We start from the raw sequence: 64,456 nt of genomic DNA on the forward strand, positions 1-64,456 counted from the left end.
ATCGTTTTGGATGGTTTCAGAACAAGTGGTGTTTTCACACACTTTCTCAAGATGATTGGATACCAGTTCTGTTTGTCCCAGAGAGGTGTGACAGCAGGCCTTCAGCTTTGTCCATCAGCATTTCTTGGTCAAACCCAGTCGATAAAGTTAAATGGAGGAAAAACATACGAAGACTAATTAGTCCAAGGAAATTTTTTAAAGTTTCAACAAAAGATTCGCCAGATTCATTTCTCCAACTTAAAAATTGTTCTTTTTGTTAAGTCGATCGAGATGCAAACAGATCAACATGTGGTTTGAAATATACACACGTTTCAGTCTTAAAAAGTTTTTCCGTTTAATATCCATTCTGTTTCATCTCGAATCATCCTACTCTACCTATCTGCCACTACATTTTCAACACCTGGTAAATGAACAGTTGTTTACCATATATTATTTTTATGCACATCCATATTTTTCTTACTTTATAGTTACATGCAGTGGACTATGTACCACCCATATTGTTAATTCGTCTATGCTACAGTGGTAGAATTATCACTTTAAATTTTCACATGTTTATTACACAATTTAGCACGAAAACTTTGTAGGCCTAGCACAACTGTATGTAATTCGAAATACTGAGTAGTTAATATTAGGAAAATACTATTTTTCTTCTATGGACCAATGTCCTTCCGTAGAAACCCCACAGTATTCTGCCACAACCTATTCCTGATGCATCAGTAGTAAGTGTTCCACTAAAACACATTTATGAATGGGAGCTTTGATACCACTATTACCCGACGAATGTTCATTAAGTGCATCTCCGACAAATATTCATTAAGTGTATCTCCGACGAATGTTCATTCAGTGTATCTCCGACGAATGTTCATTCAGTGCATATCGCTTACGAGATTTCATTGCACTTTTATGTGGATCTTAATCATGAAGCGTATCTGACTGTTTTGTAGACTTCACTTGTGTAAGAAAATCCCTCAAAATGGCGTCGGGGTCTGAGCGACGCTCCTAGTTCATTATTGAACTTCGTCAATATCTAACAGTACAGTTCAAATATGCTTTTAAATCTTTACCGCAAATGTTCCGCAATATTCACTGTCCAGCAAGATTCGTAAAATATACTATTAAGGTCATCAAACAAGGTTACATCCAAATTAAATATAAAGCGTAAAATTACATGACTGATCGAATCATGGTCAAACTGTGCATTGAATTCTGGGAGTTGCTTTGTAATCTCACAAGATCACGATACTGGCGTATGCTGATGGAGAATTAGGGATTTTCCTCAATGGTACTTGCTGCCTTTTGTGGGAGAGATACTGCAGAGTAGATGCAGTTTATTCCTCGGTAAAATGTATGCATTGTGGACTATAGTTAGAACTGATATAAACATGAGAAACAAAAATTACATGCATGTAGCCTAACGTCAGCAACTGGAACGGATATCGTTAAGCTTCTTCCAAAGACTGAAACCAATATCGGTCCAATAATCAAAGCATATATCATCCCTGAAGTGTTCCTTTATTCCTAAGGAAATTTCGTCTTTGATGGAATGTTTATACGTCTGTTTATACAGAAAAAAAGATCTTATGCTTGTTTCAAACAAGTTGTAATAAAGTTCCATTGACTCAAATGTTGCTCTTACTTTTCCTCCTTACATTTTGTAAATTTTTTATTTTTAAACTAATTTTAAGATATACAATGTAGTTCATATAGATGAACTCTACCTGTACGAGATTGTTCGATTGGTCAGAATGCTAAACACATGGGTTATTCTGTGTATTTATGATAATGGTAAATTTAGCTTATCGTAGCCAAGAAAATGTTCCCGTTTCTAGCGAAGATTTTTTTTTCGTCATGGTGAAGATTTATTCTATTTCTGAAATATTTAACGGCGTTGATTGCTTCACTGGAAAGTTGTATGGGCGTGTCTTTATTGGTTTTATTTCTCACAGAAATAAAAAAAATTCTCAAACCAACGCTCAATTTCACAATTATATTAAGATTTTTCTGAGCCTCACTTCCCTTTTTTCACATCCACTGTGGTCGTATATGCCTGTGAGACCTGGACTCTCACTGCTGAGCTAGAGAAAAGGATTATGAGCACCGAGATTAGATGCCATAGAAAAATACTAGGCATCAATTACACGGACCAATGCAGAGGTCCGCAGGACAGTCACAGAAGCTATATAGGACCTCACGATGACCATCTCACTGTCGTCCAGAAGCGGAATATAAGATGGCCGCGTTTCATTAGCTAAAGTGGCCTTGCAAAGACTATCTTGCAAGGTACAGTGAAAGGAGGACGAAGACGGGGAAGGTAAAAGAAGAGGTGGGAAGACAACATCCCTGAGTGGACTGGGCTGAGCCTCGCAGAAACCAGGAGAGCGACAGAAAATAGAGAATTATGGATGACAGTGGTGGAAAAGTCTTCGAAGGTGTCCCAGTGACATCCACGGATGCCAAGGGATAGGTAAATGTGAAGATGGTAATCTTTTAAAGTCATTCTTTATTATATTTTTTTTTCACATTTTGGTACACTCAGAAGATAGAATCATCGCCATGTATATCAGTGACTAATCTGTCTCTGAAGACAGATTCAATTATTTAGTTTCAATATTTTCATCATATTTTATATGACAATATCTACATTTTCAATGTCTTTGTCCGAGATAAAATTACAAATTGTTAAATGTACTTTATTTCTCTATCAATGTACTCGTTGGTCAATAGGCGCGGTTAAAAAAAACACGTGCAGGGCGGGACAAATAGCTAGACAGAAGCAGGGCTTGTAGCAAGTGGATTGGCGGAATCAAGAGCATGAAAATAATTTATAAGGAATGACTGTCAGATTTTTCGATTTCTTGACGATGATCAATCGATTGGCTTGCGTGATAATTTTATGTATAATTCGACGTTTATACAAATTATCACGCAAGCCAATCGATTGATCACATCACAATTAATTGAATTCGAAAAATAAGACAGTTATTCCTTTACTAAAGCAATGTCTACTCCTACCGGCGAAGGCTTTGTCGTCTTATTCCAATTGTTTGCTGAAAAAATAAGATTTTCGTTACAAGGATATTCATTTACTCATTAGCTTTATTATCTTTACCATAACAGTTTCCTAGTAAATGGAGCAAGAAGAAGGTATGGTTTCCATACAAATTTTGCCCTGTGATTTTCTGAAAAATGAAACTGGTGTAAAAGTTGAAAACTCATGCTTTTAAATAATTAAAATTCAATGCAGAAAAATTATACAAGTCATTTTTCTCACATGTGTTTTTAAATGCTTATTATGACGTCATAAACATGTGCATTTTCCTGTATTTTCTTAAAAAGTTGCTTAAGACACCAATTTTCAATGGAATTTTCTTTCCAATAATATTGTCCACAAGCATCGACCACAAAGATCTTGAGATATGGGATTTGTTATTAAATTTTGCACAGAATATCAAAAAATTAACATTGGCGACGGCTGTGGACACTGTATTCTAGAGAAGGATACGGAAATAACGAACAGTATACAATCTCAACGTCCATGAAACAATATACAAAATAAGAGCAGAGCAAACACGGACCTCCGAAACATCAGAGGTGGGATCAGGTGCCATGGAGGAGTGAGCATCCCCTGCCGACCGGTCACACCCGCCGTGTGCTCGTTGTCATAATCAGGAAATAACGGAAAAAATCCGTCGTCAATTCAGTGTATAAATAATGGACTAACAATTGGTATGAAAAACGTCAGTCAGCATTTCATTCAATGATAAATTGTATTTGCTGACAAGGTCATTGTATCGACCATAGAATTTACGAAATGCGCAGCACAGTTAAGGTTACAAATGGAAATATCGGCGATTTTTTAAGACAAAGAATACATACTTTATTAGGATGGGCGATTCTTTTTAGGAATTCACCGATATCAATAAAAATGTCATGTGGTTTAAATCTACATGTTGGGGACATTTAGATTTTTTATTATAGACTTGTCATGTGATGTCGACGTCACATGACTTTGGCAATTATACTTTCAGTTTAGAGGTCATCTATAAATTTCAATATTGCAAGGGCATAACCAAGTTAAAAATCTTAGTTTATTTTATAATCCTTTTCAACACTGTATGTAGTTTGTGAAAAGTGCTGCGAACCTATATAGATTCCCTTTTTTTATTGGTAAAATTTAATTTGTTGGACGGCAGGTTGAATATTTTGCTGGTCAACTACATTAAATATAGCTACAATTAATTTATTTGCAAGATTTCAAGAGGTTCGCAGCGCTTTTCAAATATCTTAATGCTTCTTGAGTTTATGTGTAAAAACTTGACAAGATGCATTGAGGGTATGCCCTTGCAATAAATCGATTTATTAGGGCCCTTCCATTACTTTTTTCAATGAATCAGCGCACAAACACACGACAGTTACGCTTGTCTGGAGAATGCACGTACAGTTTATAAATAAAATACTAAAATAGACATCGCATCCAAGTTAACGGCTTTTCATTTTACTGCAAATAATATTTTATTTGAGAATAAAAGACATTTTTCATTGTACAAAATGTGACTTGATCAGCCTCTCACTGTGTACAAACTGCGTCATTTTTCCGAGATGACGTCACATTGACAAGTGCATTGCGATCGATGCATCGCTCATATACGATTGTGTGGGATTTAACAAACGACGAACTGCATGTAATAGTAAGTTTGTATGTAGTGTACAGCTATCCAGGTGTTTGAAATAGCAAATAATTTCATTTTTTGGTATTTTGAAGACCTTATATTATGTGTGACGTCATAGTAAACATTTCCCGTACAAATTAGGCCCCGCCTCCTTACTGTAACCTTAACTGTGCTGCGATGACTTTAAACGAGACTGTTGATATTCTTGTTTCATCAACTTGCTTGTCAATAATTTACCTCGTTTAAGAAATTGTTCATACGTAGAGCATGCTCTTGCGTATCGAATCAACTGAGATATATATACTCCGTATGCAGGTGATGAAGGTATATTGCTGCATAAGTAAGGGAAGTTGACGATAGAAAAGTTAAAGTCATCACGTTTATCATATAGCTTGGTTGTTAGATTACCATTAGTGTCTTTTTCAAGTAAAATATCCAAGTATGAAGCAGAAGTGTCGGAATCTGTGGTATCTTTTATCTCAAGCTCACCAGGATATATCGTGTCGACGTAGGAATGGAAATTATCATTATTAATTGACTATACGTCGTCGATATATCTAAATGTCGAGTTGAAGGCCACAGCAAGTGTTTTCTTCTTTTCACGCATAAGATTTTTCATCAATTCTGCTTCATATGAATATAAAAATAAGTCTGCTAATAACAGAGCGCAATTTGTACCCATAGGAATTCCAATAGATTGTTGGAATACCTGGTCTCCAAAAACCACATAGATATTGTCAATCAGAAACTCAAGCATCTTCTTGATGTCAACTTCAGAGTACTTATGTGTGCAATCAGAATCTGTTTTAACAAAATAATTTTTCAAATGACCAATGACGAGGTAAGTAAATTTACGAGTTCCATTTTTGTTGAAGAAGCAGCTGTCAATGATATCAAAAAGCCTGGATTTTAATTTGTCGTGGGGAATTGTTGTGTATAAAGTTGAAAAGTCGTAAGTTTTTAAGCTGTTGATTTTTGTAAAGTCTTGTGATTTCAAATTGTCCAAAAGTTCTTTAGAATTTTTAAGTATCCACATCTGATTTACACCACTTCTTGAATATATAGTTGTACAGTACTCTTGAAGTTTTTCCTTCACTACTGTCAATATTTTAGTGAGAAGTAACGAAAGAGGCTTGGTTGAACATTTACTGGAACCTGCAATGTATCTTTGTTTGTATGGATTCTTATGAAGTTTCGGAATCCAATATATATAAGATAATTCAAATTCATTTTGGCTCTGTGGAATATTAAAAGTATTCAAAACTGACAGGTGATTTTGATGAATTTCTTCCTTAGAAAGAGAAGTATGAGTATAAGTAAGATTTCCACTTGTAGAATTTAATCCAAGTTCTTCTAGAATAGGGAAATCACCCTCAAAATGTGCCATTTTGAGGCTTTTTTTGTTGAAAATAGAGAAATGCTTCACATTAATGACGTCATATTTGCAGAATGGTAAACCTACATTCCATATTCTTTCCTGATTTATCAGAGTCATTTATTTAACTAATATTTAAGCCAGTTTCAAAACTTTTTGATGTCATTACATTTTTAGGGCGCAATAAAGCTAAAACCATACCTTCTTCTTTCATTATCAAACATATATACAATTTATGCTAACCTAAATGGGATGGCTTCCATTTGGAAACTGCATGCTTTCGATATTAATTGCGTGTTCGGTCGGTACAATGAGCTTCAATTCAGGAATTATACATGTGACACAAAAGTGTTTATTTTTTTCCTTTATATGATTGGCTGGGGTTCAGTTCAAAGTCAGTAAGATCATATCAAGATAAACCTTCATCAATAGGAATGGGCTCCGGAGCTCTGCCTATTCTTCTTGACAAAAAAATTCTTTTAAATATGTCATTACTAATACAAAGAACTTTGGAAATTGTTATATAAGAAGAGGTTTTAAATATACAAAGTTGATTTTCATTGAAATTTAAACTACCCTGAAAGGTATCATTTCAACATATCGTAAAGTATAAGACACGTAGAATTTAAGACCTCTTCAGAATATATATTAGTAAGCGAGTTAAGACAGCCTAGTTTACGGTGGCTGGTATAGGATATGGTATGAGAATTTTTTTTATTAATTCTTGGCCACGAAATAAATTCAGTGATTCACTTGATTTCAGTCAGCCGCTTTTCGCAGTGGTTAGGGTAAATGTCGCTTTAGAGTCGCTTCGTATGGAGTTGATCCTTATCAACGGGCTTGAACCTACCGTGGGACATGAGGATGAGACCGTCTAAATCGGAGACCCGTGTCGTAGTAGGTGCTGGCACGAAAAAGATCATAGCTCAATTGCCCTAATTGTAGAGTATTATTAGGTTAAAATGTAGCCCTCCAAAAACGGTAAATGGCGGTGTAACGACGAAAAGTCACCCCCGTAGAATATTGACCAGGGGGTCATTTTTCTACGCAGAAAAATGACCCCGGATCAATAATCTACGAGAAGTAGGGTCATTTTTTGACTGTAGATACACATTCCAGACCAGCAATTCTACGACTCCTCACACGTTAAAAAATGACCCCCATAGAAATTTGACCCCCTTCTTTTTTATACATAATACCTTATATATGTGTCTCCTGATATGTTTCATACTTTCAAATGCAAGTAGGGGGGATTTCTATGTACTTCAATACTTTCAACATATATTTGATTTTAATCTGAATAGTAGCATCACAATCAATGCATCTGGTATGGATTTATTTTTGACTTGCAGAATCCCAATGAATATTTATTCATTGAGGAGCATAATTTATGATTTTATTTTTGGGTGTTTTCTTTTCAAACAACGGTTTTGTTCTGAAAATGGCAATATATGTTTCTGATAACCATATACTTTGAAAATTTTTACAAACCCAAAAACCTAGCATAGAAGCAAGAAAAGCACCGTTATTTAACTATCTAAATTCAATTCCCTTAGCTCTTCCCTTAAACATACATATACATCTATATGGAAGAAGGATATGGAGATAATGAACAGTTATCAAAGTCCATAAAACAATACATTATAGGAACAGAGCAAACACGGACCTCCGAAACATCAGAGGTGGGATCAGGTGCCATATGGAGAAGTGAGCATCCCCTACTGACCGGTCACACCCTGATGGAGAAATAACGGAAAAATCTGTCGTCAATTCAATGTAAAAATAATGGACTAACAATCATCACGAAAAACGTCAGTCTGCATTTGACTTAATGATAAATTGTATTTGCTGATAAGATCATTGTATCGACCATAAAACGTACAAAATGATGACTTTAAACGAGACTGCTGATATTCTTGTTTCATCAACTTGCTTGTCAATGATTTACCTAATTTAAGAAATTGTTCATACGTAGAGCATGCTCTTGCATATCGAATCAACTGAGATATATACACTCCGTATGCAGGTGGAGAGGGCATATTGCTGCTTAAGTAAGGGAAGTTGACGATAGAAAAGTTATAAAGGAAGTTGACGATAGGAAAGTTAAGTCTATTTCAAGTAAAATATTCAAACACGAAACAGATGTGTCAGAGTCTGTGGTATCTTTTATCTCAAGCTCTCCAGGATATATCGTATCGACGTAGGAATGGAAATTACCATTGTAAATTGACAAATTGACAATGCGTCGAGTTGAAGGCAACAGCAAGTGTTTTCTTCTTTTTTCGCATAAGATTTTGCACAAATTCTGCTTCATATGAATACAAACATAGGTCTTCTATAACGGAGCGCAATTGGTACCCATGGGGATTCCAATAGATTGTTGAAATACCTGGTCTCCAAAAACCACATAAATATAGTTAATCAGAAACTCAAGCATCTTTTTGCTGTCAACTTCGGAGTACTTGTGTGTGCAAATGTGTTTTAAGAATATAATTTTTGCCAAGTACCAGGTAAGTAAATTTACGAGTTTCACTTTTATTGAAAAAGCAGTTGTCAATGATATCAAAAATCTGGTTGTGTATAAAGTTGAAAAGTCGTAAGTTTTTAAGCTGTTGATTTTGGTAAAATCTTGTGATTTCAAAATGTCCAAGAGTTCTTTGGAATTTTTGAGTATCCACATCTAATTCACATAACATCTTGAATATATTGAAGAACAGTACTCTTGAAGTTTTTCATTCACTACTGTCAATATCTCAGTGTGGAGTAACGAAAGAGGCTTGGTTGAACATTTACTGGAACCCGGAATGTATCTGTCTTTGTAAGGATTCTGATGAAGTTTTGGAATCCAATATATATAGGGTATTTCAAATTCATTTTGGCTCTAAGGAATATTAAAAATATTCAAAACTGACATGATTTTTATTAAAGAATTTCTTCTTTAACTAGGGAAGTAAAAGTATGATTACCACTTGTAGAATTAAATCCAAGTTCTTGTAAAATACAATTTACCACGCATTCTCTGTAAGCACCAAAAAATCTTTGAAACGACATGTCTCGGATTTTGATGAAATTTTCACCATAGGTGTGTCTTGGTACAAAACTAGTAAATATGGTGTCGGAAGTTCCACACGTGCACTTGGTTGCCATGGAGACGGATCCATTGAATTCGGCCATTTTTGGCCCATTTTGACTACCGGTATATGAAAACATGAAAATTGAGGAAATGTAAATGAATATATATCGGTATCTAATACACTCTAACAAAAATCATTGGATCATATGATAACATGACATTTTAAGGTACACAGAGCATATAATCGTTTATTCTAGAAATATTCCTCCTGTAAGAAAAAGGTCATGCAAAATTACATGGTTTCTAAAAATTTGAAAAATGGGGAAATTGGAATTTTTTGAGATCTTTGAGGCTAAATAAGAAAAATTGTCTGCGGAAATTTCCCAAATCTTATATGTGTTATTATACTTGGGAATAAGTAGTGTCATTTCATGAAAAAACATAAGTGGGCTTTTGCTCCTATTTTTAGTAACATGCATCTATAAATAGATATATTTTAGAAAAATGTGAAAAATCAAATTTTGGCAAAGTTTTAATTGTCATTACTGCATAATTAGAACGTATGTTGTAAAAATTGAGATTCTAATGACAAGAGCTGGACACCACTAGCTGGTATGGACAACGGTTGAGGGGAATTCCCATTTCTATTTTTAGTAACAGGTGGCTAAATATAGAGATGTCTCTGAATATTAGGAAAAATGGCATTTTTGTTCTAATTGGAAGCTTCATATAAAAAGTCCTAACAAATATAAAGCTTTCTACAATATGGTTTCAGAATGTACATGTGTTTGTTCAAAAATTGCTACAATATTGAAGATGGCCTCTTGTCTCATTTAATGGCAACAATGGTCTAAAAATAGATTACTCGTATAATTAAGAAAATGTAGATTATTGCACCATTTCAGGCAATTTTTGGATGTAGTTGCTGCATAATTAGGAAATATTTTGTAAAATTTTAGATTCTAATGACAAGATCTGGATACCACTAGCTGGTATGGACAACGGTTGAGGGGAATTCCCATTTCTATTTTTAGTATCAGGTGGCTAAATATAGAGATGTCTCTGAATATTAGGAAAAATGGCATTTTTGTTCTAATTGGAAGCTTCATATAAAAAGTCCTAACAAATATAAAGCTTTCTACAATATGCTTTCAGAATGTACATGTGTTTGTACCATAATTACCACAATATTGAGGATGATCTCTTCTTTCATTTCATATCAACAATGGTCTAAAAATAGATTACTCGAATAATTGAGAAAATGTAGATTATTGCACCTTTTTAAGCACTGTATAGATGCAATTGCTGCATAATTAGGAAATATTTTGTAAAATTTTAGATGTTAATGACAAGATCTGGACTCCACTAGATGGCCAGGTATGAATAATGGTTGAGGGGAATTCCCATTTCTATTTTTAGTATCAGGTGGCTAAATATAGAGATGTCTCTGAATATTAGGAAAAATGACATTTTTGTTCTAATTGGAAGCTTCATATATAAAGTCCTTACAAATATAAAGCTTTCGACAATATGCTTTCAGAATGCACATGTTTGTACAATAATGCTACAATATTGAGGATGGACTCTTGCTTCATTTTATAGCAACAATGGTCTAAACATAGATTTCTCGAATAATTGAGAAAATATAGATTATTGCGCCTTTTTAGGCACTTTATAGATGCCATTGCTGCTTAATTAGGATGTATATTGTAAAATTTGAGATGTTAATGACAAAAACTGGACACCATTAGTCGGTGTGGACAATGGTTGAGGGGGTTTCCCAATTCTATTTTTAGTATCAAATGGCGAAATATAGATTTGTCTCTAAATATTAGGGAAAAATGGCAGTTTTTTGCTAATTTGAATCTTCCTAGAAAATGTCTTAAATATAAAGCTTTCTACAATATGCCTTCGAAATGAACACTTGTTTGTACAGGAATTGCTACAATATTTAGGACTGACCCTTTTTTTATATCAACAATGGTCTAAAAAGATTCCTAGAATAATAAAAAAATATGGGTTATTGTACCTTTTCAGGCAATGTTGGAAAGAAAAATCAATGTTATACCATTAGTCTGGAAATTTTTGCTGTAGATAAATTTTTAGCAAATTTGCGAGGTCATTGCATTTGCAAAAAAATTTTTAACAAATAAGAAAATGTTAATAAAGCAGTGGTTATTCTCAAAATTTTGATACGTAAAAATTAATAAGCACCATTTTGACCTGAATTCGCAAAATAAAAATGACGTAAAAATTTCCAGATTTACAGTAGACGTTGTGTGACTGACAAATAATTCCAATCTATTCAGTCAAATGCACACTATCTGAACGTGGGGCTCTCTTTTATATTTATAGCATATCCACTTATATGTAGCAACTTCTCAGCAGAAGAAGAAAAATGACAAAGGATTAAAGGAGCTTCATTGATAACATATTTACGAAATATTATACAATTATAGCCTTTTGGTGAGGCCAATCCCTCGATATATAGACCTTAGAGAAAGCATATCGACCGAGCACGAAGTGCGAGGTCGATATGCTTTCTCTAAGGTCTATATATTGAGGGATTGTACCGAATCAAAAGGCTGCAATTGTTTTATTATTTTTTATCAGTTAATAAGAAATGTCTTAAAATCCTTCTTTCTAATACTCAGTACCTTCTCATACAAGGCATTGTTATGTCATTGCATTATGACGTCACAGTAATGAAAACCAGCTACAGTATCTGTTTTTAGAAACATCCAGTGTATAAAGACTATTGCGACGTCAGCACTATTGTTGCTTCACAGAAGAACGTTTCCAATTTTAGAAACAACAGGTTTATAAATTTTTAAAATAGAAACATCGAGTCTGTAACACTTTTTATACTTGATCATGTGATCCAGTTTGAGCCAATCAGATAGTTGGAACAATACAGAAAAACAATAAACTGCTGTATTTAACATGTTCAATATGTCATGAGTATAATAAAGTTTTCAAAGTAACAAGCAAATTCAAAGAATTGTGGTCCCCCGCTTTCGGTGTCTTTGTGGGTGAGATGTTATTTTTTATGACATATTGTGTCTAATATGAACATCCTATCATATGTCATTTATTTAGAAATTATCACTGAAGTTGATTGTTTTGAAGGATGAAAACCCTAATCCTGACCGTTAAAAACTTATGGCCAAAGTTAAAGGTTTTTTAAAAGTTGGTCAACTCTAAGGTCAAGATAAAAGGGTCAAAGTTGTTCATATCCAATGAAAGGTCTTCTCACAAGGATTACATATGTGAAGTATGAAAGTCCTAGCCCTTATCATTCAAAAGTTATGGTCAAGGTTAAAGTTTTTTCATAAGTATGTAAATCTTTAAGGTCAAGGTCAAAAGCCTTTAAGGTCAAAGTTGTTTATATCAAATTAAAGGTCCTGCCACAAAGAATATGTATGTGAAATACGAGAGTCCTAGTATCTATCGTTCAAAAGTTGTGACCAAAGTTAAAGTTTCTTAAAAGTAGTTAAAACTCCAATGTCAAGGTCAAAGGGTGAAAGTTGTTGGTATCCAATGAAAGGTCTTCTCACAAGGATTACATATTTGAAGTACGAAAGCCTTAGCTCTCACCGTTCAAAAGTTATGGTCAAGGTTAAAGTTTATTCATAAGTACGTGAATCTCAAAGGTCAAGGTCAAAAGGTAAAGGTTGTTGGTATCCAATGAAAGGTCTTGCCACAAAGAATACATATGTGAAATATAAAAGTCCTAATAGCTACTGTTTAAAAGTTGTGACTAAGGTTAAAGTTTAAAAAGTAGTTAAAACTCCAAGGTCAAGGTCAAAGTTGTTCGTATCCAATGGAAGGTCTTTTCACAAGAATTACATATGTGAAGTACAAAAGCCTTAGTCCTCACCGTTCAAAAGTTATGGTCAAGGTTAAAGTTTTTTCATAAGTACGTGAAACTCCATGGTCAAGGTCAAAAGGTCAAGGTTGTTGGTATCCAATGAAAGGTCTTGCCACAAAAAATACATATGTGAAATATGAAAGTCCTAGTATCTACCATTCAAAAGTTATGGCCAAAGTAAAAGTTTGGAATTTTTGTGTAAAAGTGGGTTAAACTCCAAGGTCAAGGTCAAAAGGTCAAATTTGGTGGTACCCAAAGAAAGGTCTTGTCACAAGGAATACACATGTGTAATATGAAAGTCATAGCTTCACTAAATCAAAAGTTATGGGCAAGGTTAGAGTTTTTGTGACGGACAGACTGACAGACTGACGGACAGACGAATGAGATTTAATGTCCCCTCGCTTTCGCCAAAGCGGGGGACAAAATAATCATGTGACTGATAAGTATAAACTATATGTAATATCGGTAGTTACCGTTAACTAAAAAGCATAAAAACAATAAAAACAATGATGATATTCAGTTCCTATTATATTTAAAATATGCGAAATCAATGAGGACTTCCAGTTCTATTTATAAAAACAAAGAACAAGGTACAGTTTCAATACAAAATATTTAAAGCTCTATATTTTTCTAATATATGAAAGTGATATAGGAAATCAAAATTCACTCTTTCTGAATCATAAGAATTCCCTGCAGTAAAAATACACAAATCGTTTTTCTTGTATGACCTCCTAAATGCTAACTGTCATTAACTTGTGTATTTTCCCGTATTTTCTTAAAAAGTTGCAGAAGACATCAATTTTCAGTGGAATATTTTCTTTCAGAAGACATACTCTGCCACTCTCGCCCAGAGAGATTTTTAGATAACCGATATGTAATTTTTCATAGCAGTTTACATAATCCAAAAATTAAAGAGGGTGACGGTAGCTAAAGGAAAATCAGCACAGAAATGAGTCATTTTGAGGCTTTTCTGCATTAAACTTAAAAGTGTACCAAATTAATGACGTCATATATCCTGAACGACCCCACTTCGTGTCATATTCTTTAATAATCTATCAAATTCATCTACTCAATGATTGTTAAAGCCAATTTCAAATCTTTTTAAGAACATTAAATTTTTAGGGGACAATAAAGCTCAAACTGTATCTTCTTATAAAAGAGACCAGAGGGCATCAACAGTCATGAGAGTAACCCTGTAACAGATCGGTGAAATGGCATTTTAACAAGGTCTTGTTATTAGAGATTAGATTCCCTAGTTTCTCCTCTTGTTTAAAGAGAAAATCCCTATGTTTGGTACATGTATTAACAAAAATCCTTAGATACTCTGTGACAATTTTGACAAAAAATGACAAAAGGTTCTTGAAATATGGTGACTATCAAAAAAAAAATGCAGACCGTAAAAAACTGCCATATAGAATACGCTCTTTGAGTCTTCGTCTAAAAAAATTAAAAGTCTTTGGACAAAAAAAACTTGTAGATGAAAATACAAGTATATTGTAAAAGACTAGAATTAGTACAATCAGGAATTATTTTACAGAACAATTGAAAAGATTTTTAAAGTTTTCCTATAAATGGCCTAAATATCTATATTTCGCCACCTGCTACTAAATATAATAATAGGAACCCCCCTCAACTTTTGTCCACACTAGCTAGTTACTGTCATTAACATCTCAAATTTTACAATATACTTCCTAATTATGCAGCTATGACATCTAAAAAGTGCCAGAAAAAAGTGCAATAATGTACATTTTCTCAATTATTCCAGGAGTCTATTTTTAGACCATTGTTGCTTTAAAAAGAAACCAGAGTTCATCCTCAATATTGTAGCAATTATTGTACAAACAAGTGTTTATTCTGTTGGCATATTGTAGAAAGCATTATATTTATAAAAACATTTTGTATTAAGATTCAAATTAGCATAAAACTGCAATTTTCCCTAATATTAAGAGTACTTCACATCTATATTACGCCACGTGATACTAAAATAGAAATGGGAAACCCCCTCAACCATTGTCCACACCTGCTAAATGTTGTCATTAACATCTAAAATTTTACAATATACTTCCTAAGTAATCAGCAATGACATCTATAAAGTGCTTAAAAAGGTGCAGTAATCTACATTTTCTCCATTATTCGAAGAATCTATTTTTAGACCATTGTTGATAAGAAATGAAACAAGAGTTCATCCTCAATATTGTGGAAATTATTGTACAAACACATGTACATTCTGAAAACATATTGTAGAAAGCTTTATATTTGTTAAAACTTTTTATATGAAGCTTCCAATTAGAACAAAAATGCCATTTTTCCTAATATTCAGAGACATATCTATATTTAGCCACCTGATACTAAAAATAGAAAAACAGGAATTCCCCTCAACAATTATCCAAACCAGCTAGTGGTATCCAGATCCTGTCATTGACATTTAAATTTTACAAAATATTTCCTAATTATGCAGCAACTACATCAAAAAATTGCCTGAAAAGGTGCAATAATCTACATTTTCTTAATTATTCGAGTAATCTATTTTTAGACCGTTGTTGCCATTAAATGAAACAAGAGTCCATCCTCAATATTGGAGCAATTTTTGAACAAACACATGTACATTCTGAAAGCATATTGTAGAAAGCTTTATATTTGTTAGGACTTTTTATATGAAGCTTCCAATTAGAACAAAAATGCCATTTTTACTAATATTCAGAGACATATCTATATATAGCATCCTTTTACTAAAAATAGAAATGGGAATTCCCCTCAACCGTTGTCCATACCAGCTAGTGGTGTCCAGCTCTTGTCATTAGAATCTCAATTTTTACAACATACGTTCTAATTATGCAGTAATGACAATTAAAACTTTGCCAAAATTTGATTTTTCACATTTTTCTAAAATATATCTATTTATAGTTGAATGTTACTAAAAATAGGAGCAAAAGCCCACTTATGTTTTTTCATGAAATGACACTACTCATTCCCAAGTATAATAACCCACGTAAGATTTGGGATATTTCCGCGGACAATTTTTCTTATTTAGCCTCAGAGATCTAAAAAAATTCCAATTTCCCCATTTTTCAATTTTTTAGAAACCATGTCAGTTTGCATGACCTTTTTCAAACAGGAAGAATATTTCAAGAATAAACGATTATATGCTCTGTGTACCTTAAAAGGTCATGTTATCATATGATCTAATGATTTTTGTTAGAGTGTATTAGATACCGATAAATATTCATTTACATTTTCTCAATTTTCATGTTTTCATATAGTCAAAATGGGCCGAAAATGGCCGAATTCAATGGATCCGTCTCCATGGCAACCAAGTGCACGTGTGGAACTTCCGACACCATATTTACTAGTTTTGTACCAAGACACACCTATGGTAAAAATTTCATCAAAATCTGAGACATGTCGTTTCCAAGCCCTATAGTAAATTCGTTGGTGCTTACAGAGAATGCGTGTTACAATGTCAGTTTTGTGTTTATATTATGTATTTCTCTACAAAATATACAAAAAAGATAGGTATTGGACTTTAGTGATCTTACTTAAATTATTTTTTTTTATTCAGTAGATGCATTACTTTTATGGGTGAATTCAAACTAAATTTAATGAATTCCAAAAAAATTAATAAAATACATGTACCTGTTACATGTAACCTGTTTATTGAATCTTGCACTTACGGGGTGTTGCATTATCCCCCATCAAAACAATTTTTTTTTCTTGTGTAAGGAATGAATTAAATCAGTAAAAAATATTTATCTAATTCATAAAATTAATCTCTGTACATGTTTTTTTTTAATACATGTACACAATTGTACATGATTTGTTGTATAATAAACTCTAAGACGTACTCTCAGTTGATCAACAGGTACACAGGTGACCTGAGCAATGAAGCGTTACTAATCCCTAACGGTCTTTTTTCGTTGTGAAATTCACAACATTCCCAAGCCAGAGTGTGTATATAAACCGTAATTATGTTTTCAACTATTGATGCAAGTTTCCTAGGTGTGAAAATTAAAATGCCTATCAAGCGTAATACATTTACAACTCTCAGAGCACGCAGAGTTGGGCGCGATATCGACACTGTATTTGGTAAACAAAAATATCATATTTATTCATTTTAATAGATGAATATAGTTTATATGTTGTTGTATTTTAAAACTTGATTAAAAATCCAGAAGTTATGAGACCCTGATAATCAGTTGTCGATAATAGGACCTACTAGTATTCGTTTTTTCCTGATAACTGGTTTCGACATAAGACATAAGCATAACGTTAGTTGTTCGAGTTTTGTAAAATATAAAGCAGTTAGTTTGTAAAATGATTCATGAATATGCTTATCTAGTTATATACATGATATAATTGGAATTCAATAAAGTCCATTTATTAATTTTTGTTCACGATCCCGTAACACTTGATTGATTATTTACATTAGTAACACAATTGGGAATCAGCTGACTCCAGATCTGGTCACGTGATTGGACAAACTGGCCGCTTAAGACAGGGAAAAGTGGCGCTTCCGTTTGAAATTTGATGACCGCTGAGCGCGTTACGCAGGTGACCGCTTAATAGAGTTACTTTATATGGGAAATTTAATTGGGGGGAAATTAAATGACTGCATAGGACAAGTGACCGCTGGATAGAGGTGACCGTTATGACAAGTTTGACTGTATATAATGAGCCTTACAAACGAATACAATGTTGTTTCCTGCTTTGTCGGTAGGGACCAGTACGAACTGATCATGTTTTCTATCTAATTCATTTTTTCACTTCTGGATCATTGGATACAGAAGAAAAGATGGTTTTCATATTGCCCCTCAATTTTTTTATACGCGACTTTAACATGGATCTGATACATTTAATCCATTCTGACAAAGTGTCAACGTCTTCGTTTTCATGTCGGGCCCATCGTCTGACGTAATTTTCAATGGATTCCATAATATTTATGAAATTCCGACGCCAGTTGAAGGATTGGGGTAATGTATTCTGCTTTTAAATACATTCTTTTAACTACCTTCTATAATATACTATACTTTTTCCTGTATATACAGGAAATACCAAACACATCGAGATCGTTCTTATATGATATTAAAAATTCCTCCAAAACTGACGAAAATTTACATCTGAGTAAATAAAAGTTCAACCTTTAGAGATATCTATAAATTCAATTAAATTTATTAATTAGATTAATTTAAATTTAAACACTTTTTAGTCCACAGACACCTAACCAATGGTTGCTGTTACATCCCCTTTTCTTCTGAGATTTATAGACACTACCTTTGCAAAGTAATGAAATCTTAGTCTATCATGCCATTTCTTCCATATCAAGTCATAGCACATAGGGACGTAAAAGTGTGGAATTTTTGTAAAAGTGTAACAAACTCCAAGGACAATGTCAAAAGGTCAAAATGGTTGTACACAAAAGAGGCCTTGTCACAAAAAATACACCTGTGAAATTGAAAGCCATAGTCCCACCCAGTCTAAAGTTATGGGCAATGTTCATGTTTTTGCGGACAAATATACAAAGAGACAGACGGAGAGGTAAAAACCATATGCCCCCGAAACTTCGTTTACGCGGGCATAAGTATAACATGTAAAATAACAACTTTTTCATCATCCAACATTTGTTTGTTTTGTTTTGTTTTGTTTTTTGGTATAAAAAAAACAAACAACTAAAATCATCATTTGTAAGTGCATGTAGAACGGGGAAAACGATACTACATGTGCCAATTTTTGGAAAGACATGCACTTCTGTTTTTAGTTCATCATGTTTTATGCTACAACCCCCATTTTGTTAAGGTTTTGTTGACATAAGCAAACGAAAAAAAAAAAGACATTTTACAGGTTTTGAGCTAACCACTTTTTTGTTTCTCTTGTATCATCTAGGTCAGAGGCAATTTAATTTCGAACTTATTTTTACAAATTAAATCATCCCTATTCTTATGAGAAGTTTGAAACTTTTCATAGAAATTCAAATATTTTATCAGATAAAATTTTCAAAGCTAGTGTCCTTTTTCGCGCCAATTCTAAAAGTAGGGATCAAAACCGTTAAACTTTTGAAAATAAAAACTTTATTTTGATTTTTGCATATTATTTATCCAGGGTAAAATCAAAGAGATTAATTATTAATTAATCATGGATTTTTTTTCTTACAGCAGCTAGAAAATTATAACCTTTTTAAAGATTAAAATGACAACTTTGGAAACTTACTGTACATGTGTATAAAATGTAATAAACGTTTCTATGAATGCGCGTATCTTTGCTCTTATAGCTTTTAGTTAGAATATTTTTATATTGTTTTCCTCTAATGGGGATAAAACAGTTTGTATTATTAATGTAAGGTATTGTATTGCTTTTAATTCGTTATTTAAGCGTAAAAGCTGTCAAAAATAACTCTTCAGGGCATAAGGCAGCTTGATATTAACCGTATACATTCGCCTAACAAGAATATTCCTACCAAAAACAAATGTTTTTGCATCAAAAAAGACAAGGGGTCATTATTCTACTGGGTCATTTTCTACAATGCACACGGAGAAAAACGACCCCAAGGCCATATTTTCTACAGAAAAGAAGGTCTTTTTTCTACGTAGAACATTGACCAGGGATTAGATTTCTAAGTAGAAAAATGACCTCCGGTCAATATTCTACGGGGGTCACTTTTCGTCGTTACAGCGGCGTCTCCATTTATATAAGACGGAGATACATATTGTTATTGCGGAGAGGGGCATTAAACAACAACAACAACATATCGCTGAATCTATAAAAATGTTTCTGAATATTTTTTATAGCTGTATTTGAATGTATGGGTGCAAGAAAAAAATCTCAGATGTATATAAATATGGAGCGATAACTAACTCTGTGGTCTTTAAACTTGAAGACTCTTGTAAAGCTTGCAACCATTGAATGGAACAAATGATACCACGTTATTAAATTTATAAGGAAGAAGGAAGAACCTGCAAAGGTGACACTACATATGCATTGTCAATCGTTTTGATTAAGGAAATGTACAACGCTTGATTATTACAGAAAAATAATATTGTCCTTTTGCAAAAGGTAAGAAAGTTAACTTTTCAACTAAAAAGAAACATTTTTTTAATTATTTGTTTTAAAAAAGTCTCTTTTACATGAATAAACTTACTTTTAGTGACTGAACACAGGGTTCGTACAGCAATTCTTATTTCTCGTCATTTTTTTCTTGTTCACATCTTCTAATCTGTTGGCCGGTGTCCAAATTTTTCTTGAACTTATGTAAAGTGTAACGATTTATACCTACATGTTACATGTATTTGAATATGCAAGTCAGCCTTTGAAAACATGTAGCATTATTCTACTCTATGTAAATAATAAAAGATAAATAGAATCTGATTGGCAGAGACACTCACGTGACCGTCATGTTTGTCCTGCAACAAAACTTTGTGCTTCAAGATTGTGATGTTATAATGCAGAGACTGAGATGATTCTTACTGCGTCAGATTGTTTATTTCGTTGATTAATAATGTCGAATAAAATTATAAAATATGAATATTTAAAAAAGTGTTTCCACGCATGGGGAATGAATAATACTAGTGTGTAAATCATTATGATGGACTTGTCACGAATGATTTTTTTCAAGCGTGGCTAGTGGTGTATCTTAAACCTATTTTACATTGTTCTTATCCAATGTTTTTTTTTTATATTTGGGATTTTCTTGCCAATTCCTGCATTGTGCTTGATTTGGTAGAAAATATTGCATAATAGTGAGGGAAACATCAAGATTTCTTCGCCTATAAAAATGATATTCCCCTCGGGCGTAGCCCTTGAAGAGTATGATTTTTCATGGTCGAAGAAATCTTCATATCTCCCTCACTTTCATGCAATATATGTATATTGTTTATGTATATGTATATTATGTTCTCATGACTAACCATTTAGAGGTAAATAGAAGAGGAAAACAATCCCTCAGAGGCTTGACTCGTAACATTTCTCGAAATGGTACAAGGCTCTGGTAGCAGTGGGTGACTGTTTTTCCTGAATAAAGACAATTTTACTGTCTTATTTTGTCGGACGCTAATCACTAGTATATACAAGTTAGGACTTAATTAAGATCAGGACTGACACAAAGAGCCTGAATAAAGCTTACTTGGCGTATGTCCGGTACATGTAACATTACGCCAACCCCTCTGTTTTGTAAATATTAAGCCCACCATCAATTAAAAGCATGTAAATATAGGCTGTCATATTCAAATTTCTGCCATGTTTTGTCAGAAATAACTACAAAATTCAAATAAAAACTGTGTAACTATGCATGATGGCATATTTCATTTTGGAACAGAAAGGAATGGCTGTAATAAACTAATTAAAAGAAAATTGGGATTAGTACGACAGCTAGCGATTCTGGAGGGGTAACTTTGCAAGGAACTCACCTCTTTAAATACATAAAAGCGTCCTTCTCAAATACAGGGAAAATCAAGAGGCCCATGATCCATATTGCTCACCTGAGTAGCTTTGACCATGCTGTTCTTTACCAAATTGCTCCCTTGTAAAAAATATTGTGACCCCACCCTTACACATTGGTCATAATTTGGACAATTTAAAATCTACACTACCAAAAGATGCTTCCACATAAGTCTCAGCTTTTCTGGCCCAGTGGTTCTTGAAAAGATTTTTAAATTCTGTTCCTATATATTCAATGTAAAACTTTGATTCCCTATTGTGGCCCCGCCCTACCCCCAGGGGTCATAATTTGAATTATTTAGAATCTACACTACCACAGGATGCTTTCACATATATAAGTTTTAGCCCTGTGGTTCTTGAGAAGAAGATTTCAAAAGATTTTTCTATATATTTCAATATTTGGGTGATATTCCAAAAATTAGCTTTTGCGCAGAATTTATGCACGCACGGTTCACTTTAAAAGTATTTGTATAAAACATTCAGTATAATATAATAAAAATTGCATGTGGTTGAGTGTAACATTGAAAATTTTCAACCCTCGAAAACTACAAGCAATATTTATATAATATACACTACCACAGAATGCTTCCACATAACTTTCAGCTTTTCTGGCCCAATGGTTATTTAGAAGAATATTTTTAATGACCCCACCCTATTTTTTCTTTTCTTATCTCCCCCTTTGAAGGGATTTGGCCTTCATTTTAATAATATCCCCATCACCTAGAGATGCTTTGTAGAAAGTTAGGTTAAAATTGACCCAATGGTTATTTAGAAGTCGAAAATGTGAAACGTTTACAGACGGACAGACAGGTAGATGGACGGACGACGGACTAATTGTGATCAGAAAAGCTCACTTGAGCTTTCGGTGATAAAATTGCTATAACTTGTATACCATTCTCTATCCAGATTTATCTTCCGTTACGCTCACGTGTGTGGGAGGAAGCGGGAACGACAGCTCTGGATAGAGAATGACTAATTACAAAAACTAAACATTCTTTTCATAAATTATCCATTCAGACAAATTAAAGTCTCAAGGTCTCTTTTTTCAGGTTGCCTGACGTAATTTTCCAAAGAGTTTATAATATTTATAGAGCTATATGACACCAGTTGAAAGAACAGGGCTCTCTTTAATTTGGTTCTTTTAAAATTAGGGATTTAAATTCCTCATTTCCATCTATATTTACATTACCACTAATAACGTGTCTATAGCTAGCAGGAATATACGGTAATTGTAAGGTGAATAACATGTAAACGTATAGGGGGTATTGTTTGAGATGTTCGATATCTAGGCACTGCAGATTTTTTGCAATTAAAAAATTGAAGCAAAAGTTGATGTAGGAGGATTTGTTTTTGTAAAATCGTGAACAAAGCGTTTTTTGGGCGTACTAATTAATCAAAAATTTTCAGCAAATGTTTATTTATCATATATCAGTGCATGTTCATTTTTTTTGATAAAATAAAATTGGCATTTTCCGTCGTAAGTATAGAAATCTCAACATAGATGAACTCATCTTAAGCTTGTTCACAAAAATACTAAAGATGTGCAAACCATTTATGTTGTGTTAAAACATTGCTGTTATGTTATTCCTTTGTCCTTGCAGTCTAAAGATTTATTTTTGGCAGTCAGAAATTAGTGGGTAGCTAGTCTGCTTTCAATCGTAATGTTAGACTGTCCATCCATCAAAATTAGACTGCTACGGAACAAAGGAAATAACAATAAAAAGTGTGATGTGTATCAAATTTCATATGTAGAATGATGAACACGGATCACATAGATTTAGAATTTAAAAATAAAAAAAAATTCCAGTAGAAGAAGATCATGCAAAGGACCGTGCAGATCACACAAAAACGGGTAAACTTAAGGACGTTCGATCCTGAGATTTTGAGCGTATTTTGGTCAGGTCCTTTAAAATTCTGCATCATTTTAAAGTTCTAACATTAAATCTGAATTCTACAGTGCAAATTTGACTCTTTCCAATGAAAAAACCGCGATTAAATTGCATTCAAGTAGAATTAAGCTAGGGACTATATTTTGTGGCGGAAGGTTTTTTAGACGAAAATGATCAGTTTTTTCATTTTGAACTATAACAGTACTGTTAATTTTGGATTCCTATTTTTCCATCCAAGTTGCACACAAAGCTGTTTTTTGAAGTGAAATGTGTTATGCTGGTTCTGAAATATTTATTAAATTATTTCTTATGTACTCTGTCAACAAAGTGTGACAAATATAGTCAATATATTCAGAAGATCCGGGAAAAAATTGAGCCAATTTTAACGTAAAATTGACACTTTTATAGTAATATCTGAAATTTTTCATCATATACCCCCACTTTTGATATTCTTTTCTAAATATTCAAGATAAATTTGACCTATTTGCTTAAAATCAGAAAAAGTTTAAGACTTTAAAATAATCTTATTGCTTATTAAATTTTCAATGCCAAAAAAATCACTTTTTATTAGTGCAGAAATGTCAAATAATTGATTATGCGAAGCAATTTGAAACTTTTTCTTAGTCACAATTTTTAAGTGTCTTTTTTTATACAAACTTAGAGTTCATTTTGTTTCATGCTTTTATTGGATAAAATATTGGAGGGAAAACGTCAAAAATTTAATTTTTAATTAAGACACAAATTTCAGTGCAAGAAGGTCATATTAAATGTACTGTAGCGCCAAAAGAAGCGTATTGACCCCCATTTTTTGATTTGAATTTTAATTAAGCTATGTATGTAGAAACTAAAAATATACTTGGCAAAAAAAGTTTAAGACTTTAAATATCAGGATCGAACATCGTTAAAGAAAAGCTCCCACCCTTTCCCTTGTTTTCCAAAAAGAAAAGGCTCATTCACAAGCACTATCCAAATCAAACTTTTAAAATTACTTCCATCGCCGTCTACGGTGTATCTGATTCCCTAGATATTGAGTACATTTCATTTAAGCCTACATTCTTGAAAGAATTGCTCCAGATGTCATTAACATTAGTTAGCTCACCTGAGCCAAAGGCTCAAGTGAGCTTTTCTGATCAAGATTTGTCCGTTGCCTGTCGCGTTGTAGTTGTTGTTATCGTTGTAAACTTTTTACATTTTCATCTTCTTCTCAAGAACCACTAAGCAAATTTCAACCAAACTTGCAAAGCATCATTTGGTAAAGGGGAGTCAAGTTTGTTCAAATGAAGGGACACGCCCTCTTCAAAGGGAAGAAAATTATGAATTAGTGAAAAATTATTGGCATATTTAAAACTCTTCTTCTCAGGAACCACTGGGCCAGAAAAAATGAAACTCATGAGGAAGCATCATCATGTAGTGTAGATTCAAGTTGATTCAAATCATGACCCTCGGGGGAGGGATGGGGCCACGATGGGGTATCAAATTTTAACATAGGAAAGCATCATTAGGAAAAATCTTCTCAATGAACCACTGGGCCAGGAAAGATGAAACTCAAGTAGAAGCATCCTCTGGTAATGTACATTTAAATTTCTTCAAATCATGACCCTTGGGGGAAGGATGGGGCCTCATTCGAGTATCATAATTCAACATTGGAATACATGAGAAAAATCTTTAAAAATCTTTTCAAAAACGACTAAGCCATGAAAGATGAAACGCATATAAAAGCATCTTCGATTCTGGTATTAAAGATTCAAGTTTGTTCAAATCATGACCCCTGGGGGAAGGACGGGGCCATTATGGCCATTGGGGTATCAAAATTTCACAAAGGAATACATACTAGGAAATTGTTTCATAAAACTTTTTCTCAAGAACCACTAGGCCAGGAAAAATGAAACTCATGGCATCCTCTGGTAGTGTAAATTCAAATTTGTTCAAATCATGACCCTCGGAGGTAGGATGGGGGTACAATTGGGGATCAAAGTATAACATGGGAATACATAGAAAAAATCTTTAAAAATCTCAAGAAAGCAGTCATTATTGGTCATATTTATATGGAAGCATCCTGTTATTGTAGATTTAATTTTTTTTTTCAAATCATGACCCTAGGGGCAAGGATGGGGCTATAAGATATGGGTTATTAAGTATGAATACATAGGAAGAATCTTTAAAAATCTTTTCCTCGAGAACAGCAAAGCTGTGATTGGTCATATTTACATTGTATATAAAATCATCCTCGCGTAGTGCAGATTCAAGTTTGTGCAAATTATAACCCCCAGGGGTAGAGCGGGGCCACAATGGGTGACCAAGGTTTTACGTAGGAATACATGAGGAAAATCGTGATCATTCTTCACAAAAACAACAAAGCCATGATTGATTATGAATATAAAAGCATCAAAAAGGGTTATGTAGATTTTAAATTTGTTCAAATAATTACCAATCAGGAGAATAGAGGAGCTATTAAAGTGGATCATAACAAAGGAAAATAAAGGCTATATCAATTGAAATTTTCATATTATATACCGCAAAGCCATTATGTGTCTTATTAATTCAAAAACATCCTTAGGAAGTGTAGATTTAAGTTTGTTCAAATACACCCCCTCCATCGAACCCACTTTTATCATATTTAAACTTTTCAAAACTTAACTGATAATTGCTTTTACCTAGCCAGTTCCTCGGGTGAGCGACATGGCCTACGGGCTTCTTGTTCTAATATTGGACTGTCTCAATGTTTTAAGTAATTGTAATGAATGTCTCATACAATGTTGTATTAAAAAAAGTATCAGACAGTATTCGACTGTCTGATATTTTTTAATACAGAACTGTGTACGAGACATATATTCAATACTACTACAGCGTCACGATTGTTAGTATTGTTTTCAAATAGTCGACAAAGCATGCCCCTTTCACTCTTTGCGGAGACATCTAACGAGTCGACCCCAATACTGAAAGGCTTTCAATCTGTCGTAAGTTCATATTTACAGCCTTGCCTGACAGCTTCACTGAACTCTTGTCAGATGTATTTGCATTATTTGATTTTCATCTCCTTTGCATTTTCGAGGTATCAGATGCATAATAGACATAGATGAAAATATATCCCAAACACAAACGAACGGTTCAGGTATACAGAATAATCATCGCAACAAAAAAGCACCAAAAAGAAAATCAACAACAAACAAAAAAACAAACAAGCCAAACCAAAACAAAACCGGAACAAACACCAGACAGAATTTTTAAGCGTCCATCTCCAGTGGGTGTCAAGTGATTCCCCTCAGCGTCAATAAATATACATGTAATCCCTAAACGTAATCTTAAGCTCACGAAAGATTGTAACAATGGAAACAGATTTTTACTTTCAGTTGTTATTATTTGTTAAATCGAGTTGCCAGTAAGGTAACATCCATGGTATGTCTCACTGAAAATTTATTTTATATAAAGAGTTTAAGAAATATTAAAAAATGCTAGTAATTTTTCATCATGAAACATTTTTTTGTTTTCCTTTAGCGGAAATTCCGTCATGGAGGAGGTCAAACTGGTCCTGGTGGGAGAATCATGTGTAGGAAAGACCGGTCTCTTCCTTGCCTACTTCAAGAAGACCTCCAGTATTTCCATGCCATACGCCAATACAGTACTTGATAATAATAGTGCGGATATCATAGAGGATGGAAAACCGTATAGTCTACAGGTCCATGACACGGGCGGGTGTGTGCGTTAATTTATTTTTTCACTGACTCATAATACCAGTATTGTATTATTATATGTATTTGTAATATAAAATATTCATACGCCTACACTACAACGTTGAGTAGTGGACCGGACTTACTTGTAACATAAAAACAGATTAACAAGAGGCCCATGGGCATTTTCAAGAGTATCATGTAACAACTTTCCAACAAATGATTGCGCCCATGACAAAAGCATGAAAAGGGCCCTATGGCATTTTTGCTAAAACAGAGAAATAACGTCATAAAGATGTGACGTTTCAGACTGACGTTGAACTTCGACGCAGATTTTTTTAAACCATGTGTTTTGACGTTTGACGCATCCAGAGTTTCTATCAATGTTTCCAACATGTGGAATTTTTTTTCATTTATAAATTACTTTAATCAATATCTGAATCTCCCAATTCATTGATTTTAATAGATATACTGTAAAATCACATATTTTCGTGGGGTCAAATTTTCGTGGTTTGAGGAAAATCTCTTGGTTCGTGGGGATTTGATTTCGTGGATCAAGAATTAATGAGTACTCGTGTATGTATCATTTTACATTTCGTGTTGGATATGAATTCGTGGGTCTCTTCATGCATCGAAAATAACGAAAATTAAACCCCCACGAAAATTTGTGATTTCACAGTAATTACATTTAATAACTTTGTCTTTTAAACCAGAGGCCATAAAATTCGTAAAGGCGTAGCATCCCTCAAGTTTGATAACTTATGCCTTGTTCACACGACGAGTTTAATTCGCAGTAAATTAATGCGAAGTAAACTAATGCGAATCAAAATAATGCGAATTAAAATGCGTTCACACGACAGCTAATGCGAAGTAAACTAATGCGAATTTTAAAAATTCTAATTCTACGGCCAGGCGTCAGTAAGGCTATTATGACGTCATTTGCAAATCACGTCACCTTATGCAGAAGCAGATGCATTTGACATGTTACAGTGTCTGCACACATATTTTAGTGATTAACACAATTTTCCTTAGTTTTTCACTCAAAAATAGCACAAATACTTCAAGCTGACTACGCACATGTGGCATTTTTGCCATTACGCATGCCTCAAAATTTAATTCGAATTAGCTTCGCTTGGCGTTCACACGGAGCTAATGCGAAGTAATTTAATGCGCAGTAAACTAATCCGAATTAAACTAATTCGCATTAAAGTCTCCCTGTGAACGCTAAGCGAAGCTAATTCGCAGTAAACTTACGTTTAATTCGTTAATATCATTGCTTGTATCTGTTACATAATATGCTTAATTCTTTTGTACAGTCATGACAGTTTTGATCGGTTGCGACCTCTCATTTACCCCGGAACTGACGTTGTCCTCCTGTGTCATTCGATTGATTATAAAAGTAACCTTAGTAACGTGACAGAAAGGGTTTTGCCCGAAGTAAGGCATCATTTACCCGATGTACCTATCGTGTTTGTCCTTTGTAAAACAGGTATATTATTTGTCTATCATCATGTAACAATCGTATCTATTTAAGAAATAAGGTATCATTTTTAAACATCTATCAGGATATAAATACGGGTTGGTCACGAGATTAAATTCCATAAAGCCCACCCGTATTTATAGCCCGATAGATGTTTTAAAATGATACCTTATTACTTATATTTACATTTGTGACTTATTCATACTTTATATTTGCCTGATTGTGACTTTTAACGTGTGAAATGCGTTATTTTTCAAACCCAACGGCATGTATGTAATCCACTGAACGCGCGTCGACCCTTTATGACGTCACTGAGAAATTACGTCAAACGATTATCCATACGCACATCTTTGACCTCTTGACCCCGTACCTGTATTTATACAGATATAGATACACATTGCTTTCAATAGTGTTAGATAAAGGAAAACATTTGCAAATGTAAATATTTGTAAATAAAAAAGATAAGAAAGGTCCTACTGTTTTGAGTCTACACGGCAATCTCGTTAATGAAAACCTAGATTAATACCAATTTGAAATTGCTTAATGAAAACCTTGAAGCAATGTTATGTACAATATTCGCGATTTTTCTATGTAGATCTGAGGTCAGAAGGTTCTGGACATCATGATCTTATCACGACAGAGGAAGGAATAAATATGGCTAAGAGTATCGGTGCTTCATACTGTGAAACAAGCTCTTACGATCTAACAGGGGTCGAAGAATGTTTTTCTTTGGCAGTACGTCTGTGTTTTTCTTCTTCGCCTGTGCTTTACGCTTCTAAATTATAACAAAATAATTGATCTGGAAAATATGTTATAGATTAAATACTTATTAACAGATTAGACTATCCATTGGTTTCAAAGAGAGTAAAAAGACGAAAGCTGCTTCAGGGATTGTTGGACGATTATTTAAACGGAAGAATAAGTCTCTCCCCACTGAACTTCTCCTGCCCTCTGCCGGTAAGTCCCTTTATTGCCATATGCTGATAAGTAGCATCCAGTCATCAACTTTTACAATGAAGGGATTGTAAATGTTGTAACAAGGTCAATTCTTGTCATACTTTTACTAGAATCCAACACCAATCAATAATGTGAGGTCAAGAGTATGCAAATGCATGTAATGGTTCAATAGATATTCGCCATTTTAAATGAAAAATGTGAAAGATAAAGATCAGAGATTAATCTGAGAAAGCTTCAAGAAGAGAGAATATAAACACATACGAGACCCTGGAATTTCCAGAGGTGGGAAAAAGTATGCCTCCCCTTTCGACCTGTCACACATTCAGTACTGTATAAAAACAAAGACCTAGCAATTTGTTAGAAACAAGTAAGCCAAAATACGCCCCACTGAGTTTTACCCTCAGAAATTTAAGTAGTATTTTTTTTAATAATTAAGGGGACTGAACGTGCGGCTCTCAGAAAAAAATGTACAAAAAGATTTAAAAGTGCATGGAAAAAGATGTGAAGTTCAAATTTTCTGTATAATATCGCGACTTATACATATTTTAATAGCATTTTACACAAAAAAATATATTAAAAATTTGATTTTATCTAAAAGTTATTGAAATTTTAAATTTTTTTTGGATGGGTTTCATTGACATTCTCACAAATTTTACTTTTATGTTCCTCTGTTATTATGCAAGACTGAAGCCAAGTCAACTGAGCTAGTTTTTTGATGGATTAAAATTAAAATAACAACAGTAGTGAAAGTGAAAAAATGTCATTTATTGAAGTAAATAACGCAAAACAAAATACCGGTATAAACATATTATAAGAGGAGCAAACAAGACTAGAAAAAACTTCGAAAGAATACAAAAATCTTTGGTATCATATTATGCAATCTGACCCCCTAAAATTAGGTAATTGATCCCGATCTAAACAGTTTCTAAACATGAAACAACTTTACAATAATTACCAAATACAAACATGTTACCTCAGAAATAAATTATAACAAATAAAACAGATACAGTTCATATAACTCTGTCACATAAAGAATTTTATTATTGTAATAATAATAACATTTATTCTTAATACTTAAAATGATTGGCAATCTTGTTGTGTATAAATGAAAAATATAAAAACTTGAATCTAAAAAAAAAATATATAAAGAGTAGAAATGTTAGAAAGCAAAATTCCTTCACATGTATCGTCATTCCGCGCTGAACGAAACGTACACAGTTTTTGTATGTTTTGCTTTCGAACATTATTTTCTGGATTATAGTTTTAATAATTTTTATTTATACATAATAAGATTGCCACTTTTCCTAAGTATTAAGCATAAAATTAAGAATTAAATTTTGTGGAAGTGCAAGGATTTGTCAATCTAACCCGTCTAAAAATTTGAAGTTTTAATAACTTCCAGAGCAAATAAGAATTTTTTTATCATATTTATGTTCCTTAGTTCTCCTGCCATACGACTGAGCATGGTTTTTGTTAAAAGCAGACAAAAACAAATAACATCATGTAGAAGTGAAATATGTCATCTATGAAAGGAAATGACGGAAAAGTAAATCGCAGTTAACAAAATGGGGGTAAGAAAAAGGATTGATTTATTGATTGTATATTGTTTAACGTCCCTCTTGAGAATTTTTCACTCATATGGAGACGTCACCGTATGCCGGTGAAGGGCTTCAAATTTAGACCTAAACTCGGCTATCAGGGCCATTAAGCAGTGAGGGTTCTTTATCGTGCCAGCGCCTACCGTGACACGGGACCTACGTTTTTAAGGTCGTCTCCGAAAGACCCGTGACTTTCACTTCTAGTGCCGAGCGCTTGGCGAAGGAACAGTCATTACCTTTGTTTACGTCTTCAAGGTATGACGCGGCGCCGCGAACGAGAATCGAACCCGGGCCTCCCGATCACGAAGCGAACGCTCTACCACTAGGCTACCGTGACCGGTAGGTAAGAAAAAGTAAGATTCAAATATAGAGTAGTACATGTACACCTCGCAGGCAAAATATTACACAATCTGACCCCAGCACCATAATGACATTGTAATACAATGTACCGGTATATAGGCAAAAGGGGGGTCAACCAGATTAGAATAGAAATTCAAACCCTGTAAATTTTTACAAGGTACAGTATACATATATTTTAAGTTGACCACATATAAACATCATAAGGTTTGAAGACATATAAAAAATATTCTAAACTGCTGCCTGCCATCAAAAAGGTGGGAAAACAAAATAACAGTCAATAACAAATCAATCAGCCTGCTTTAAAACGAAGACAGCTTTGCTTCCATCGCCGCTGAGGAAAACCCATAAATAAAAAGCAACACTTGTAAAATCACATGGAAATCTGCAGTCTGCCGCAAAATTGCAAGGTACACAAAATGAATGTCGGACTCATTCTCATTAACCCTATACATGAAATTGCCATTTATTACAATGTACAAAATTGTTACTAATGTTCAGTGAGAGCGTGTGCTAGAGAATGAATGCTCTAACCCATTCGAACACTATGAAAAAAGATGGGTAAAACATAACAACAAAAATGTCAACCTGAAAGTGTGGCAGATGGGATGGATGGTGGGTTCGAAAAATTCAGCAGTTCAAAAAACCATGCTTTCTCTTTTGGTAAACGATTCAATAATGATCACGTGACAGATAAGAGCTTTGCTGATTGGTTGAATCCATATTAGATATAGTAAAAGGGTAAAATTAGTTCAATAAAATGAACAGTATAGCTGCTTCGTTTAAAGCCATATAGAATACAGACACAGTTATATAATAACATTATTTAACAAGAACATGCCACATAAATGGAATTATCTGCAATTAATACGAAATACTCTTAACTGCTGCTTGCCATCAAAAAAAGTAGGAAAACAAAATACAGTAGCAAACAGCTACAATCCAATCAGAGATTGGATCCACCCACCCAAAGGTGTCTTGGCAGGAGATTCAAAATTCTTTAATAGGAAAAGCATTTAAACAATCTTAAAAAAATTATATACTCACTTCAAAAGACAATACAATAGCTATTGTAAACAAGAAAGATAAATGTCCTATAAGACTGAATGAAAACAATATTTTTCTTACAAAAACCAGACGACAATATAAAGGACAAAACATGAAGTAGTTTTAAAAAGTATTCAAAACACCTGTCGACGTCTGTAGTCAAATATCAACCAGACAGCAAAATGGGAATTTATAATCATGAACACTGATCTTGTTAACTGCAGGCAACTTCTGATCAGTCAACAAAGGTGTCAAACATTAAGTTCGAGTTCCGTATGTTTATCGGGTTTATTATATTATTTTATTATGTATTTTTATTTATTTCCAGTACATAGCATGGATGAAACTGGTCCAGAAAAAGAAAACGAATGTGAAGAAACAGACATAGCATCATTTCTAAGAAAAATTAACCTTGGTTGTCTCATAGATATTTTTGAACAAGAAAACATTACATTAAGCATCTTAAGAGAAATGACTCATGACGATTTGAAAGAGATAGGAGTAAAATCTTTTGGAAACCGTCACACACTTATAAAAGCGGCAAAGAAAGTAAAAGGTATAATCTTGCTTCACGAAGAGAAAGTACGTAATGATTTTTCTTCTTTCAACTTAACAAACTATTTTTTAATTTATTAGCTAATAAAGAGGCCAACAATGAAAAAGTCTTCAGTCCAATAAAAGTGGTACACTCTGTTGTCAATTTTGTGCAGAAGAAAGGTATTTTATTCTTTTACATGTAGGTCTTATTTCCATTGAAAACAGATACAATTCGAGCATTTTAATGGTAATAATGAACGACAATTGCGGAATATTAATTCTATGTTTCAAATATATTATTTCAGTAACAAAGAAAACAAATAACGATGATCAAATGGAAAAAGCAATTTCGAGAGAGTACGTCAATCTGGCCTCAAAAGCTACTGAAATAGACACTGAAGATGAACGGCAAGGTATTTTAATCAGTACAGAGAGCGGGTTTAGGAGTGAATGAAACACCTCATAAGGATTAACTGAAAATGTAAATTCTACATATTCTTCACATTGTATAGTAATGACATGCCAATATCATTCGCCAAAAATCATGCAGAATAAATATTGGAAAATAGTAGGACAGTTTTAACACAACTGAAAACTTCTTATAATCTAACAAAGTTATCAAAAGTTAAATAAGGTCACCATTCAGATAAACGTATTATGTGCTGTGAAAGAAATCAACAATACAACGTTCCATGTCCGAGGGTTGATCCAAAAGTTATGTCACTACTTCGGCAAAATTATAAACGATGAAAGCTACATTTATTTCAAATCAGACCTGAAAATTTCAATTCAAAATAATTGATACTTTTTAAGATATCGGATTATATGTAACGTGCGATTCTGGTAGTCGCTGCACCTAAATAACGTCATAATTATGACGGATACGCACCGTCATACACTTTCAACGCTTCTCTACGTTTCATTAAATAAAAATCTGAGATTTTAAACACATTCACAAACTTCAATTTTTAAAGAATTCATGTTACCACTCGTACGCTCACTTTTTTATCATTAATTCCTGTGTAAATTTTATTAAGAGTAGCATTAGATAAACTTATAATTTCACATTTCAATTTAACCGCCTGTCTTTTTTGACAACGTCACACGCCATTGAAATTTTCCGTCCACCCTCCCTTCTTTCGGTTTTCTTGTCATCTGCTGAGCATTCAAAAACCCATCAACTATCCAAAATCGGTAAAACCATGCATCTTAAAAAAAACTCTTTTATTTACTTCCTTTCCTCTGTGAGACTTGTGAATAAGCCTAACTGTTTCTACTGCCGATTTCCCTATTTTAAAGCAAAAAAAATGCATTACAGTTTGTTGTCACTAATGTGGCGATTTTCTTCCATCACAACATTTCCGTTAAACAATGCAACAGAGTAAAACAACCATGTGTATGATAAAAATAGCAATGGTGTCATTAAATTTTGAGCTATAAAGACCAAAAAATAATGTAATTTTTGTCTTTTTAAAATATTGGGCGATGAGGTGCTTTGTAAAGATGCCTATAGTTAATGTGTTTGTTTTTTTTTCATTCTTAAAAAGTACACTTTAATTCGTGATGTTTGGTTTTGACGCGGCAACACCCCCTATGTTCTATGTTTTAAACGTTTATAAAATAAATTCATTTAAACATTCTTAGATGAAAATTTCAATCATGAATGTTCATCTGATTTATATTTGTGAATCTTTTGGTATATTGTATTCGATAATATGACGCCAAATATTAAAGATATGGACACTATGACATTACTTTTGGATCAACCCTCGTACAATTTATAAATATATATGCAATCTACTTTTAAAAGAAGATGTATTTATAAAGCAATGTAGAACACAACTTTGTTCGGATGTCCTGATATTCCTGTCAAGAAATCTTATAACTCTGCCGATTAAGAAGAATGAACAGTTTAGATAATGTTGAAAAGTTTTCTGTAAGTGGCAGTGTGAGTAAATGTTTTTATCAATAGAGAAAAGTGATCAGTAACTATCTGTGGTTGATAAAAGATGATTGTACATATTTTTAACCTAAGATACATTATTTTCCCTTTTTGTGTGATTTTAAATATCACTTACATTTATTTATCCATTTTTTAATGCAGTAGTGCCACTGGTTACAATTCATCCAAGAGGGGAAATTAGCATTGGAGTAGGTGGAACAATTCAATTACGTTTACGCCTCAATATAAAAGAGAACTTTAAGGTATCATGGAAATATGGCCATCAAAACACTGATGTTGGTAAAATCTTAAAGACAGAAGATTTAAAATATGCAGGGAGTCAGTCAACGGTATTGCAAATAAACAACACGGATAAAAGCGACGAGGGAACATATCAGGCACTTGTCACCAATGCTGCAGGAACTGGAGAAAGTTCTCCAGTTTTTATTAAAATCATTGGAGGTATTACATAACAACAAATATAAAGATATCTAGTTTATATTAATGAAAAAAGTTTGAAATAAGTAAGAGGCACGGGGATCAGTAAAAATACGTAGATATTTATAATTCTCCATATTATATCAAAATGTTCTTACAAAAAAAAAAAAAGAAAATTAAAAACATTTTTCTATGTAAAAACAATTTTTTTTATCGGCATGTGATGTTTATGCCGATTCCAATTGATTAAATAGAACTAATATTAGCCAAATTTAAAGCAACATGTTTTATCACCACGGAACAGGTTATCAACATATATCAAAAACAACGTCGAGAAAGTTTCTTGTCTTTCCTTTTATACACAGTTTGTAGCGCCTTCCCCATTCATAAAACTTAACTATAACACTTGACACCTAGTTTGCTAACAATTATTGAAGTACGCTAAATAAGATTGTTGACATCATTGTTTTCAAATTCTTAACCATGTAATTCTGCTTTCACAAGTTCTGCAACAGTGAAGCGCAAACCACGTTTTATTACCATGACTTTCTTAACTCTTTTGACAAGATTTTTAATTATAATATGTTTCTTTGTAGACCGTCATTGATTGATTCAAAGTCTCTATTCCTCAAAAAATTGTCTTTTACATTATAATCAAGTGCACGGCTCATTTTATACAGTATTTTTTTTGTTCCTCTAGTATTTTTAAAGTTTTGAGATTTCCTGACTTCAGAACAAACTTTTATTGTTGATCACTGGCCCGTGACGTCCTTCGACGTTATGGTTTTTTTTTTTTTTTTTTTTTTTTTTTTTTTTTGCTTTTTTTTAATCAAGTACGTATATCTGTCTTTAGAAATTAATATCATTTAAACATAGCAATGTCTCACATTACATTTAAGCTCCTGAAGTAACAATGCAACAATATTAAATTAATATTAAATATTAAATTTAAGCATTTAAATTTTCTCTCGCTTAAGCACCACTCAGAAGTGGTATGGCGATAAACATTCCAAGAGAATAAATAATAAATAACTCAATTTTGACCCTGCTGTGTGACCGTTTTTTTTTTTGTTTTGTTGTTGCTGTGTTAGATCTTTGATGATTTTAATAAATATCACGACATATTTCATTTGTTTTTACTCGAAATATTTGAATCTGTTTTAAAATATGTTTACCAAAATCTGGTTATAATACAACGATAAATAAAAACGAACTACACCGTACACACTTTTTGAATAACCCTAGTTTTTCTTTGTTTAAATAAATCTACACTGACTAACTGTGTTGTAAATATATGAAAGGTATAATTAGTATTATATACTAGAAAGAAAAGCAGACAAGACTTAGTCTAAGACTATAGATATAACGTTACATGTAGATTTCATTATCATCCATTTTCCATTTATTTTATGTTTTTCTCTGAATGGGGACCTTGAATTAAGCTAACATACAGTATATTTCGTACTATTTCTATTTGTTTTCTTTCAGTGATAACTCTTTGAAAGTTAGTGGAGTTGATTCTTGATAATTCTACCGGAATGTAAATCAGGCACATCAATAGGTTAGGCGCTGAGGCCTAATTAAAACGCAACGCATGCAATTCTCGTTCGGCTGTCTTTGTGTCAGTGTGCGATAGCTATTAAAATTGACATTGGAGGAATTTAAATCTATCATTTTATATTTTTAAAATCGTGATTGTAGATTAACGACTGTTGTGTATGTAATCATAACCTTGCACCGACCAAGTCCAGGGCGTGTAAAACAAATATTCCTCAAACTTTTTTTCGTGCACATTTTTTTGAAATTATACCGAAATAGCTGTCCAATTATCCCGTATACTTTCTAGCAGGTTTAATGGATTAACCGTTTGAACCGTTTTGTAATCAAAGTAAATACTTTGATCGACCATAATTGTCACCTATGACGTCAGAACAACACTAGCGATCAAAATATTTAGATTGAAATGCATAATAAAGTCAATTATACAAAATAAGCGTAAGATTTAGCGAAACAATACTTGTACATGTAGTGATAACTCATCCGTAATTTACCTTGAGATAGTCGAGAACCATTTCCTAATGTTTGAAAGCCAGTAGTACATTGCACAAAAGTCAAATGTTATTATTTTCTTTCTTTCATAATTTAGAATTGGATCCAAATATGATATCAGAAGATGAGAGCAACTTTCTTCGATTGTATATTTTATGCCAAAGATACGGTACGGAAGCCGTCCATATCCTCTTCAACTATACAATTCCCCCATCTACTCTAAAAGAGCATTTGGATATTCATGAAGGTGTCATAAAAAAGAAGTGTTCATTTGCCCAATCCCAAATAGATATCATTTATCCAGGTAGGGTTTTTATATTTCAGTTTATATAAATTTTTGAACAATGAAAATTGACTGTATTAAACGTTCGATTGAAAATTTAGAAAGCATTCCTGAAAAACCTAGTACAAACATTTACACTCCGATGAAAATTTCAGGATACAGCAGATAAACAATGTGACGTAGCCGAGTTTACAGCTGTGAAATTTATCTGCAATGCAAAATTAATTATAAAACTAAAGTTCTTATTTTAAAAGAAATGTTTTGATTCAAACGTATTCCTCCTATGGTGCACAATATATTAAGGGAAAGCTAAATGAATCAGAGAGTGCTATTCAGATAAAATGAATGCTACATTTCAAAATGTATGAAGGGCGTTCAATATTTTTGTCAAACCAAAATAACAGCAACAAAAACAAAATGGAAATTTAGATTATTTATTGCATTCCCTCAATTAATATTCCTAAGAATTAATATAGAGTTTGGGTCGTTTAATTCACTCAAGAGCCACTCTACTTGTTAAAAGTTTTTGTGATACACGCCCTTGGGTAACAACCCTACTCAGACTTGAAAATTGGTGATACCTCCCTTTTAAACAATTCATAATTGTATTTTAAAAACAATAAGGGAACAAAAAATATTGAACGCCCCTCGTTTCATGCTCTACAAAGAAAATATAGATGCCATTCTATTGCTATTGTATTACATTTAAATTAATAAAGTCTAATAAATGATTTAGTTGATCCTATTCCGGTGACATCTACCAATTTTGACATCACCATTATGTATTCCCTACTTCGAAATACAACAAACCTAGCGCCAAAAAATAAGTGGAATAAAAAAATTACGCCAAATGACACCCTACCGGTTCATGACCTCGAGAGAATCAAATCATACAGAAATGAACTTGCCCATCCTCAAGGTCCAAAGAATTGAAATCGACAAAAGAGGAATTTAACATCAAATGGCAGGAATTAGAGAAAGTAGGTACATGTATTGTAATGAAATAGAATAATCATAGTGGATTGAAATGCCTTTGAAATCGTCCAATAGAATAATTTTATATTTAACCAATCAACTTTTATATTACAGCAAATCAGAGATCCCTAATTACATGTATTAACCAATCATTAGTAATTAGGAAAGGTATAAATAGAGACACTCAAGAAGTATACGGTTTCTTGGTCGTCACTAATCGCTTGAGTAACACTTCTTGGGATAGATTCTTGGGCTGTGTCGGGAAACAACAGAATTGTTCGTTAGACCACTCAGCTCAGGAATCTAGTTCCTTAGTAGTGTCTCAGTGACTAGTTTCTTGGTGACTTCATTTATATTGTGTCTTGGTGACTTCATTTATACTTTGTCTTGTTGACTTTTAATAAAGGTGTCTCTTTGACTTGCTAAGGTGTGTTTTTGGGTAGTCTGCAGCAACAGAGATGGGTTAATTTTGTATTTGACTATTGGTTTGCCCCACAATCAACAATCAATAGAACAAATATGACGACCCAAATCGTGCGGATCATGCACTGGGTAGGTCACAAGTGCATGAACGTCACCGATACAATAATGAATCAAATTCAATCAATTATTAATCAATTAAATCAATCAATTCAAATATCAATCAAGTCAATTATTAATCAATCAATCAATTCAAATACCAATCAAGTCAATAAACAATGGAATGAGCGTAAGAATATGTGTTGCACTCGTCCAATTGCGTTGAGGTGCGACGGAATACGTAAACACTATTAATTCCAACCTCGAAAAGGCTGAAGTGGACGCTTTGGTATTGGTAAAATAGAGACTTCATCACCGCGACTTTGGTTGATGCGGAAGCTGTACCCAACAGACAGTTAATGCAGAATACGCAATCACAGAGAATTTACTAATGCAACACAAGTAGATGAAGAAGCTGGACCAAGCAGGGCACCATTTAGGATTATTGGAGCACACAATTATCGCTATTATAGGCTCTTGTGGATGCAGGACCAAGCAGGCAGACTTCAGCTACAATGACATAACAAGAACAGCAGTATTTGTTCTAAAAATAAGAGGAGGGTGGGTGGGAAAAATTAAAACATTGCAACAATTCAACTTCATTAAATTTTCCATGACCTTACCGTTTTATCAATTCATCGAGAAAGGAAGAGGAGGAATCAACTAATGTTAGAATACGTACGTCTATATATGCGATGGACCTAAATTATCCGAAATGATAGGTTGCGACTAAGGGTGAATATAAATATTTATATCTAAAAGGACTTTAGATATCCTAAATGGAGGGGCATAGGGTTACTGAAATAAACTCACTTATCCGAGACCAGGCTCGTATAAGTGGTGATAGTTCATGAATTGGATATTAAACGTTATTCTGAAAAAGAACCCCCTCCCCCCCCCCCCACTCCATGTTTGACCTATTACCTCTTACAAAGTTATTACCGCTTTCACAAGAAACGATTGTTATCGCTACTCTTCCCAAAGCGTAAATCATAGAGATGCAGAAACGTCACATGTTTTTGACTACTTGAAGGGACATTCCAATCTTTTCAATGCGAAATGATTTCTTGAGCCTTTATAAAGTTATCGCCTCTGAGTATTTTTGGTGTTTACACATAATGAACCTTTTTTCCTAAATGACAAGTCGTAAAGACAGTAGACCAACTGCAATACATTCTAAGACTTTTGACCTTGAAATTTATTTGATGGTCAAAGGACAAGGTCAATTAAAATATCAATAGCTCTTATATCCTTCAACAGTTGCTATATATCTTTGCATCTTTAATATGCATTCTTAAACTATTTCAAATATTTCATTCGTGTCCCCTAAAAGTTAGTGCCTCTTTGGGCAAAAAAAATTGTTATTGCTTCTTCTAAAAAAAAACGCAAACCATACAGATATAAAACCCTCTACAATGTCTTTGACTAATTTAGTACACTCTTCAATCTATTCAGCGCGAAAGAATTCACAAACTCCTGTGAGTAGTTATAGCCCCTGACAGTTTTTTTTATGTTTACGAATATTTTTTTTAAGTAACAAGTCGTAAAGATATTGGGTCAACTGCATAAGATCTGTTGATCTTGAAATTAAGGTCAAGGTCAAAGGTCAAAGACATTTGAAGCTATACAATTTGGAAATATAAGCTTGAAATTACCTTATTTTTTTTTTATATTTGACATTGACCTTTAACCTTCACACTTACTCAAGAGTAAAAACAGACACATTCATTTACATAAATTAAGCTTCAAATGAACTTAAGAGGATTTTTGAATGACCTTGACCTTTGACCCCTTGACCCAAAGGTCATGATCAAGTTAAAGTTTGTAGAGGTATTTACACATCTATCACTTTATCAAATGCTAAAATTTTATCTTTTACCCCCGCCCCTTTCTCTTAAAAAAAGCAATGGCGACGTAGGAAAAAATCTTATATTTTTGGCTATTTCTTCAGTTGCTGTTAATAGCATTCGATTTTCCTGCTCTAGTACAACATTTTTTATACTATGAATTCTTGCTTTCTTTAGTATGTGAAATTTATTTCAAGGATGTATTCACTTAGCTGCAGATCTGTAGCGTTATGGTTTTATATATTTGTCTTTGACCATATGGTCAAATACAAATATATAAAACCATAACGCTACAGATCTGCAGCTAGTATTCACTATGACGACAAAGAATTGGCCTATAGGAGAGAACAATTTCCTGCTAAAAGTGACATTTGCAAATTAATCTTTTTTTTTGTACCGTATATATGTCTAAATTTTTCAAATTTGTATTTTATACCTAAATTTTATTATTTACAACTTTACAATAAGCCTTCAAAGTTCATTTTTGCATGAATTTTGGACTAGAAGTCCTTCAGGGCAGACCTGCCCCAAAATAAAATTGTAATATTTCAAGATGCGGGGATGTAAGGAATACATTAAGAAAGGATTGTTTTGAGGAGTACTCCCAGCCCTTTGGTCGAAATTCAAAAACTATAAAAAGTAAGGAAACCCGTTTTTGAAAATCTGCTTCAAATTTATATCTTTCTTATATTCAGACTATCTCAGACTCAGCCTAGTTGATATATGCGCTGGTTTTTACATCATGGAATTTTTTTTTTAAAGTCGGGGGTTCGAATCCACCTTGTACCATATTTTTAAAATTCGCCTTTTCAAAGCTTATTTTAATTTTTTAAAGACTAGTGTATTTTCCTTCAATTATCTATCCTTTATGCATGCCCATTCTTGATAAAAAGAAACACTAAAGAGATATCAAATCGTAAAAATTCAATGTACAATTGTCAGTCATGCGGAACAAACCTCAGTATAAGCACACTCTCTCCGAGGACAAGAATAACTCACTGTGAGTTACTCGATAAGGTATTCTTGGCGGCATTGAGCTGCGGTGAATTTCAATTGTATTTATTCCTTAAAACATTTTTGTGACGTCATCTTTTGTTAAACCTGGTTCAATAAATTTGTTATTGTCCTGCACCCCGTCCAATAAGTTACCTGTAGGTGTCCAATAAGATTCAACTTATTGGACAGGTACAGGTAACGTTAAAATGAGAACAAAGGGCGAGGCAAATAAATAAGCATCACGTAAAAGGCAATGACAAATCAAACAATTTAATATGAACAATGTAGGAAATTAGTAGCGTTAAATGTTAATATTTCACAAATAATCCTATTGAAAATGGCACAAATAATCCAGTGAATTGAATGTCTCAGATTCATTATTGTAAACGCATCCGTGGCTCCGATTATAAATTTCCTAAATTTACCGTTCATTGCTATATAATAGATTCATTTCACAATTATTGATTCACATATATAGAATCCAATGGACACAGAAGATGAATGAGAAGCATGTGTTTTCTTGCACACAACCTTGGGCTTTTTGTTTATTGAAATATCCATTTTTCCGCATTTAGCACAAAATTTAGCTCACGAAATTCCAACGGAATCTGTAATTTCGTCCGGTGATTTATGACCATTTGTCCAACTAGTCCTGCGTCGTTTAATCGAGTATCTGTCGTTTTAAGGAGTGGCTGGTGTAAAATCCTTCCGAGTTCGAAGCCTGCTCACAAAAGAGAATTGCATTTTTTAAAAATACATCAGGAATAATCTCCCAACACTCTAAAAAAAGTTTTACTTGTTGTTTTTAAAATAAGATATTAGATTAAGAAAAACTAGTAATTATTAGTAATCCATTTAGTCAGAATAGCAAGTAAATGACTATCATAGTTAGTAATTGTAAACATGATTAGTAATAAGGATGAATTCATTTACTTATAAAATGATTTACTAAGTATCAATAGAATTACTTAAATTATAGGAATTGTATTACTTTAAGTTAGTAATGAACTACTCATTTTTGTTAAATTATTATTACTTGATTTAGAGATAATATGCTTTCTATTTACTAAATTTTATGAATTATTACTAAGTAAATGTAATTCTGAAATTAATCAAAATCTAGAATATTATTACTCAAAAGAATACTAAGTAAATGAAATACTTATCATATTTACTAAAATCGACATTATTTATTAGAAACACTGCAAGGTACCGACCCTCTGACATGTGAGTACTACTCACAGATTTCTTTATTTGAGTTCCCTAATTTGGCCCTCTGAATAGTTTAATAGAAGAAATCTACTTATGATGGAAACAATTATATTTTCTATTTCTTTTGCCAATTTCTTTGTAATTATTTTATTATATATAACAATAAAACATTTGATTCCAAATTCGAAAGCCTTATAAATTGAATAAGTTGTATCTTTTTAAGGACCATTTTAAAAATGGTTAAACATTTCAAGTACTTAATTTCGCATTTTTATTAGTGTGACTTTTTTTTCACATGAAGGTATATTTAGAAGAAAGATAACTCCTCCTCACAGACAATTAATGATTAGACTACCATATTTAAGTAAATACTGATCTGAATTCTCCTTGATTTAGTAAATAAATTTTTGTTTTAAGTAAATTAATTAATACAATTCAAACAAGATGTGTTTGTGAAACACCTATGCCCCTGTATGGTAACATAGCAAAGGTTAAACTTTTCTTATATGCAAATTTAAATTATTGGGATTTCTTGATATCTCCAAGGTCAAAAGGTCAAGGTTATTGGTATCTAATGAAAGGTCTTGCCACAAAAAATACATTTGTGAAATGTGGAAACACTTGCCTCAACCCTTCAGAAGTTATGGTCAAGGTTACCAATTTTGAAATGTAGGTCAAACTCCAAGGTCAAGGACAAAGGGACAGATTTGGTGGTACCCTAAGAAAGGTCTTGTCACAAGGATGAACTATGTAAAGTATGAATGCACTAACCCTAATCCTTTTAAAGATACAGTCAAGGTTTGCTTTTTAAAAGTGGGTCAAACTCCAAGGTCAAGGTCAAAGGGTCAAAGTTCTTGGTATCCTATGAATGGTCTTCTCAAAATGATTACATATATGTAAGTATGAAAACACTATTCCTTACCGTTCAAAAGTTATGGCCAAGGTTAAAGTTTTTTTTCACAAGGATGGAAATCTCCAGGGCCATGGTCAAAATTTCATAGTTGTTGGTATTCAATGAATGTTCTTAGCTTTCAACAAAAAATATATATGTGAAGTATAAATGTCCTGGTATTTACTGTTCAAAAGATTTGGATAAAGAATAAGTTTGGATTTTTTGTGTATAAGTGAGTCAAACTTTAAGGTCAAGGTAAAATTTGGTGATACTCAGAGAAAGGTCTTGTTACAAGGAATACACGTGTGAAATATGAAAGTCATAGCTCCACTAAATCAAAAGTTATGGGCAAGGTTAAAGTTTCTGCAGATAAACAGACAAACATAGGGACAGCTAGACAGACAGACGGACACGACAAAAATTATATACCCCCGAAACTTCGTTTACGGGGGCATTAAATTATTAATTATATAGTAAATAGTGGTAAAATGTAAGTAAAGACCAAGTAATATTATTACTTATATACGCAAATTTAAGTAAATATAAATTACTAAGTAAAACTTTTTAGTGTGTAAGTAAAACAATTCTTTAAAATACAAAAATCAAGTAAAACATTTGAATCTAGTAATTGACATATATTTCAGTAATTGATTTTAAATTTTAAGTAAATGCTTAGTAATTATCTATTACTTATCTTTGTTATTTCAAGTAAAAAATGACTACTAAGTAAAACTTTTTTAAGAGTGAATTTCATAGAAAATGCTTTAATAAACAGTTCTTTGAGTAAAATCCTTCAAATCCTATTGCTTTACAAAAATTACCTTTTAACGGGAACTGTTTCTTGCATATCCGGATTTCACAGTAAAACCTGAACTTGGGCATCTTGGTGTAATCAATAAATAGCATCGTCAAAACACCCGATTCTGAAGGTCTTTTTTTTCAAAATTAAAATGTACGTCTTCATCCGTGGTCATTGCGTTGTAAAATGAATAAATTGTAAAGAATTTAGTAGAACTGACTTTTACGCATGCGTAGCATATATAAAAAATGTCGCAAGGCGGATAAATAAGACTAAACAAAGTTAATTTTCATATTCATCGATATAAAACACCTTTCGATGATTCCTACTATTGATAAAGACAGAACAAAAACCAAAACTGGTTTTCTTTGGCCTAACTTGATGAACAGTGCCAGGTAGTCATCCAAGCAGAACGAGACCTTACCTGTGACTGTCCAATAAGTTAACAATGGAAGTGTTCGACAATGGTGAAATGTTTTAAGTAAGTTATAAGCCTCAAACTGACCATTATGTCAGATATTAGACTCTCCTCGGCGCTAACGCGCCTCGGGTCGTCTAATATCTGACATAATGGACAGTTTTCGGCTTATAACCATTACATAAATGGCAATTTGGCCATTAAATCTTTTTTGAATGAAAAGATCTATTCAATTATAATTGATTAATGATTTTAATACCAGTGTAAAATAGTTAATTATCCCTTATTCTAGCTCTTTAAAAGGGGGGGAGGGGGTGTTAGACGATATTTTTCGTTGAAACCGGGCTTTACACCATCACCGTATTTTTAGATATTTTTGAATGTCAATAAATGTTCCTTAACCTTTTTATATGTTTTAAGCATGATATGAAATTAAACATATATCATTAATTAAAAACTATGTTTTAGTTTTTGACCCCCTTGAAATTGGTGAAAAATTAAACCTTTTGTCATTTTTTTTGTCAGTGAACATATCCCCCCCCCCGTGAAACACAAAAAGCTATGGTCTATATCACCTGTATACAGGAATTTTTGTTTTTACGGGGGGGGGGGTGTTTTAAAAAAATATTTACTGTTTTCCGTTGATTTCTATAGTGAAAAACGTGAGTTTGTAGGGTTGTAGGGTTATCTCTCTTTCTTTTCCCAAATAAGTAATGTTTTATGGAAATTCATTTAAATATGACTATAAATATGGAAAACCATTCAAATATATTAACTTTTGAAAATTTACGTGGAGGTAGGCGGGAGAACAATATTATCGTTCTTAGTTCTTTCCCGTTTGAATGGAACGTTTTGAGCTATCTTTAGAACGTTGGTTGTCAAACAATGACACGCCCATTTCTTTAGAAAGGAAAAATCGGTCAGATGGCTCATTCGAATACCTGCAAAAAAGGTATTCCAAAAATATATTATCCAGCAAATTGACGGTCTACATAAACACAGAGTAAACACGTGTTCGACCAAAACATGTGTTATGGTAATTCCAATAAGCATGATATATTCATACTTATGTACAAATACATTGCAATACGTGTTTTACAGAAGCTGAAACTCTCGAAATCTCTCTTATAACTTTAAATATCTCCATTTTATTGAAACTCATGTTGCTTGTCGCAAATAGTGGGGTCTCTTAAAACATTATGACGAATATTTCTTGTCCATTTCTAAAGAAATGGGCGTGCCATTTTGTAATACTAGTAATTGACGTTCAAAACATGACTCAGAACGTTTTATCCAAACGAAAAATTTTACTTCAATGCGCTTCATTGTAGCGTCAACACAGTTGATCAATCTTACAAAGTCGAGAAAATGATCTTTGACTAACGTTGCTTATCTCCCTTAGCCTATGACGTCAAAAAGGCCCAGTCGCTGTTCAAGGCTATGTAATGTTTATAAACTATCATGTCATTTTGCAGCTTAATTTCAAGAAATATAACATAATCATTTTTTTTTTTTTATAAATTTCCTATTTGCAAAGTTTTAGCATGTTTTATCAGTCAAGTCATTTCTCATCGTTCGACATTTCGACCGATTGAGAGAAAGGATAAAAGCGATCGAAAGAGAGAAAGATGGGAGAGTGCGAATAAATTACTTTTATATGATGGGCATTTATTTACAATATAATTGTTTTTATAATCAAGAGTCAAACATGGTCAATGATTCAATTTTTCTGGACGATATAGACCCAGACAATGCGCTACCTATGTGTCAGATAGGTCGGGTCTGTAGCTCTTATGTTTTTCTTTTAAATGTGAAGTTAAACATAAAATTTTAATTGTGTTAATGTTTTATTCAATTAATTCAATTCTAATCATTGAGAGCGTTTATATATACAAGTATTCACTAATTCCTGTGCAACACTCTACCCCATCTCCTTTCTCTCACTCTGCCCCCCCCCCCCCCCCCCCGTGATTTTCGATTTTCCATTTTCAAACAAGAAAAGAAAGTCGTTGCCTTCGAAGAAAAAAAAATCAAGAAATATATCATGGCTTCAGTAAGTAAAAATACATCTGTGATGTATGAAAATAAGGATTTAAAGAATAGATATTTTTTTCTATTTAGTAAAGTTTTAAAAATATTGCAAACACCGTATATTTACATGTATTTTGACAATCTTCTCTCAAAGAGCAGTACCTATCAATGTGACTGTATTGTAAGAATCTCATTTACTTTGAGCTTAAAATTAATTCCTTCTTATTGATACTCGTAATAATGTATTGTCTTTCTGTACGAGAGTACGATCATTTTGTCATATACAGTAATACTAAGGGATTTTACAGCTATACCGATATTGCAGCAACATTTATGGACTTAAATACCACTGGTCCCCGTGTTTATTTTTGGAGTATACATAAGGGATATTCCCTACATACTTTAAAAAATTTCCTTTTATATTTTTATTGGCTTAATCAAATTTCAATTGTAAGTTGATATATGTTAATCTAAATGCATCATTCTATTCTTTGTTGCATTTCGCGGTATTTTCCTAGATTTAAAAAGGACATTTAATATTTTTTCTTCAAATGACGATGAAATCCTCTTTATTTTCTATTAAATATGGAAAATGGTATTAATTTGTTTATGCAAGGCCGTAACTAGGCTCTAATTTTTAGTGAGGCAAGGATGTTGGGCATGCATTCCTAGTCCCTGACGGTACAAGGGTAGTACCTTATGGCCAGTGATGGGGGTTTCCTGGGGGAAGGGGGGTCCTGAAACCTGGATATTAGAAAATAAAATGTTTAATCTTTTTTTAATTACGTTCTGAATCGACTAGTCGGCCGCATGGCATATTAATTAGAGTGTATGCTCTCGAGTCGCAGACTATGGAGTTGATCCTTACGTCGCGGGTTCGAATCCCACTGCGGGATGTAGAGACCGGTCCTTCGGATGAGACCGTATAAACAGAGGTCCTATGTAGGTGATGGCACAAAAAAATTCTCACTGTTTAATCATCTTCATTGACCCTGTAAACCCAGTACAAATTTAAAACTTGCAGCCCTCCACCGGCAAGTAGTGGTGTCTCAAAATGAATGAGAAATTTTTTGAAAGGATTTTAAACAATCGAACAATTTACAAAACAACATTTTGAATCATATATTACATGAATTCTAAATGAAAATGAGGCTTCTGGTGAAATGAATGATTTACAGAAATTGAGACAAAAGTTGAAAATATTATTTAATTTAGCATGAAGACACGCATAATTGATAAGTTCAATGCATGTAAATTTTTCACTTTTCATAAAACTCTAAAAAATTTAGTGAGGCATTTGCCTCACTTGCCTCAATGGTAGTTACGGCCTTGTTATGAAGTTTTGATTAAATAGACTAAGTTATCATAATTGGAGAGTGGAAGCGTAATTGTGATAGGATATTCATCAGGGTCATTTTTCGACAAGTTTTCAGTCGCTTTTATTTATTAACGACTTTTTCAAACTGAAATGAAGGAACTACAATATCATATAACTCATCTGAACACAGACACGCGTTTATATTCACAAATTAAAATATGAGTAACTTGATAAAAAAGGGTAGATTTACATTATGTCCAATGATCCTTTTGCATCAGTGGACCTTTTTGACGTCATAAAACCAAAAAAATCAAGAACGATAAGTGAGTAAGAAAAGTAACAAGTGGGATACTTTTTATCTTTATTTTACAGCAGAACAAAGGCCGGAAAATATAACTACTCGTAACTTAACTTTCTTTCATATGTAGCTTTGGGTTTAAAAAGTTTAACTATGGTGTTAATAATCGTTTTCTTCGACCTTTAATCCAAAGAGCTTACAGGCACAAAAAAATTCGGCATGCTGCAACTGCTCTGAAGTTTTTCTTACACACACGCTCTTTAGCTACAACGTTTCCTCGTCTTGGGGGAGAATAGGGTCCGCCTGCTTTACATCACACCCCAGCCTTTTGTCGATTAGGGATTTCATCCTTGCGTCAACTAACCCGAATTCAGCAAATTCTCCATTAGACTCATCGAGGAAATTCTTGTCGTGTACCCCGTTGTCCTTCTAAAATCGCAATAGTCCGCACAAAATCAAGAAGATTGATCTGGGTGGGTATTCTGTACCATCTTTATTACGGGCTTCCATTACAAATCGTGCTAACCACAAATTCATCTGTTCTGAAGTCATATGGTTAAGATCGGGAATGTCCGCTCCTCTACTTGCCCGTCATTTCTCAAATAGGTTCATTGCCAATTTTGTGTTTTTTTTTCGTATGTACATTTTCTTGGTCTTTTATCAGATTCTTAATATCCATATCACTCACCGGTTGAGCAACCCGACTTTCGCTTAAAGCAATGTCTTTCTTTTCGATTTCCATCGATGAGCTATTGTCATTGCCAGGCACAGGGGATAGGGAGAGGTCGATCAATCCTTCATATGCATTTTCGAATTCTATCATCTCACAAACTTGAGATAATGTTATATCATCGACTTCGTAGATTAGGAATTCATCAAAAGACAGCAAGTCTGCCAAGTCTAGCAAGTCAGAATCGCTGCCCAGCTCAAATTCTCCAAACGTGTCCTCATATTCCATCGCAATGCTACAGTTTTTGCGCGCTCTTTCAACTTTTATTTAAATATTACACAATTCAAGTAATCTGATTGGCCGAACAGTGATATACCTTTATCTGATTGGTTTGTTCAATCGAGGGATATACCGAGGCCCCGTGTCACAGCAGGTGTTGCACGATAAAGATCCCTCCCTGATCAAAAGCCGTAAGTGCCGAGCATAGACCTAAAGAACTATATGCGGTATATTGCATTTATTTGCCCCCACAAAAGTAAAATTTTGAAAACTTCCTGAAATGTGCTGAATTCAATAAATTGTATGAGAAATATAAATTAACAGAAAATATTAGAGTTTCAAAGCAGTGTATTCACAATTTTTGTTTTAATGACGTCACAAACAAGTCCGATTTTATATCATTTTTCAGAAAGAGGACAAAATGTGATACTTCTGGACTTTTCAAAGGCTTTTGACAAAGTCCCCCACCAACGTCTCCTACTGAAATTGGAGCACTACGGAGTGTCAGGCACCACTCTAGGCTGGATAAAGGACTTCCTAAGTCGGAGAACCCAATCAGTGGTACTGGATGGGCATACATCTTCACTTCTTCTTGGATGTCCTTTCCGGAGTGCCACAAGGAACTGTCCTGGGACCACTCCTTTTCCTAACCTACATAAATGACCTTCCTGAGTGCACCAAATCAGACGCCAGACTGTTTGCGGATGACTGTCTCGTATATCGACAGATCCGAAACCAGAGAGATGCAGACAAATTACAGAAAGATCTCACAGCCTTAGAAGGATGGGAAAAGAAGTGGCAGATGTGCTTCCATCCCGAAAAGTGCACAGTCATTCGGATCTCCAACAAAAGACAACCACTGCAAACATCATACACCCTGCATGGACATCAGCTGGAAGTGGTGGAGAGTGGGAAGTATCTTGGTGTTACCATCTCCAAAGACCTACAGTGGAACAACCATATACACACTAAGATAGGGAAAGCTACAAGAACTCTGGGCTTCCTGAGACGAAACCTTGGCCAGTGCACACCAACAGTTAAAGCAACAGCATACTGTACCATGATCAGACCATCGATCGAATATGCGTCACCAGTATGGGATCCCTACCAGACCAACTTAACAAAGGATCTAGAGCAGGTACAACGTAGAGCGGCCAGGTTCGTCTTTAATCAGTACACGGATACCTCCCCCGGGTGCGTAACATCTTTACTTGAACAACTAGAGTGGGACTCACTCCAGCATAGGAGAACAACACATCGACTAGTCCTATGCTTTAAAATAAGGAATCGCCTGGTGGACATCAACCCAGACAAGTATTATACACCCGGGGACAGAAGAACTAGAGGTAGCCATAGATACAGACAGCCTCGTGCCACCAAGGAGGTCTACAAGAATTCATTCTTCCCACGGTCGGTGAGAGACTGGAACCGCCTACCAGAGGAAATTACAGCAGCCCCTACTATACAGGAGTTCAGGACTGGACTAAACAGCGTCCCCTGGACCCAGCTGCAACCCTGGTAGACAAGACAGCCACATTGTATATAGTTTTAACCGTTTTTAAAGAGGAAGCCTCCTGTTTTTAGCCGAGCTGGAGTTATTAACACTCTGTATAGAGTTCAACTCCCTACCGAAAGAAGAAGAAAATAAACAAAATTTCAACAATTTTAGCTTTAAAAGAATGAATCGTTTAAACGTCCACATTTGGCCTCCCCCCAAATATTTACAAAAAAATAACTTTAAGATTTTCTTCATAATTTTGCCCCAACCTTTCCATTAAACATTGTAGTTTATTAATTTCAACTTAAAAATTTGCTTTCATAAACTGTAATTAGGTATTTTTTCTGATTAATAAAGCAGGGGTACATTGTTTACATCAATTACTCATAGACTTTAGGCCACACCCCCATTTTATAAGCCCATTTTTTATATGAGCGCATCGATGTTTCAATTTGCCGTTTTTATGGACAATGTAAAAAGTAATACTAATCATTTACATCCATGAAAGAAATTGAAACAATCGTGCGCTCATGTGTTATTTTCCCAAAAACCTCAAAATCACGGGTACTTGTCTCTATAGTAAAGCTACCTTGTTTACTTTATAGAGCGCAAGTTTGTTCAGGAACAATATCAATTGACATATTTCATTGATATTATCATTCTACACATTATATCAAAATATCAATTCTGAACACACATGCGCTCGGTGACTTTTCCTCAAAATATCGACGGAATATGTACATTTTTCTGTAAAATTCATAAAAAACTGAAATTTACGTCATGTTTGTGACGTCATTGCGTACATATGACGTCATTACTTATGAAAATATTCAATGCTTTGAAGTCAGCATATACTCCCCTGTTTAATAACTTAATTTAATATATCTCCATCAAAGTTTGAATTTTGGGGGGTTAATATTGGTTATTACCGAATAAAGTTCTTTGCGATCCTTCACCGGCAATGGTGACGTCTCCATATCAGTGAAATATTCTGGAGAGGGACGTATACAATTAATCAATCAATCAATCGACGGAGCATTTTAAAACACAGACGTCATTAAGGGGTAGTGTCATAAGATTTACTTGTATCATGATCAGAGATACAGAAAGGGGCCCGCCTCGAGCTGTCGCTCTCGCCTTAAGCCCCTATATCTCTGATACAGTAAAAAAAGCTAGTACTCTAAATATAACATGGACACCGTGAGTTATATATTGTATACATTTACTATACGCTGCAGCAATTAGCTAAAACAATCAGAGGTAACAAATACGAATTATGGTTTATATTTGCATGTAATAATAGAGGAGATAGGAAAAACTAGTATAACGAGTGCCTATGCACAAGTACATGTATATTCAGTGACTTAAAATAAATCGATGGAATAACTCTTGTATAGTTGCCCAGTGTTAATACATTCATAAATTAAAAAGCATAGAAAACAAAATTATTTTACCTGGAGTAGTTGCCAGTTGTTTTTATATTATTTTATTTATCATTTATTTAAGATGTGTGTATTTTATTGTGAAAAGCTTTATCTGAAAATGTCAAAGCAGTTTGTGAGACCCAAGCAATGCTTATAGATATATGAGCTTTTTAGATTGTTCTTTTGAACAAAATATCTTTAATGCAAACCAAATAATTTTTTCTTTAGGCAATAGATCGACTAAGCCAAGGAACACTTACCAATCAAACAAAGTCATTGTTGACAATGAAATTTGATAGATCAGCACAACATGGAATCATGGATGAGCTAACGCAAATGGGTAGGAGGCTCTTGGATCTGCAAAGAGAATGTCATATCCCTGGTCATATTAGAGGTAAATAAAAAACTCAATTAACGTACTATGTGTTAACGACTTACATTAATAGAATTTCAAATTGACGCGTATCATTTTTGTAAAATGTAAATGAGGTTAATGGGTTTAAAAATGAATCAGTAATATGCATCTTATTCTAAATATTTTAGAAAAAGGCAATTGTAATGATCTGTGTCTAATTATGTATATGCTATTATATTTTTAACCTTATACATTTTATGAACTATTGAAAACAGAACAACATAAGCAAATACTGCAAAAATGGACAATTGATGGCGAATCCTTTCAAGAAACAAGGGCAAGTAGGAAAGCAAGAGAGATAATTGAAGAGAGAGGAGTTTTGTTTATCTTTGGTGGTCCAGGCAGTGGGAAGACCTTCATTGCAAGGCATTTAGCTATTCAGTTTCAGGCACAAAAGTGGGAAATCATTCCTGTTAGAAGCCCTGATGAAATCCGGCAGTATTTGTATCCTGTGATAAATCAACTTTTTGTTCTCGACAATCCATTTGGAAGCTTCGGTTTAGATATGTCAAAGCATGAATGCTTCATAGACATCTTTGACTATCTTCCTTGTATCTCAAAAACATCTACAACAAAATTAATATTTACCTGCAGGAAAAATGTATATGTAGAATGCAAAGATCTGGAAATTTTCACTATAGAAGGGGAAAGTACGATTGATATTGAAAACGAAGAATATCACCTAAATAGCGAGGAAAGATTAAGAATTCTAGAAACGTACTGCATTAAAAGAAATATTCCTAAGGTTAATTATGACCAGGTTTCTGTTGAAAACAACTATCCAATGTTCCCTCTTTTATGCAGTTTACTTCGTAGTGACACTGACATACAGCAAAGTCTTGATCATCCACATGAATGCTTGCGAAGGGAACTATTGGTTATGAAAAAGTATGATGCAGTAATGTTTGTTGTTCTGGTATTATGTGTTTTTCGAAATAATGCATGTACAGATGGATTCATTGATAAGAACGAAGTATTATTATCAGAAATACTATCTAATTGTGGACTGAGTAGTAACACGTCTACATCAATTGTGCGTGAAGCCTTTACTAAACTTCAAGGAACATACCTTTCGGACACGAAGGACAGGATAATGTTTATCCACGATTCAGTATTTGAGGTTGTAGCTATTATGTATGGAAAAGAAAATATAAAACATTTTCTCGATAACATATCTTTTGAATACCTTACGAATAATACTAACATTGTGAGGTCGAAAACAGTCAGTTCAAATCCGTCAATCCTACAGCTACAGTTGGAGGATTATTCGTATTTATCAGGACGAGTATATTATGAGCTAAGTCAATTAAATTTCTTTTCTGTTTTCGGATCCACAAAGTCTTTCCTGAACGACAAAAACTTTCTGGCATATTTTCTTCGCTATCTGGATGATATTTATTTTCCGGAAATCAAAAATATGTTTTTGATAGATCATGTGTACAGTTCGAAAATGTGTAATTTTGAGGATGTATATACATTTCAAGGGCACAAAAGCTTGCGTCATAGAATACTTGTAAGTCATAGCGCTGATAAAAATATGCAAAATGTACGAGCATTGAGCTGGGTATTGGCATTCGGTCACTCGGGGATACTGAAGTATTTGCTAAAAAGACTTGAACTGAATAAATGTGGCAATCTCAGAATAAACGAAGTTCGGGATCTGTTCCTCACAAATGACCATCTAGAGCAAACAAGATTATTAATGTTAGCTTGCTTAAGTGGGGAGTTAGAAATTGTGCATTTTGTGATTCAACACTCCGAAAGTGTATGTTTGCAGACTGAATATCCCCCTGGGGTTTATGTTCCAATACTTGTCAGTTGTCTAACGCCATATACGTACGTTGTAGAGGCTCTTATACGTGCTGGATCAAATGTTGATGCCACAGAAAACGCGTATTATAATGTACGTGATACTGCAATTTCAACTGCTGTAAAAAATAAGCAAAAGGCAGTCGTTGAGGTCCTCATTAAATACGGAGCCGATGTTAACAAGTGTAACGCAAATGGTGAAACACCATTAATTATTGCGTCCCGAAGTGGAAGCTTAGAACTTGTTAAACTTTTAGTTGAAAATGGTGCTGATGTGGAATTATGTGATGCGAAAAATAAATTACCTTTATATTACGGAATCAAAATTTGTCAAACTCAAATTGTGAAATGCCTTTTAGAGAACGGGGCTGATTTGAGCAAGCTTATCGATGACAACCAAACCGTATCGGTTTACGAATTGCAGTTAATTCAAGGTGAACTTGGTCTTGCTCACAATATCATAGATATAATGTACAGAGCAGCTGAGTGTGGTCGTATAGACGTTTTAGATTACATAAAGCAACAGAAACAAGAGGGAACACTTTCTTACTCTAAAGTTGACCAGCTCTTGTACGCAACGTGTGAGAATGGTCAATTTGAAGCAATGAAATATCTAATCAATGAAGGTTATGATGTCAATTATTGTGATGAACAACATACGATCCCTTTGTGTGTTGCTTCGGAACAAGGAGATGTCTCCATTGTATCTTACCTACTTGAAAATCTAGCTGTTAATCCAAACCAGACTGATATCCATCAAAAATCAGCGCTTCATTGGGCAACAGAAAGGAATAATCAGGAGGTTGTTGAATATTTACTCAAAAAAGGAGCCTCAATAAATATTCTTGATGAAAATAGGGCGTCTCCTTTACATTATTCATGTTCTGAAGGGAATTACGAATTGGTGCATTTTCTTCTGACTCATGATGCCGACATAAATATGATTATGAATGGAGGGAACACGCCTCTCTTTTGTGCTTTTAAAAATAGACGACTGAAAATCATAGATCTTCTCTTAATACACGGTGCAGATCTTCATACACGAGATAACAAAACGGAATCTCTTTTACATTTGGCGTCAAAGCTTGGGGATATTCGAATTGTGCAAAGATTGATTGACCTAGGCTGTCAGGTTAATATATGCGAAAGATATTACGGATGTTCACCGTTATCAATTGCGATAGACAGCGGCAATTTTGAAATGATGAAATGTTTGGTGATAAATGGAAATGCAGATACCAATCTATGTGATGAAATGAGTACCTCTCCTTTATTGAAAGCATCTGAAATGGGTAATAAAGACATTGCCGAATTTCTTTTAAAGAATGGGGCGAATGTGAATCTTTCTAATCTGTTTCATCAGACACCACTTCATATGGCAGTACTCAATAGCCATAATGATGTTATAACACTTTTGCTAAAATTCGGAGCAGATGTCAATTTTGTTGATAAATTCAGTAAATCTCCTTTTGATTATGCGAACGACGACATTTTACACGAATTCTTGAATGCATTACCCATCAACCAGCTTGCTTTCATAGGTACTCGTTTATAATTCTATCGGTATTTTTGAGAGTACGGATTTATGTAATGGCATCTTTAAATGAACGATCCTTTCATTGTTTTCTGCACCATACTGAACTTTGGCGCTTTAAATCATCGGGGTTTTGCGCAGATCTAGACCATTATACCTTGACGTGACCATCGGACCTTGGAGTCCATTCCATCTTTTCTGTCCCCAATTTATATACCATATACGTAAAATATTTAGCGAGGATTTAATTTTGGCATTATTAGCGAGGGTCCTGAGATCGCTAAAGAACAAGGTATGGTTTCCATACAAATTTTGCCCTGAGATTTTCCGAAAAATGAAACTGGTGTAAAAGTTGAAAACTCATGCTTTTTTAATAATTGAAATTCAATGCAGAAAAATCACAAAAATCATTTTTCTCACATGTGTTTTTAAATGCTAATGATGACGTCATAAACTTGTGCATTTTCCCGTATTTTCTTAAAAAGTTGCAAAAGACACAAATTTTCAATGGAATTTTCTTTCAGAAAACATTGTCCACAGGCATCGCCCACAAAGATCTTGAGATATGTGATTTGTTATTGAATTTTGCACAAAATATCAAAAAATTAACGTGGGCAACGGCTGTGGACACTGTTTTCTAAAGGAAAATCGCCCTTGAAATGGGCCATTTTGAGGCTTTTTCTGTTGAAAATAGAGAAATGCTTCACGTTAATGACGTCATATTCGCAGAATGGCAAACCTTCATGCCATATTCTTTCCTGATTTATCACAGTCATATATTTAACTAATATTTAAGCCAGTTTCAAAACTTTTTGATGTAATTACATTTTTAGGGCGCAATAATGCTAAAACCATACCTTCTTCTTTATATATAGCTTAAAATTAATTGCATTTTATGTGTAATAGCTCCTTTAGTTAGCATTTTAAAATCGCTGAAATTACCTCTCGCTAATTATAAATTACCAATTTTTAAGAAGAAATCGCGAAATTTGCGTCTCGCTAAAATTTCCACCTATACAGAAAATAACACTTATAGCAATCTATGTAAATACAAGTAAACTCTAGGTTCTGATAGAGTATTCAATTCAATATTAATTTTGCTGCTTTTGCCACTAAACGCTTAACTTATGTGACCAAAATACAGATATATCCTAAAATATTCAAATTGTAAAATGTCATGCATTCGGAAAAAATTTTTTAGCGTGATAATGATTTTGAATAAGATGTTATTTTAAAATACTCCCAAGCTTAATATGTCTGTTAATTCTTAAATGGGGTCATTATACTTCACGTTTTCGAAACTTGTATACCCCCTGGCAATCAAAGCTATCCATTAAATAAAATGTAAAAGCTAATTAAAACAATTTGATCCAATAGAACTACTAGATCAATTCTAACGGTACTTAAAGGGAAATGTGTTTAAATGTGTATACATTAAATCTGGGCTAAGACTAAATATATCATTTAAAAATTAAACATAAGCTAAATTACCATCCTTATCTTTTATTTTCTGTTACTTACTAAGTAGTTGTTATGACTGAATTGTTATTTATTCATTTTCATCTGTTATTTCTTGTTACTTTATAGATAATATTTTATTCTTATTTGTAGCTTCCAGTGTAATGCGGAAGCCCTGGAGGGACGCCGATTTTTTGTTATGACTTTTTGTTGCCAGATATAACTAATTAAGTGTAAGTGCTCAGTAGCTACGTACTACTCGTGGAAAATGGGTATTGAATTAACAAATAAGTCAAAATAATAGATGTCAAAACACCTAACAAGTAAGTCAATGTCCGTCCAGGGCTTCTGTAGGTTTCCGAGTTAAACATTTTAAACCTATGCGTATTTACTGTTTTTTTAATGAGAAGAATAAGATTATATATGTATTTTATATTCTTGCATTATCATTTTAGCAAATGGTCAAATTGTTATAAATATAATCAACGAATCCTTGATAGTTAAAAAATAATAAAGGGAAGTAATCAAATGTTGAACCCGCTTTTGATTGGTTAGTATGGATCTTGAATTTCGAAACTCGAATTTTGAATCTCGAATTTCGTATTTCGAAACTTGAATCTCGAATGAACCTTCTGGGTTTTCGTAATTATGCCACTGTAATAACACGCCTGGATTAGATTTATTACCACTGCAGTATAACTTTCCCTCTATTGCCCTGTAAAAGTCGAGAAAATAATATATGTTCCCTTTACTATCCATTTTTATGTATGCCCTGTAATCTGAAGTGTTTTAAACTCATTGTACTTGGTTGGTAAGGGTTGTGCAAGTCGTACATTTAGAAATAATTCCACATTTTTAAATTTGAAAAGGTGTGATTCTTATCAGTTGTACATCTTTACCCCCCCCCCCTCCCTCTATATGCCCTTTTCAGCATCCTTGAACAAGAATCAATAGCGTGCACAAATATTGCAATAGAATTGTTCACCGATCTTACAAAAATATGTTAGGTAGAAAAAGGTGTAGATATAATGTCCAACTGTCCATCCTTGAAAATATATAATATGCTGTCACATTATCAAATCTGTTGTGTAATTAATCTTGACATCATGCCTTGGTTCAATAGCAGGCAGCACACAACGTTTTTGGTCAAAATCATTCGGCTGTCTTTAAGTTAGAATAATTGCAATGCTTTTCCATAAATAAGGTAAGTATTCACAAGGTAAGTAAAAAGGGGTATCTTTATAATATGACCATAGCTTCTTAAATGATTATGGCAAAAATAAGCTTAACTATAAATGGCGCTGGTAAGTGGTGACAGAAGATGGGAATTGACGACCTGTCACCAATTTGTGTGACAGTCAATGGTGGGGGATGCTCTTGCGAGCATGTGGCGTTATCTTCAACCCCACCTCACATTCATATGAACGAGTGCTGTTATAACTCGTATGACATCTTGTGGCGCTATGTGCGCATTTACTTTGATTTCACACATTAATAAATACAATTTCAACATTTTTATTACCTGAATATGTTAATGGGGTATTGGCCGATTGAACAATATTGTATTGATTTAAAATTGATAACATTGTCAACGGGATATTGGCGCATTGTATCATATTGTATTGATTTTACATTTTTTGATGGGACATTGGCCCATTCATTTGACATGGATACTATTTAAATGGGATATTGGCCCAAGGTTCCCATTTTGCGTGGCGTTGTGCATTCGCCAAATACCCAGTGCACAATATTTAGCCCATTGGGGTCGCCACATTTGTTGTTGATTGTTGAGGAGACGACCCGGCGGCCGCTCTCAAATTTGTCATATGTCACCGCGACCAGATACGCCAAACTTCAAATAAATCCTATCAACTAATTAAGCGTTATTTTATATAATAACATCAGAGAAAATCGGTCTTTACTTTTTTATTCTGTCTAAACGAGTAATCACGATTTTTTGTGCTTATTGACTGGTTCGTAGCATCTGTATATTTCTATAAAGTTTATCAAATACCGTAGATACTTTAAAATACACTTAAAATGATTTATGTAGAATATTAATATTTCTGTTTTTTGCACACCCAGGTTGCGATTTCGCAATGAAAGGTTATATGATAATTGCGCTGCGCTGCAGACTGCGCAGGGAGATGCGAATTATCCTAAGGTGTAAAATGTAATATATTTCTCATAGCGGCAAAAATTGAATTATCTCTGATAATAATGTTTTCTGAATTTTTTCCGCATAATAAAACTTTTTGTTTCTACGAAAATCCTAGCTATTTCACCCCGAAGAACAATGACATAAAGGCAGATATGAAGTCCAAAGGCTTATTTAATCATATTATATTGTTTTTTGAATGCATTGTTCACTTTATATTTGGTACATGTATTCAGTGGGAGACTTTAATAAGGCCTATTTTAAAGCTATTATCAATTCAAGTAATTCTACTTTATAGATAAGTTTATTTCATGCATTTTTCAATTAACGTTAATTTAGCAAAATCGTAATTTTTTGTTGTCATGCTCTTTACTCTCCAATCTCATACGTGATACATCTGCGGGTTTTAAATCGTTTCGCGGTATGGGGAATTATGGCGTCACTCTTACTGCACAGTGCCAAAGCCGTGTATTTACCTCAAGGTATATGATAATTAGGTGCATTGAGTAAAGCAATGTTTAATTTTTTAAAAAAAAGATACCGAATACAATTCAAACTGTCTCTGGGAAGTCATTGTAAAGATATGAATTTTTTTTTTCACAAGAATGATGTATCTAAAATTAATGCAAAATAAAAAAAAATGGGTTCGACAAGAATGTAATGAACATGAGTATTTAAAGTCAAACACAACCACAAATGCTTTTGGGACAAATGAGCACAGTAATGAGTCACCACATCTCCGTTTTATTTTAGTTATTTTGTGAAATCATACACTCGAGGTGTTCGTGGTTGGAAAACACAGATCAGGGTAAAATATCAGTATAATGTTTTTGTTCAATGAACTATACATTTTTATCAAATAAAAGTTATTTCGAAATAGTCTAACTTTAGATATTGATCAAAAAGTTAACTTTTGAAATACATCTTTCTCTGATTAGAGAGAATGTCTTCACAGCCTCTAACCATGAAACTATTTATAAGGTGTAGTCATAGAAGGAAGATGTTAAAAATCCCAGATTCTTTGAAAAAATTATGCCATTCTTCAACTGCTACTGAGTTTTCTCTTAATTTTTAATGTCTGTACGGTTAACCAAATTTTTGATAAACTTTGAAGATATAGATGCAACTAAATGGTATGTACACTGAACCTTTCTTTGCTGTGCTTATAAATATCAAATTCAATATCCAGAAAATTAAGCAATTTTAAATAGTTAAGAGAAACTTTTAAATGAGTCCATGCAATAATCTTGAAATTTACTTTCGTGATCAGACAGTTCATACATGACTTTTGAAGTATTAAAGTAAGCAGTGGACTATGCAAGAATTGTTCCCTGATTAATTACGTTATTCATTATTTCAATAAGACTGATAACATTGTAGGGAATAAAGATGTATACTGTATATATGTAATCAAAATGTTTTTTAATCAGTATAAATAACTTATGATAACGTATAACGAATTATGGAATTTCTTCTCATTATTCATTTTTACAACAACAGTTATGTTATCATATTAAAGATTTATTGTTTCAGGAGGTATCTACTTCTCTCCTGATCCCTCCCCCTGGAAGGGAGAGTCCCTGTTCAAAGATCTGTATTTCTTCATTTTCTAATCTTGTAACATTAATGAGGGGCATTAGTCTATACTTCTAGTACCTTATACTCACAACTCTGACTCAAATTAAAATTGCCTTAATTTAAGCTCATTATACTGTAAAAACATATTTTCGTTGGCTAGGTCCATGATTTTATTGTCACAGAAAACGATCTTGTAATACGAAAGTCTTATATTTTTGGGAAAGAATTCATGGGTCACCATCACGAAAATTAAACCCCAAGAAGTATATAAAAAATTGAAAATGTATAGAAAAAAGAAATATTTTTATCAAAGGAGAAAAGCAGTGTCATGTTAATCATATTGATATTAACATATAACAAGGTGAAGATAGAGAACGTTTTACCGATCTCTTAAACATCTACAAAAAATGCAGATTTATGAGCAGCATATTAAACAAAGACCTCTGGAAATTAGGATCTTGTGCCTATTAGGAGTAAGCATCCCTTATTGACTGGTTACACCCGTCATGAGCCATATATGCATGCATCAGATAGACTTTCCTTAATCTGATTTATTAATTAAAAGAGAGGCCTTACAATTGGAATGAAGCACCTTGGACAACTTTCGGGCTAATGAAAGGATATATTTGCCAACAAGGTCATCATAACGATATTGAAATCCCTGTTTCATCAACTTTTCCTTCAGTAGCCTGCTTTGTTTTTAAAAATTTAATCTAAACATGTCTTTGCGTATCATGTAAGATAGAGATAAAAACACCACATGTAGGTGATATTGGGCTTTTACTGCTTAGATAAGGAAAGTTGACGATGGAAAAAACTAAAGTAATCCCTGCTGAAAATCCATTGTAATGTCCATAGGAAGTATTTTACTTTTCTCATGTAGAGGTTTTAAAAAAAAAAGAAATCTACTTCTTAGGAATCTAAAAACAGATCGGTTAATAAAAGAGCACAAATAGTGCCAATCCATCTAATAAAAATCAGATCTTTTATACGCTCTGGAAATCTGGTGGTCTTTGTACAGCGAATATCAGAATTTCGGAGCATAACAAAGATCTGGTTTTAATAAGATGGAGTGTCATTCAAATTCAAATTATTTGTTAGAAGACAAGGTCATCAAATACTACAAAAATGTAGCATTCAGATGAACTTCATATCCTTACATATCAACTTCGGAGTTCATATGTGAAGAATGAGAGTGCTTTGTAACAAAATTATTTTATTATGACCAATAATGAGATATGAAAATTCTCGATTTCCATTTCTATTGAAGAAGCAGTTATCATATTTGAGTAAATTATCTATTCAATGTCTGTAAATATTTTTCACTGCAAAAAGAAAATGTTTCAAATTTTAGACTGACATTTAATTGATCGATGTTTTACAGTCATTTGCTCTTTTATACCTTGCAGTGGTACACGTATTTAATCAGCAATGCAACAGAATGCATTGGATATATCTGATTTAGTTTAACACTCTTTTACGGACAGGTGTAAAACCGCAAATACATGTATTATCAATTTTTAGATCTGGTAATTTGAGGAATCATTATCTTTGCTTGATTTCGCAATACACTTATCAGTTAGACAACTCCTTCTTTTAGCAACCATAACAAGTGCTGAGGAACCAGGAAGCATTTTTTAAATGACCCTCAAAAAATAAAATGAAAATTTAAATGTTATCATTAGGGACAAGGCAAAATTTATCACAGTGATGGGACCGGTACAAATAAGCATCGGACAATGAGTTTTTTCATCAAATAAAACCATGGAAGAAAAACATTTTTAACATTAAGTACACTAACTTTTTTTTTAATGACTTACAGTATGAAAATGAACCAAAATATTTTTATCGATATTGGAAATATCTGAAATCTAAAAGACTCCTGAGTTTTGTTCCAATAATATCACTAACACCAACATTTAACCATGGGGCTGTAACTTTTTTCTAAATCTTAAGGCATGGGACAAGCATTTATTTTCAATAGGAATGTCATAAAATGAAAACTTGGTTTTGTACTGATCCCATCATTGTGTTAAATTTTGCCTGGTTCCTTAAAGATAAGAAAATTGATCTAAAGCAAGAATTGGTCCAATTTATGTTCAGTATAAAAAGAATTTTAAAGACCTTGAAACAAATAACATAATTCAAACGGAAAAATCGACATGATTTGTCACAGAATGGTAATACTATTTGATATCAAATATCTGTCTTCGACGGTTTTTTTTTGTTTTGTTTTGTTTTGTTTTTTTTAAAATTCGTTTTGGATAAGTATATAAATAAAGCAGTTATGCAAAAGCATAGCACATTTTTTTGGCTATATCATGAGACAAATAAGTAAACCGGATTTCTTAAATAAAACATAACTCAGACGATTTATAGACACTTTTTTATTTATGATATCAATCAAAAATTTCGCGTACTAATTGAATAACTTCCATATAAGAAACACTATTTGGTTTCAATGTTGATTATATTTGACATCAATCCTCTTCGATTTTAATGCACTTCAACCACGTTCTGCGCATGTGCAAATCACGTGATATAGGCGGTCACGTGACCCCCTCCGTGGCTTTCTGTCATAAAAGTTGAAAGATTTTTCTGAGTTTTATATTTCTTTCCATGTGAGTAAATTTTTATGACAAGAGCTCAGTCGGTAGAGCGCTCGCTATG

At 33.4% G+C, this 64,456-nt stretch overlaps 1 protein-coding gene and 1 long non-coding RNA gene across 2 annotated transcripts; both read left to right on the forward strand.

Annotated features, from left to right (window-relative positions):
* The first annotated feature begins 29,119 nt into the window (after window positions 1-29,119).
* LOC134264806 (uncharacterized) lies at window positions 29,120-32,945 on the forward strand. The gene is made up of 3 exons (XR_009991620.1): window positions 29,120-29,185; window positions 29,287-29,407; window positions 32,738-32,945. It is a non-coding gene; the product is annotated as an uncharacterized LOC134264806 (long non-coding RNA).
* A 20,123-nt stretch (window positions 32,946-53,068) lies between these two features.
* On the forward strand, window positions 53,069-57,452 carry LOC134264807 (ankyrin-3-like). Its single transcript, XM_062747086.1, has 2 exons — window positions 53,069-53,228; window positions 53,465-57,452. The coding sequence occupies exons 1-2, from the start codon at window positions 53,120-53,122 to the stop codon at window positions 56,611-56,613; spliced, it is 3,258 nt and encodes a 1,085-aa protein (XP_062603070.1). The 5' UTR covers window positions 53,069-53,119; the 3' UTR covers window positions 56,614-57,452.
* Window positions 57,453-64,456: the final 7,004 nt, after the last annotated feature.

Source organism: Saccostrea cucullata, unplaced genomic scaffold, assembly GCF_032062105.1.
Source record: "Saccostrea cucullata isolate Sc308-1 unplaced genomic scaffold, CSIRO_AGI_Scuc_v1 ctg1549, whole genome shotgun sequence".
Lineage (NCBI taxonomy): Eukaryota > Metazoa > Mollusca > Bivalvia > Ostreida > Ostreidae > Saccostrea > Saccostrea cuccullata.

Coding starts and splice junctions, on each gene's coding strand:
- LOC134264807 (XM_062747086.1), top strand. CDS start 53,120: ATGAAATTTGATAGATCAGCACAACATGGAATCATGGATGAGCTAACG. Junction 53,229..53,464: donor TATCCCTGGTCATATTAGAG/GTAAATAAAAAA, acceptor TATTGAAAACAG/AACAACATAAGCAAATACTG.